Consider the following 72,089-nt stretch of genomic DNA (forward strand, 5'->3'; position numbering starts at 1 on the left):
TCCTAGTGAAGCCAAGTGGTCCCCACGCTTACAAGGCACGCACGTATTGTTAATTAATTCTGATTTAAATTTAAATTTTATTTTAAAATAGGAAAAGATATTATTTTAATTTTAGAAAATAGATTTTAAATTAAGTAGAATTAGATATAAAAAGAAGAAACTTTTCTTCTGGGGATTATTCCATCTCATCCCAAAAATTCGCAGTTTACCAGAATCCTAGTTTTCACTCTTTTCCATGAGCAACTAAACCTCCACTGTTAAGGTTAAGAGCTCCGTCTATTGTATGAATTGGTTCTATTCCTTGTTTTTTTTCTATTTTAATTTATGTACTGATTTATATTTCAATAATTGTTTTCATTCTTTATTTTATGAAATTGGGTAGAACGGAAGTATGACCCTCTTTCTAATTGAGTTCTTGTATAACTTAGAAAAGCTCTTTACTTGAACAACAACATATTCTCCTAAATTTCTAATTATCTAGATTTAATTGGATACGTGACATATAATCCTCTTATATTTGGGTAATTAGGATTTCTGTGGCATATAACTAGAATTGAACTTCACCCTCTAATTAGAATTAATTGACCAAGGAATTGGCGGTTGATAAATTTTAGAGGAGACTAAAAAGGTCTAAGGAATTAGGGTTTAGTCATATATAGTTTGTCATGAATTAAATCTTGCATGATTAAAATAGTTAGTAAGAGAAGTCAATCAGGAAAATAGATAACTCTAAAGCTTTAACTGTTTCTCTATATATTATTCTCAACTTATTTATTGCCTTTCTTCTGATATTCTGAATTTACTGTTTAATGCAATTGAGACCCAAACACTCTTTTCTGTTTGTCTAACTAAGTAATTTAATCAACCATTGTTTCTTAGTCCATCAATCCTCGTGGGATCGACCCTCACTCACCTGAGGTATTACTTGGTACGACCTGGTGCACTTGCCGGTTAGTTTGTGGTTGTAAATACCGTACCAACTGGTTGGTTAGATTGTGGTGGATTGAGGGCTGATTAGTTATGCTTGGGTCGAAGGCCGTGATTAATTATACTTGGGCCGAAGACCAAGAATGATTTATTTTTAAGGTTTAGTAAAGTATAAAAAATTAAGTTAGTTTAGCATAGACTTAATGAACCTATGCTTAGAACAAGTTGGTCATTCATACAGTTTAGAAAACTTTTAAGATTTTTATAAGAAAAAAATATGAATTTGGATTTTTCTTCCAGGCTTAGCTTGTCAAATGCCAGTTTGAACAAAATGTCAGCTAAGCTTCCTATATCTACTAGAGTTCTATGAAGGTTTGCAATGGCTAAAATAATTGTTATTACGATTGGATTATCATGCCCAAGTACTATACATTAAGCATCCTCTTTAGTGAAAGTTAGCGTGGGTAGATCGAGTGTTTCCCCGACTTCCCCAGATTGGCTGACCTGATAGACTTCCTTCAAGTGTTGTTTGCGAGAGTACTTGGTTGTTCCTCCCCCTCCAAAACCACCAGCGATAGTTCGGATATGTCTTTTAGGGGTCCTTTGTGGTTTTCCCGTCTTCCTTTGTCCTCTTCATCTCTTTTCCTCTTGTTGGTTTCGCTTGACTTCCCAGCAAGGTATCTATCCAAGCACCCTTGTCGGGCCAACTTTTCAATCACATTCTTTAAATTGTAGCAATCATTGGTGGAATGGACGTAAATTTTGTAATATTCACTATATTCTACCCGACTTCTGCCCTTCTTGCTCCAAATTGGCCTGTGGGGGTGGTATTTTCCAATATGGCGTATCTCTTTGAAAACGTCGACCAGGGATACTTGCAACAGAGTACAGGAATGGTATTTTTGAAACTTGTCCAAGTTGTATTCTTTTTACTTCTTTGATTCCTTTTCTTTTCCCGAGGTTGATATTGGGTGCTTGACCCTGATGTAGGCTTCCTCAACTATGTGATTTTCTCCAAATTAATATAATTTTTTTTACCCATTTTTGTAGCTCATAAAGTGAGGTGTGGTGTTATTTTGATATGGATTATGAGAATGGACCTTTCTTGAGGCCATTGACGAGCCCCATGGTAACTGCTTCGGTGGGCAAATTTTGGAAGAATTTCCAAAGTTAGGGTAGTTCCTCCATCCAGAGTTGTAAATTTTGGAGAATGGGTCATTGTGTGGTGGCCTAGAGAAATCTTTCATGGAGTTCACTTGTTCAACAGAGGGTTGGTCATAGTGAGTAGCTCACAACCTTCACTTTGATGGGCTCCTCCACTGATGTCACAGGTGATGCTTTGTGTTCTCACTACTGAAACTTGTATGTGCCCTAATTGTTTACACATTGTTTAGATATAATATGGAAAATGAGAGGAAAGAAAATAGAAGAAAAAATAAATTTTTTATGTGTTGTTTGGATGAAGAGAAAATAAATTGAAAGAAAATAGAGGAAAAAATTTCTTTTGTTTCGATCGAAGGAAAAGTAAGAAGAGAGAAAATTATAATAGAGTAAAATTACATTAATACCCTTACCAAAATTATATACAAATTATAATTTATTAATGCATTTAAATCATTTTCCCAATAGAAAAAAGTCATCCAAATTAGTTTTCAAGATTTCAACATATTATCTTTATTAACAAATAATATTTTTTTCAATTATCCTTCTCTATTGTCTTTTAAATATCATAAATGAAAAGTATCTCTGTTTCTTTAATATATACAAATAAATAATTTTATAAATAAATAATAAAAATTACTCATAGGTAACATCATTAATTTCTTTAATTATATTTAAGAAAAAGTGTCACTAAATCGTCTTTAAAAAATAAAATATTAATATCAAAAGTGGTTAGCATTTCTTTTTTACTACATGCGTCGGAAAACCATATACAAAACACCAAACGTGTATCAATGATTGGGACTCCAGGAGAATAATATTTTATCACCATACAAAACTTTCAAAAAGGTTAGTTCTTCATAGTTAGAGTCATCAGCATACACCTACTTCCAAAAAATCGATTCTACGTAGCTAAAGCCATCTAAACACATCTACTTCAAAAAAAGAAAATTTTTCCTAGTTAAAAATATTAACACCTGATCCATTTCTGCTTGTACTAAGTAGTATACTCGTTGTTTCCAAACATTTTCATCTATTATGATTCCTGCATAAGCATATACAATAAATATAAATTAACACAGAGTTGATAATAATAAATTATTTTTTCAACATTTTTCGATCAAACAAACAATTACCCTCAAAGTATCAACAAAAAGTGATTTGTAACCATGTGTTAACATAAATAAAACAAAAAATGATATCTTATTCAAATACATGGACATATACTCATACTTTACAACAATAAAAAATACACAATCAATTGTTAAAAACTATAACCTCAAATTAACCAGAAATTAAGTGCGTATAAAAAATTATACCTGTTATGGTAAATATTTTCTAGAAGTACTATATCTCTTAAGCGAACACCAGCAGCAATCATGAAATGAGAAAGAGCATCTAGTCACATTTCAAGTGGTATACCAAAAAGTTGGCGCTTTTTCTGCTCATTTTCACATAAAAATTGATAACATTGCATCCGACGTGAAAATTGATAACATTACATCCGATATGAACCTACCAAATCCAATTCAGTCAACATATCCCATACATATGATGCGTTGTAAAGGTGAGGCCTATTTTGTTGCATGATAGTTAACCCATTTTTCAACAATTACAACTTGTCTTTTAATTAATGAGACTTGTTTTTCGGCAACCAAAATATGCCTCTCAGCCACAGAGACTTGTCTCTCAGCTGATTAAACCTGCCACTGAGCCATGGCAACTTGTTGCTCAGCCACGTCGTGTAGCTTGATAGAAAGATAATTATCCTCTTTTACATCATCGGCCATAGTAGTAATTCCCAACGTAACTTTTTCATACTGTGCCTCCAAAAAATATTCATAGGAGCCTTACGCTTTGTATCTCTTGAAGTTGAAGTCCCTCCTAATTGATTTGGATAACTCTGAGGAGCACTTGGTGAATCTAAATTAACAGAAAATATAGGGGTATCAAGTCCCATGTTAACATCTATGTCAGAAAATCAAATATTTTCAAATGAGTCATTCAAGTCAATGGGATTTCTATCAAGTTATTGAATCCTTTCTCGTGAAGTAGTAGCCCCTTTACCAGTAGCTCTATCAGCTTCGAAAAACTCCTTCAAAGTATCATAATGCTTAATTTGCATTTTTTCCATTTTTCTGCATGTGATTTCTCCTATATAAAGAAATGAAATTATGTTATGACTAACTTCATCAATAGTATAAGTAATAAAAGCAAATTTTAATTTACCTTAATAAAGTCTTGCCATACTTCTTCTTTAGCTTCAAACTTTCTAGTAAGAGGATTATATGCAAATCCACTTAAGTGATGAAATAAGTCATATGCCATAGAAAAATGATCTTTCAACATCTTCATTCTATTCTTGATGTGGTTCTTTGTTATATGCAGACCCATTACTATGCTCAAAGTCTTCACAACATTGGCATATGCTTCAGTTATCCACAAGCCATCGTGTTTATTACCTTTTAATGCTTCTACTGCTAATGCATTCAAAATAACTTCATCCATATCATTAGACCATCTTAAGTTGTCTTTAGAAGGTTGATTAGCTTCTCTTGTTTTAATTCCTTTATTTGGCATTATTTAACCTGTAACATTTTCTTATAAAATCCAATTAAATAATCCCGACGATAAACTACACACACACACACACAAACACATATATGAAACATATAATCACTCATAATTTTTTATACACATTACACATTTCAACTGCAATGTTATCTCGTAATAATGCTGCATGCCTATATTCCTCATCACGTTGTTGTTTTGATTGTAATCTATCTATGTTACATTCTTGTAGCAATTTTCGGTCAATCGGATTAATTATAGACTGATCAACATCGAAACTCATAAAAAGTTATGCAATATATAACATGCAAAAAAAAATGTCTCTCATACTTTCAATTGAATAATAAGGTTCAGTGTCACCAGCTATAATTGGGAATATTTTCGTTAGAACTCCGAAATATCTTTCAATGACATTTTTTAATGAAGAATGTCAGTGGTTGAATAGTTCTTTAAGATTTTGTGGCTCACATACTGAATACTCTTTCAAGTGATACCAAACACCTCTATATAGTGTAAGTATCACAGGCTTTAGCATAACTCCAGCATCGCCTAGATAAAGTTTTGCTACAACAGTTGCATACAAAAATTAAAGCATAACATACTATGACTATGAATTTAACTTTTTGAGGATGATTTTATAAATTACACTATCATAGACCTTTGAGAATTTGAAGTGACTATTCCCTACTTAAAGCATCTTTCAAAATTCTTGAGTCAGAGGCAGTTCCTTCCCAACCAGACAACATATAAGTGAATTTCAAATCAAATCCATAGGTAGCTACAACATGTTGTGTCGGGTGATCTTTTCTTTCGCAAAAACGCGAGGATTCCACCCTTAGTACCTTCACACTACTATGAGTTTTATTTATGACTCCAATGCAGTCCTCTTTTGAAAAGTATATTGACATATTAACATAATAGTTTTATAATTATTTCATTGACAATAATTTGTCACTAAGTAAATTAAAAGAGTTATTACCTTAAAATACGGATAGAATTGACTATTATTAAGAATTTCATAAGGAACATCCTTACCAGATGGTTGCTTGAAAAAGTCTCCCTCTAACAATAGAATAGTATGTAGAACATTGTGAAAGTAATGACTAATTGTGTCCCCTAAACGATGGAAAAAGAAACACATGGTTCTAGTTTTCACATTATGCCTATAATATGTAGAAATTTAGCAACTTGCCCTTCAATCGTAGAGCAAATTGAATCCTTTACTCTACCAGTTCCTCTTAACTTTTCACACAATTGCCTAAATGCTTCAAGGCCTATATGTATGACATCTCGGCATTATTCAGACTTTAGTAACCATGCCATTAACTGAGTATGCCTAATTTCTCTTTCCAAGTTGTCGTCATTAATTTGCCAAGGTCTATGTTATGATAATAATTCCAAAAGATATAATGCATGCACTGTAACAAATAAAAGAGATGTGACACAGATATGTTATCTCTTTTCTAATTCTTCACTGATACGTTCAGGATGATATAGGTTAATAGAAGTGATTTGATTTACTTGAAATTCTGAGTCATGTGTGACATTTGTAGTATCTTCAACATTCATATCTTCAATATTTTTGTCATCCATCTATGAAATATAATGTTTATGGTGGACATATTAATAATAAAAATAACTAGAAAGTTACATTTTCTGTTACATTATAACAATTCATTTGTTGGAAAAAAACCAAACTAAAGTTTTATATAAAACTATGGTTTCACCTTACGCAATATAAAAATACCTTGTTCTGAGAAACTTATCTCATCTCTTAAATGCCAAAGTCAATTCTAAAGCTCAGTATCATAAACAATAACCAAAGATAAAAAAGCTTTCATCTTGTGTAATAAGCTAAATTTCACTCACATTTTTCATATAAGCGAGTACATTAAAGAATTTTGCAACTCAAATTTGAACTATTAAGGATTCAAATTTAAAAACATAACCTTATACAAGTAAAATGATATGATAACTAGTCTCAAACTCCCTTCTTTCAATAATATAATATTTACGGTGGACATATCAATAATAAAAGTAACCAGAAAGTTGCAACTTTTGTTACAATATAAAAATTTATTTCTTGAAAAAAAACTAAAACTAAAGTTTTACATAAAACTATGATTTCACCTTATGCAATATAAAATACCTTTTGTGGGGGGCATTTATCTCCAATTCCTAAATTCCAAACTTAAGTTCTAAGCTTGGTGTTATAAACAATAAACATAAACTGTAAATCACATGATACATTAAATAATTTATTTGTTAAAGGAAAATAAATTTCATAACATCCATGATATAGAACAAATACAGTATTTCACTTTTTCCTTCGATCACTCTGTGACTTGTGATAGTAGAAAGTTCATTTCTCAGCATATAGGGGACATGAATGACAAACAATCGAGCAATATCTAATATATACCATCAACATAAAACAAAATGGTAACAATATTTTTTATCCAAGTTTTAAATTAACATAATTTGTAGTTAAATCACCAGTAATGTATGTTGAAGGTTCGTGGATGTCTTCATGAATAGATTCATAAACCAATAACAACTATGCATTTTGTCATCAATCGCACATTTTCTACAAAATAGGGTGTGTTAACTGATAGAATTTATTACCCCAGCTTCATCATCTTCTATATCATTTTTCAGTGCAAAAAAGTTGGCTAATTTTTCCCTATCTATATTGTTGATCACCTCATTTGCTGCATCAATCACCTGCAAAGTATAATAATGATATTCATAGTTATTATGTAAATACCAACAGAAACTCTTATAAGATAAATTCTTATGAAAATAACATTTGAACTTGAATCAAAATTTCATAATAGCTAAACCATGATTCTAAATTAATTAGAACTATCTTTATTTCTATAATATTCAAAATACTTCAACATTCTAAAGTCCACGTTTTCCATAATGGCATGAACATATGCAATTTGCACTAAATAATCCCGTTGATTTAACATTAAATAATTAGCAAATCAACAAACTATGCAAGCAACAAGAAATTTATTGCTGGATGACGGCAAATAAATATGTAATCTAGATTAATAGTAACTAGTTGAATATTCTAATTTAGAATTAAGCATAAGACATATGTATCACTGAAATGTAGAACCTTGATCCACCATAGTCTAAGGCACTAGTCAAAGAATCTACTATAATCTTATACAACTAAAATTAAATGGTAACTAGTCTCAAACTTCCTTATTTCACATAAGCTAATATAGTTAAAGCATTTTAAAACTCAAATTTAAACCATGAATAATTAAAATTAAAAAGCATATCCATATAAAAGTAAAATTATATGAAAACTAGTCTCAAATTCCCTCTTCCACATAAGCTAGTAAAATTAAAGGGTTTTTGAACTCAAATTCAAACCTTGAAGAATTCCAGCTCAAAGACATAATCTTATACAACTAAAATTATATGATAACTAGGGGTGCTAAAAAACCATTTTAACCAGTTTTATTAAAATTATAGTTTTTTTAATAGAAACAAATTTATTATAAACCAATTTTTTTGATTAAGTCCAGTTTTGAACCAAATTAAACCAATTTTAATATTACATCATTATCAATTTCAGTAATAACTACAGTGATAAAGTTCAGAAAATTATAGTGCCAATAAAATTGTGTTCTCCTGCATATCATACAATGTGCAGCACGTATAAAGAATTCAAACTAAAAAACATAACCTTACACCACTAAAATAATATGATAAGTAATCTCAAATTCTCTTCTTCCACATAAGCTAATAAAACCAAGGAGCTATTGAGTTAAAAATTCCTCCTTTTCCAATCAAACATGACCAAGTATGGTGAAACATAAACTGAAAGATGGTTGAATTTTTGGACTAGAATACAACACTCATTTGAATGCGAGGAAGGAAAAATTGGTTATTTTTTCACTACAAAGATAAGAATCATCTATAGAATACAAAATCACAACAATTTGTCAGTTTGAAAAAAATTGGCAAACTATGTGCAGTGATATTTTTTCACTTAATTTGGGAGAAATGATGAAAACGACAGAAAAAAGACTCACCTTTGTATTGAGGATGAAGACATGAAGTTGTAATAGACCTATGAGGACGATGATGATAATGCCGCGGTGATATTGTGAACGATGAGGATGAAGTTTCGGTGGCATTAGTGACAACAACGGGAAAACTGGGAAGAAGACAAGAGAAGGATTTTCAGATTTGAACAAAAGTAAAATGGGAAATTTTTCTTTCTTTGTTAAGTAAAGAAAAAATCTATGATTGTACCATTATTTCCTCTTTCTCCATCAGTTTTCATCTCGTGATGGAAGAGAAAAGTTTTGGATGGACCCTACACCACTTTTTCCTTTCCTCTTAATTTTCTATGGTCATCCAAACAGTGAAAATTTTGATTTTTCACCCATTTTCTTTCTCTATATTTTCTTTTCCCTTGTATTCTTTTGAACCAAACATTGTGTTAGTGAGTACACTGATTTGCTAGGACATAACCTTCTTCTATACCAAAATAGTATCCAGTGTGTCTAATTCCATCACTCCTCTCTTCATTATTCTTTTGGAGGAATATAAGTATGGATTATTGGCCACTATCTCAATTAATTCCAAGGCTTCTTCAGTTGTCTTCATGTGTAGGGATCCTCCAACTGAGGAGTCTAATGAATTCCTAGAAGAATGAGTAATTCTATCATAAAACATTTGGAGTTGTATAGTGTCAGAGAACATATCAGGAGGTACTTTCTTAACATTTTCTTGTATCTCTTCCATATTTCATAGAGGAATTCTCCATCTTTTTGTGTGAAAGTGTGGATATCATGTCTCATCTTTGCCAACTTTTGTGTTGGAAAAAAATTTGGTTTGGAATTTATTGACCAAATTATTTCATATTGATATACTTTCCAGCAGCTGGGTTTGGAGCCACTGCTTGGCTCGATCCCCAACAGAAAATGAGAATAGCCTCAATCAATAAGCTTCGGCAGAGATTATATTGGTTTTGGCTTGTCACAAATCTATAGAAATATGGAGATGTGCATATTCGGATCTTCTTGAGGGCTCCCACTGAATTGACTTTGCTGTACCAGGGAGATGAATTGGGGCTTCAATTCAAAGTTTATTGGCCTCCACATCAAGTGCTACTATGCGGCTTCTACAATTTCCAAGAGTGGGGTGAGTGAAAGACCCAAGAGTCCTTATAGTATTGGCATTGTTGTTATTAGGATTGTTGTTGTTGTCTGCCATTATGCCTAACTCTTCAGACTCGTCTACTTCTTCCACTACTTCAACCTTTTCTCTTTTATCTCTATATTTCTTCTTATTTGGAATAGTGTTCTTTCTCTTTGGATCAAAGTGGAGAGGATTTTTATCCTTATTACCCTGCATAAATACACAGACAATAAGAAAAATTTGAATTCCCTATGTCAGAGTGAATGGAATTTCGAGTGATGTGATAAATGAAAGAAAAAATATCTAATCTAGGTAATCAATTAACTTGTTTGTTGTTAATATTTGTTAATCTCTGACAACAGTGCAAAAAACTTGATGGAAGAATTTTTAACTCGGCAAGTGCACCGAATCGTATAAAGTAATACCACGGTGAGTGGGTTATCGTTCCCACGAAGATTAATAGACTAAACAAGCAATAGTTAATTAATTAATCTAGTTAGATTAAAAATTAGGTTTTAGAGGTATTTAGTATCAAAAATATAGAATTAAATGAAAGTAGTTTGTAAATGGTTGAAAAAGTAATATGAATAAAAACGTTAAGGTTTTGAAGATGTTTAGACTTCAGAAAAAATGCTTTTGGCTATCTACTTTGATATGCAAAGAAGTATCCATGGCAAATCATAGTTAATCAAATCCCAATTCCTTGGTAGTTTAATTTCTCTTAACTCAACAAACCATCAATTCCTTGATTAATTGATTATGATAAGAGGTGAGGCACGTTTACTGATTCAAAACTACATAATTCTTAAGAACTAAACCCAGTTTATTTTATGTCACTTTTTAAAAATAGTTTTAAAACTTAAAGAAGTATGAGAAAAAGTTTCCAAACTTAATTCAATAACCAACTTTGGTAAAGGTGATAATAGAACTCAATTCAGATTAGAATAATTTCCCAAATCCTTGTGATGATGAATAATGGTGTGCGAAATTGAACTCTGCACAACTGAACCGGCAAGTGCACCAGGTCGTCCAAGTAATACCTCAGGTGAGTGAGGGTCGAATCCCATGGAGATTGTCAGATTGAGCAAGAAATGGCTATCCTGTAGATATTAGTTTGGCGATTAAGAAAAGATGGTTGTTTGTTTGAAAGCATAAATGAAATAGTAAAGAACGAAATACCAGATTAAGAAAAGATGGTTGTTTGTTTGAAAGCAATGATGGATATTTCATTAAGTCTTTCCGGATTAACTTTTCTTACTGTCTACTTCAACAACGAATGACTTATTCAATGGCAGCCATAATTGACTAACTCATGTAGCATCCTCATCAAGTTAGTCTCTTATAAGCCATAGCAGTCCACCATATCCGAGCAACTCATGTAGCATCCTCATCAAGTTAACTCATGGTTTCCTACCATAGCCGAAGGTGAAGACCTAAGCAATATACCCCCTTTCGCGATCCTACTCAAAACGCTACAGAAAAGGTCGGATCTTCCGGATCAGGGTACACTATTTTTCTGACTCTAGCCTTAACGCCATAGAAACCTCAATAACCCACGGTCAATGAAATTATATGTCATGTAACCAAAGTCACCCAGGCATGCTCTTGGAATCTGTAGTGCACTCTCTAGCTGTGGTTCAATACTATCCGGGTCAGGACTCACACAGAACCCATGTAGAAAAGGATGATTGTCACGGGTCATCCTCAATTCATTAGATGAAGAATGAAAATGCACAAGAGAATGGAGTCAAACATGTATTGAAATAGAAACAGTAATATTATTAATCCATGAAAATCAGCAGAGCTCCTATTCCTAACTTAGGAGGTTTAGTTGCTCATACTTTACAGAAAGTAATGTAAAACATGAAAAAGGTAAAGATGAGGCTGAAGATCCTAAACATGGGTGATCTTCTCCTTTAAATACTAATCTAATAACGAAGAAGTACAAAAAGTATGACAAACTAGACTAGAGGTGGGAAAATCCATCCTTGGGCCCACTTTGGTTTAGTACTTGGGCTGAGCTTGGCGTCCAACTTTGAGGAATGGGCGTTGAACGCCCATTAGGGTGTGATTGGCACTGGCTTGCTTCTTGGTGGGCATTGAACGCCCTAAAGCGGGTGGTTCTTGGGCATTCAACACTGGCTTGTCTCCTTGGGGCGTTGAACGCCAGCCAGGGGATAGCTCCTTTGCATTCAACGCCCAATATGGGCATGTTCCTTTGAAGAAAAGTATAGACCATTATAGCTCCATATATGCTTGTTTGCATGCATGGAAGTCAGATTCTAACAGCATTTGCTACCCTTTCCTTGCCTCTGAATTAGACTTTGTCAAATCTCCTCAATTTCAGCCAGAATTTACCTAAAATAACCATAAAACACAACAACTCAAAGTAGAATCCAAAAATATAAATTTTGCACTAAAACCTATGAAAACATAATAAAACTTAAACAAAACATAATTAAAACAATATAAAAATGATGCCAAAAAGCATATAAAATATCCGCTCTTCAAAACACCAAACTTAAACTGTTGCTTGTCCCTAAGCAACCAAAACCAGGTATGATCTGAAAGAAGAGAAGGATACAATGGATCTCAGAGTTTTTCAATGAAGCTGAGTTCCAATTGATGAGCGGGGATAGTAACCATTTACTTCTAAATAGTTTTGACATTTCACTATCCTTTGAAGCTCAGAAGTGTTGGTGTCTTTAGGAATTCAGAATCCAGATGATATTTTTGACTCTTTTAGTTTAGTTCTTTTTTATTCTTAAACACAGCTTCTTTTAGTGCCTGACCGTAATCCTAAGCATTTTGTTTTCTCGTATTACCACCGGATACGTAAATTTCACAGACACTTGACTGGGTGAACCCAATTGAATTGTGATTCAGCTTTGCTAGAATCCCTAAATAGTGGTGTCCAGAGTTCTTAGGCATATTCTTTTGCTTTTGGGATCACGACTTTAACTACTCAGTCTCGAACTTTTCACTTGACACCTTCACACCACAAGCATTTAGTTAGGGGAAGGAGCTCATTTGAACTTTTTAGGCTAAGATGTTGTCTCTTTTAAGCCCTCCTAACCTTTGATACTCAAAGCCTTGGATCCTTGCTCTTGTCTTTTGGTTTAAAGGGCTATTGGCTTTTTCTTTTTCTTTCTTTTTCTATTTTTTCGCATTTTTTCGCTTCTTTCTTTTTTTTTTTCTTTTTTTTTGCTACCTTTTCTTGCTTCAAGAATCAATATTTGGAGTTTTCAAAAAACCAATAATACTTTTTATTTTTCATCATTCTTTCAAGAGCCAATAAAATTTACTCCAACATCAAATATGCACTGTTGATTTATGCATTCAAAAAGTAAAAGTAAAGCTACCACATCAAATAATTGGACTATTCTTATTATATAACTCGAGTTCATGCATCTTACTTCTCTTTATCATATAAAATTTTTCTTTTAAGTATAGTGAGAGATGCATGGACTATTTCATAGCTTGAGACAAAACAAAGGATGATCATGCACTTAGAAATAGGAAACAGACAATGAAATACAATGGAAAATAGACAAGAAGCATGAAGCTGGCGTTGAACGCCAGCCAGGAGGCAGAGACTATGGGCATTCAACGCCCTAAGAGGAGCACATAACTGGCATTGAACACCAGCCACGAGTAGGAGCTGGGCGTTCAACGCCCACAAGGGGCATGAAATTCGAATTCCCTAGCCTCCTAAGACTAGTGGGTCCCACAGATTCTCCACTTATCCCACCTTCTTCTCTCTCTTACTTTCACTCTTCCCCACACACTCTTCCCCATAAACCCTCAACCAATTACATCCATATCTCTTTCCAAAATCATCATAACTCCCACCAACCCCTACCCACTTCAAATTCAAAATTTACACCCTATCCCACCCCTATAAATACATTTTCTTTTAACCCTTCATACACACACCTCATATACTAAAGCCCTCACTTGGCCGAAATACTCTCTCCCTCCATCTTCTCTATTCTATTCTTCTTCTACTCCTTTCTTCCCTTTGGTTCTTATTTTGCTCAAGGACGATGGTGCACGAAATTGTGATCTCAATGGTATCAACAACTTGGTATGCACAATTGTAATATCACTCTTTTTCACAACTTCGCACAACTAACCAACAAGTGCACTGGGTCGTCCAAGTAATAAACCTTACGTGAGTAAGGGTCAATCCCACGGAGATTGTCGGCTTGAAGCAAGCTATGGTCACCTTGTAAATCTCAGTCAGGCAGATTCAAATGGTTAAGGAGTTTTAATAATTAAAAGATAAATAAATAGAAAATAAAGATAGAAATACTTATGTAAATCATTGGTGGGAATTTCAGATAAGTGCATGAAGATGCTTTATCCCTCTTGAATCTCTGGTTTCCTACTGCCTTCATCCAATCCTTCATACTCCTTTATATGGCAAGCTGTATGTAGGGCGTCACCGTTGTCAATGGCTACTTCCCATCCTCTCAGTGAAAAAGGTCCTCTACGGTTTCCCGCATGGTTAATCAGCTGTTGGTTCTCGATCATGTAGGAATAGGATTTACTATCCTTTTGCGTCTGTCACCATGCCCTACAGTCACGAGTTTGAAGCTCATCACAGTCATCCCATCCCAGATCCTACTCGGAATACCACAAACAAGGTTTAGACTTTTCGGATCTCAAGAATGCCACCAATGGATTCTAGCTTATACCACGAAGACTCTGATCTCATGGAATGGAAGGCTCTGTTGTCAGGAGAGGCAACCATGCATCATGGACCAGGAATCCAAGAGATACACACTCTAGCTTTCACAGGTAGAACAGAAGTGTTTGTCAGGCATGTGTTCATAAGTGAGTATGGTGATAAGTGTCACGGATCATCACATTCATCACGTTGAAGTGCAAATGAATATCCTAGAATAAGAATAAGCATGAATTGAATAGAAAATAGTAGTAATTGCATTAATACTCGAGGAACAGCAGAGCTCCACACCCTTAATCTATGGTGTGTAGAAACTCCACCGTTGAAAATACATAAGAACAAGGTCCAGGCATGGCCCTGAGGCCAGCCCCCAAAACATGATCAAAGGATCAAAAGATAATCCAAAGATGGAAATACAATAGTAAAAAGTCCTATTTATACTAGACTAGTTACTAGGGGTATAGAAATGAGTAAATGATGCAGAAATCCACTTCCGGGCCCACTTGGTGTGTGCTTGGGCTGAGCATTAAAGCTTTCACGTGTAGAGGTCTTCCTTGGAGTTGAATGCTAGTTTGTAACTTGTTTCTGGCGTTTGACTCTGCTTTGCAACTTGTTTCTGGCGTTTAACGCCAGAATAGGGCAGAAATCTGGTGTTAAACGCCAGTTTGCATCGTCTAAACTCGGGCAAAGTATGGGCTATTATATATTTCTGGAATGCCCTGGATGTCGACTTTCCAACGCAATTGTGAGCGTGCCATTTGGACTCCTTTAGCTCCAAAAATCCCATTTCGAGTGCAGGGAGGTCAGAATCCAACAGCATTTGTAGTCCTTTGTCAGCCTCTAAATCAGATTTTTGCTCAGGTCCCTCAATTTCAGCCAAAAAATATCTGAAATTACAGAAAAACACACAAACTCATAGTAAAGTCCAGAAATGTGAATTTTGCTTAAAAACCAATAAAAATATACTAAAAACTAACTAAATCATACTAAAAACTATATAAAAATAATGCCAAAAAGCGTATAAATTATCTGCTCATCAGAAGAGCAACACTTTTAAGTTTGGTGTTGGAAAAGTCTTGCTTTTTGCTTTCCATTCACACTTATGGCACCCAAAGTTGGAGAATCCTCTAAAAAGAGGAAAGGGAAAGCTATTGCTTTCCATTCATCACCAAAGCTCATCAAGACCACTTCTATGAAGTAGTGGCAAAGATAAGGGTGATTCCTGAAGTCCCCTTTAGGCTAAAAAAGAATGAGTACCCAGAGATCCGACAAGAAATCCAGAGGAGAGGTTGGGAAATTCTAACTAATCTTATCCCAGAAGTTGGAAACTTAATGGTACAAGAGGTCTATGCCAATGCATGGGTCACAAAAAAACATGATACAAGTGTGAACCCAAGTCCCAAAATTGGCATACTATGGTCCGAGGGTGTCTCTTGCATTTTAGCTCGGAAAGTGTAAGATTGGCGCTCCAATTGCCAATAATGCAAAGAGACCCACATCCTTACCCTAGGAGAGTCAATTTTGATCAAAGGCTGGACCAAGTCCTTTCAGATATTTATGTGGAAGGAGCTCAGTGGAAGATGGATGCTCAAGACAAGCCTATCCAACTAAGAAGGTTTAACCTCAAGCCTGTAGTTAGAGGATGGTTGGAATTCATCCAATGTTCTATCATCCCTGCTAGCAATCGGTCAGAAGTGACCATTGATAGAGCCATCATGGTTCATTGCATCATGATTAGAGGTGAGGTGCAGGTACATGAGGTAATACCTCAAGAGTTGTACAAGAAAGCTGAAAAGCCTTCCACCTTAGCAAGGTTGGCATTCCCCCACCTTATCTGTTACCTATGCAATTCAGCTGGAATTGTCATAAAAGGAGACATTCCCACTGAGGAAGACAATCCCATCCCTAAAAGAAGGATGGAGGAAACAAGAGAGCCTACATATGCACCTCAACAAGTGCATGTGGAGATGCCTCAATAAGAAATCCCTGAGATGCCTCAAGGGATGCCTTTTCCAACCCAAGGCTACTGGGACCAATTGCATACTTCTTTAGGAGAATTGAGCTCTAACATGGATCAACTAAGGATGTGACATCAAGAGCATTCCACCATCCTCCATGAAATAAAAGAAGATCAAAGAGCCATGAGGGAAGAACAACAGAGAGAAGGGCGTGACATAGAAGGCATCAAGTGCTCAATTGGATTCCAAAGAGGAAGCAGCAGCCGACGTCACTAGGGTGGACCCGTTCCCTTAATCTCCTGTTGCCTATGTTATTTTTTTATTTTCCGTGTATTTTGTTTTATTGTCTGTTTCTAGTGCATGATCATCTTTATTGTATGTCTTAAAGCTATGAAATATTCCATGCCTCTCTCACCTTGCTTAAAAGAAAAATTTTATTTGAAAAAGAGAAGATGCATGAACTCGAGTTATATAATAAGAGTAGTTCAATTATTTGATGTGGTGGCATTGCATTTATTTTCTGAATGCATGAATGAACAGTACATATTTGATGTTGGAGTTAAGAATGTTGGATCTTGAAAGAATGATGATAAAAGTGAAATATTATTGGCGATCTCAAAAATCCAAAAATTGATTCTTAAAGCAAGAAAAAGCAGCAAAAGAAAGAAAAAGAAAAAAAGAAAAAAAAGAAGAAGAAAAAAACAAACAGAAAGAAAAAGAAAAAAATAGCCAATAGCTCTTTAAACCAAAAGGCAAAAGCAAGGATCTAAGGCTTTGAGCATCAATGGTTAGGAGGGCCTAAAAGAAGAAAAATCTTGGCATAAACAGTTCAATTGAGCTTCTTCCCTAACTATATGCTTGTGGTGTGAAGGTGTCAAGTGAAAAGCCTGAGATTGAGTAGTTAAAGTCGTGATCCAAAGTAAAAGAGTGTACTTAAGAACTCTGGACACCACTGGCTGGGAATTCTAGCAAAGCTGAATCACAATCCTAAAGGGTTCACCCAGTTAAGTGTTTGTGGCTTTTATGTATCTGGTGGTAATACTGAAAAACAAAGTTCTTAAGGTCATGGCCAAGACTCAAAAGAAGCTAGGTTTTATAATCCCCAATTTTAGTGTTTATCTTGTGTAAAATTTGGTTGGTTTTATCAATATTTTTCACACTTATTCATATAAATTACATGTTTTTGTGTTTCCTTCCTAATTATGCTTCATAATTTAAAACATGCTTCTTTAACCTTAAACATGATAAATTTTAATCCTCTTCCATTACCATTCGATGCCGTGATGTGTTTGTTAAGTAGATTCAGGATCTATAAGAGAGGAATGGCTTAGAAGATGGGAAGAAAGCATGCAAAAGAGGATGGAATATGAAGAATATAGCTTTGGAGAAGTTCGTGCCCACGCGCACGCGTAACTGACACGTACGCGTGGCCTGGCACAACAGTGACTGACGCGCACATATGCTTGACGCGTACACGTGGCTCGTGGAACTCATTTGACGCGCACGCGTGGCCGACGCACACGCGTGACGCCCAGCACGTGACTCTTTAATGGAAAACGTGGCTGGCAATTTCTGAAGGGAAAAGACCCAAGAATTGATGGGAGAAGGAGGGAATCAATCATACACAACATACACATAATTTTAGCTAGTTTTTGTTCTTGTTTTCCTAGAGATAGAAACTCTCACTTCTCTCTAGGTTTAGTTTGTTTTGATTATCCTTTGTTGAATTTCTGAATTGGGTCTTGTTGATTCTAGTTTTATTTAATGAATCCTAATTCTCTTGTTATAATTTCGTTTGGATCTTATGTTAGAATTTTATTTCCTCTTTATTTCCCCTTTTCTTCTCATTTTATGAACGTTGTTGATTTTGAATTTCTCTTTGTGCATTGATGTTTTCTATGATTGATAGTGTTATTTGAGTTGTTTTCTATGATAATTGTTAGTGGGTACTTGTAATTTTCAATTAATTTTGCAATTTAAATATGTTTTTAGTTAATGCCTACCATGTGTTTGATGAAATATTTCTTTTGATTATGGAGTAGTTTTCTATACTCTTGGCCTAGGCTAAGGGAATTGAGTGACCTTGAGTCATTGGGTCTAACTGAATTGGTGATTTGAGAACCCTTGTTAGTCAAATTGATACCCATTGACACTAATCTACTACTAAGCCAATTAGTTGTTAGATTGGGACTTATGAGTTGAAGTTAATCAAGCCTATTTGACATACTTCACTTGTAGAAGTAGACTTAATGGGCTTGGTTCCTCATAATTGTCAATATTTGGTTATTAGACAAGGATGGTGATCCCAATTCCTATGCGTTAGCCACGAGTCCTTTTTATAATTCATATTTGAAACCCAAAAATTCCAATTACTTGATTCTTGTTATAGCAAGTTTAGTTGTTTACTTAGTTCTAGAGTAGAAGTAGATGTATATGTTATCTTGTTAGATTGCACTTGCTTATACTTTACTTTAATTGCTTTGATTTAGTTTCTTACACTTTAAATTTCCTACATGCTAAGCTTTAGTAGTTTAAATTCTTGTTTATGACTCCCAACCCCAAAATTCTAACCAATCTTGATGCACATGTTTGCCCATTCTCTTGAGAACGATCCTAGACTAATACTCTCAATTACTTTTGAACTAGTGACAACCATATCAAAATTTGGTTGAGAGTTATTAGTTGGTTTGAAACTATGCTTACAACGAAGTTCTTTTCTATTGAGAAATTCTAGACCAACGATAATTCTCACATTAAGTTTTTGGCGCCGTTTTCGGGGAATGGTTGTAATGTGTGCCAAAATGAAGAGAGAACACTAGGAACCAATTGTCGAATATAATCGAGATTCTCTCAAGATTGTCCCTACCTCCTACAAATAATACCAACACTGACCGAGCCTCAAGCTCTTCTAACCTTCCATCCCAACCCCTTCCTAACCCAAAGGGCGGCCTGAACGCCATTACTCTATGGTCGGGGACTACATTGGAAGAGATACCTCCTAGGACCATGGAAGACATCTATGAGGAGGAAGCAGTTGTTGAAGCTCAACCTGAGGAGAATGAAGGAGACACAAACCAAGAGAAAGAAGAAGTGAGCCTTAAGAAGCCCAAGAGAAAGGCCATAGTGGATGAATCCATTCCTATTCCATTCCCTTCCATGGTAAAAAAGGCTAAGAAAACTCTGGAGTTTGATCGAAACATGCTTCGAGTCTTCAAGAAGGTTGAGGTAACCATTCCACTTCTTGATGCCATTCAACAAATTCCGAAGTATACTACATTTTTAAAGGATTTGTGCACCCCCAAAGATAGGATTGGTGAGTTGGAAACATTATCCTTGGGTAGTTCTATTTCATCATTGATGAAATCCATTCTGGAAAAGTGTAGTGACCCCGGACCATGTTTAGTATCTTGTTGGATTGGTGGAGTTGCCTTTTATGATTGCATGTGTCATTTTGGGGCTTGTGTAAGTATCATGCCACTATCTGTATTTGCGAGGTTAAAATTGGCTCCATTGAAAGCTCGGCCGCCAAATTTGTTCTAACTGACAAAAGGGTAATCACTGTAGTAGGGATAGCGGAAGATGTGCTTGTGACAATCAAGGATTTAATGTTTCTGATTGATTTCTATATCCTTGAAATGCCTCCGATGGATAGTGGAAGCTCTTCATCCATTTTGCCTGGTAGATTTTTCTTGAAGACCTCTAAGTTAATGTTGGATGTCTTTACCAGCACATACTCTTTTGAGGTAGGTGACAAGAGCATCAAGTTTAACTTGGAAGAGGCCATGAGACATCCACCGGAAGAACACTCCATTCTCCGATGTGATGTCATTGATGAGGTAGTAGCAGAGATACAAAGAGAATACTATAAAAGGTTGTATTATCCTATTATTCAAGGGAAAGATAAACACGAGGATAAACAAGAGAAAGTCGATGAGGATGAGCTTCATGATCATGGTGAGAAAGAACCTCAACTTGAAGCGAAAACCAATTTGAAGCCTCTACCTTCTCACTTGAAATATGCATTCCTTGAGGACAACCAAAGATTTCTGGTAATCATTGCTAGTGAGCTCTCTAGCCAAGAAGAAGAAAAGCTCCTAGAGGTCCTAAGAAAGCACAAGAAAGCAATTGGTTGGAGCTTGGCCGATATTGTGGGGATTGACCCACGTATGTGCATGCATTGCATCTTCCTCCAAGATGGAGATCGGCCGGTGAGACAACCCTAAAGAATGATCAACCCCACCATTCTTGATGTGGTGAAGAAGGAAGTCACAAGGTTGTTTGATGCGGGCATTATTTATCGGATTTTCGATAGTGAGTGGGTGAGCCTAGTTCAAGTTGTTCCAAAGAAATTAGGAATCACTGCTATCAAGAAAGAAGATGGTGAGATGGTCACAACAAGGGGGTGCAAAATGCTTTGCCGGTTTGCATTGATTATAGGAAGCTAAATGCCTGACAAACCCCATTTTTAGGGTTTATCTTGTATTGATTTTAGGGGATTTTATCACCTTTCACCCACATTTATTCAATAAAATAGCATGGTTTTGTATATTCTCCTAAAAAAATTTTTTTTTGTTTTTTTTTATTTTTTTTAGTATCTTACTTACTTATTTATTTATTTATTTATTTATTTATTATTATTATATTATTATTATTATTATTATTATTTTTTAAATTTTCATTTATATTAAAAGAGAAAAGAAAAAATTTCTAAGAGAGAAAGAAGAAAAAAATTAGAAAGAAAGAAGAAGAGAAGAGGAAAGAAGGAGAAAGGAGGAGAGAGAAAAGCAGGGTGCAAATCCGCGCGCGCGCGCACAGCGCGCTCACGCGTGGATGCGGCAGGGACGATCCGCGCGCGCGCGCACAGCGCGCTCACGCGTGGATGAGCTTGTGCTCCCAGCACAATGCTGGCACAACGCGCGCACAACTCTCTGTTTTTGTACCGGAAGTTGCGGAAGTGCAATGTGCGCGCGCGCGCACAGCGTGCTAGCGCGCCGATGGCCATTTTTTTTTTTTGCCCAAAAAGCAGAAAAAATGCCCAAGAGCTCCCTATAATGTCAAAAACTCTTCTTTATTCAATCAAATATCAAACAATTCACAAAAATGCAATTTGATTTTAGGATTTATTCATCTACTACTAATGAATACAACATACTAACAACCAATCTTTACCAACAAATCAATATGAAATGAAAATCTACCTACAATGGCAACTCAAATCACTTATTAAACAAAACTAAAAGAGGATGGAAAGAGTTTACCATGGTGGGGTGTCTCCCACCTAGCACTTTTAGTTTAAGTCCTTAAGTTGGACATTTTGAGGAGCTCATTGTCATGGTGGCTTATGTTTGTACTCATCCTTGAATCTCCAAGGATCTTTGCCTCTCAATTGGTTGATAGAATTTCCAACCATCTTCACCAAACTTGGGTGAGGTTCTCCCCAAGATATGAGCTCCCAAAATTGGTCTTCATGTTGTGATCCGGGATCCCATATCATATTTTCACACCCATCTTCTAGTTGATCATCATGATTCAACTTGAGTGGTAGGCATATAGAATTCTCCTTTATGCACCAAATTCTCCTTCTAGACCCATACAATTTAGCATTCCTCCAACCATAGTATTTATGCCTTGAGGGTTTAACCTTAATGAGCCTAACATTCTTTTTCCAACCATTACACCACTCCCTCTTACTCTTAACTCCACAAAGAGCTCTAAGTTGACCATCATTTTCAATCAAACCATATTCAAGTGAGAAAGTGAAGCTTAGGGATAGAAATTTTACCCACTTGAATGTTATGTTAGGTGATGGTGGCTTGGGAAGGGGGGCCTCCCCACACTTAGCCATTGCGATGTCTATGCTCTTGTGCTCTTCCCTTGTAACTTCCACCTCTTGACAACTTATATCAACTTCAACCTCTTCCTCTTGGTAGCTTCCTTCCAAATTGATATTTTCTTCATGGCTTACCAAGGGTATGGGAGGTGAGGTATCTTCTTCCTTACCCTCTATGTCAAGCTCAATGGAAGAGGATTCAATTGTGGATAGGAACTCATCAATAATTGAATCCATCTCTTGATCAACCTCTTCAAAGTCTTCAACCATGATATGCTTTGGAGGTTGCGCACCCTCCTCAACATCAATGTCAAGCTTCTTGGAAGAGTTTCCCATGATGCTACATTCCCATGGACTCTCAACGTCTCCTAAATCTTCAACCACTTCTTCCTTTTCTTCAATAACCATAGGCTCCTCCAATTGTTCTAATACAAAATAGCCTCCCTCATTTTCCACCGGGTTTTCCAATCTCTCCTTCATGCTATGATCTTCAATGGATTCTTCACATGTGGCCACGGAAGCACCTTGAGTGTTCAAAAATTTGTAGGCTAAGGTAGACACTACCTTGGTCAAGTTAGTCACAAACTCTAGGGTGTTCCTTTGCATATCCTCTTGTCCTTGAAGTAGCAATGTGAGAGAGTCGTCTATTGGGGCTTGGGGTGGATAAGAGGGTTCATTATTTTGGAGAGAGGGTTTATAGTAGGAAGGTGATTCTTCTTGGTAAGGGTGTGGAGATGGTGTGCATTGAGGTGGTTCTTGAGAGTAGTTGTGTTGGGATGGTGGTGGTTCCATGTATGGTTCATATGGCTCATAAGGTGGTGGGTATGGTGGATAAGGATTGGGGTCATATGGAGGGTTTTGGTGATATGGGGCTTGTGAGTATAGTTGAGCATCATGTTGAGGATAAGATTCATAGGTATATGGTGGTGGTTGATTGTCATAAAAGGAGTCACCATAACCATTGAATTGACATGCATTAGGATGAGAATTATACCTATAAGTGTCCGGAGGTTGATGCCAATAGGAGTGATCAATTCCTTGAGGCTCCTCCCATCTTGGAGTGCTCCATCCTTGGTACATGTTAGCATTGAAGTTCACATTCCCTACAACACATTCCCCGGCAACGGCGCCATTTTGATGATTGGATTTTTGACGGTTTAGAATTTCACAAATGAAATCTCGTTGAAGTATAGTCTCTAAACCAACAATAATCCTCTCATACAAAAATTTGTTTGTCACAAGTACAAACCCCTAAAATCTATAAACCGAAGTATTTAAACCTCGGGTCGTTCTCCCTAGGATTTACAATAAAGTGTCTTGTTATTGGTTGTGAGTTATATTTGGGGTTTTTAAGATTTTAGACAAGAAATATAAATGGCAAAGAAAATAAACTAACAACTAGCAAAGCTCTTGGCAAGATATGAGAACTAGAAGTCCTATCCTAGTTATCCTCCTCAATTGTGATGGCAAATTGTCCATTGCTCCCACTTAGTCAACCTCTAACTATGGAGGAAAGTCAAGTGGATGAATCAATTTGATTCCTCAAGTCCTAATCAACTCCTAAAGGAAAGACTAGCTTTAGAGGCATTCAAATCAATTAGCAACTTCTAATTATCAATCAACAAAGGAATTAGATAACTCAAGAGTCACTAATTACTCTACCTAGGCCAAGAGGAACAAAACCTACACTAAAATCCAACCAAGCATTTCATCAAACACTTGGAAGGTACAAAAGAAAAGCAAAGCAATTTGACAACAAGAAGAGAATCTAACAACAATTGTTGAAAGAAGTTAACAACAACAATCAAAAGAAACACAATTATTATGAATTACCTTGAATTGAATTGAAAGAAAGTAGAAGGAACAATACTAGATCTACAACAAAATATAAGAACAACATAAAAGAGATTACACCAAAAGAGTAGGAGAAGGATGAATGTAACTACAAGGAATTGAGAAGATAGAAGTAGAAGAAGATGAATCTAAATCTAGCTCTAAGAACTAAACCTAATCCTAATCCTAATTCTAGAGAGAAGTGAGAGCTTCTCTCTCTAGAAACTAGTTCTAACTACTTCTAAAACTAAACTATGACTAATGGTAACTAACATATGGTAAAGTATGAAAAGTGTCTTGATTCCCCTTCAATACTTGACTTAAATAGCATCAGAAATGAGTTGGATTGGGCCCACAAGGCTCCTAAAACCGCTGGGGACGATTTCATTAAAGTGAGCCACGGACAGAATCGGCGCGCTCTTCATGAATTGGTAGGACTCATGAAAAGTGTCTTGATTCCCGGCTTTCATGAGCGTTCTTCTTGCAAGTCTACTTGAACTCCATTTTGATATTCAAAATGGTAGGACTCATGAATCGTTATATGATCTTGGCCCTACTTGTGCATATATGTCTTGGAGATTGATTTATTTTTAACCAAGTAGGTAAAACCATTTCGCATTTAGTTGCATATAGTTTAGGTTGCATATAGTTTATTTACATTGAATAAATGTTGATGCCCTTTGCTTTCTCTTGGCTTAAGCATGAGGACATGCTTGGTTTAAGTGTGGGGAGGTTGACAAACCCCATTTTTAGGGTTTATCTTGTATTGATTTTAGGAGATTTTATCACCTTTCACCCACATTTATTCAATAAAATAGCATGGTTTTGTATATTCTCCTTTAATTGTGCTTAAGAGTGAAAACATGCTTTTTAGGTCTTAAAATAGTTAAATTTAATTCACCTTGATTCCATTAGATGCCTTGATATGTTTGTTAAGTGATTTAAGGATTAGGAGGCAAAGATTGGATCAAGGGAATGAAGAAAGAAAACATGAAAAGTTGGAGAACTCATGAAGAAATGAAAGAACCGGAAAGCTGTCAAGCTGACCTCTTCGCACTTAAACGACCATAACTTGAGCTACAGAGGTCCAAATGATGCGGTTCCAGTTGGGTTGGAAAGCTAACATCCGGGGTTTCGAAATGATATAAATTTTGCTATATGTTGCATCGCGTTCAGGGGCGCGCACGCGTACTTTGCGCGCGCGCGCTGATTCTGTCCGTGGCCCACTTTAATGAAATCGTCCCCAGCGGTTTTAGGAGCCTTGTGGGCCCAATCCAACTCATTTCTGATGCTATTTAAGTCAAGTATTGAAGGGGAATCAAGACACTTTTCATACTTTACCATATGTTAGTTACCATTAGTCATAGTTTAGTTTTAGAAGTAGTTAGAACTAGTTTCTAGAGAGAGAAGCTCTCACTTCTCTCTAGAATTAGGATTAGGATTAGGTTTAGTTCTTAGATCTAGATTTAGATTCATCTTCTTCTACTTCTATCTTCTCAATTCCTTGTAGTTACATTCATCCTTCTCCTACTCTTTTGGTGTAATCTCTTTTATGTTGTTCTTATATTTTGTTGTAGATCTAGTATTGTTCCTTCTACTTTCTTTCAATTCAATTCAAGGTAATTCATAATAATTGTGTTTCTTTTGATTGTTGTTGTTAACTTCTTTCAACAATTGTTGTTAGATTCTCTTCTTGTTGTCAAATTGCTTTGCTTTTCTTTTGTATCTTCCAAGTCACTACAAGAAAAACACCCATTCAGCCACACTTTTTTTAAGCTACATTTGAAAAGTGTAGCCTATTCATAGAATGGGCTACGCTTTTCTCCATGTTACCCTTTTATAAGAGAATAGGAAACACAATTGTAGCATCATTTAAAAAGTGTAGCCTTAGATACAATAAAAATCACTTATAAAGCGTAGCCTTATGTTAATATCTATAGGTACACTTTTCATACCAAAGGAAACGCTTTTAAAGAGTAACATATTTGCTATATTTTGAGTGCACTTTAAAAGCGTACCCTAATATATCTAGACCAAATGCACCCAAACACTTAGTAATTTTTCTTTTCCTTATCACCAAATCACACTCACATTTGAATACCCTCACTTTCGCCATCTGATCAGAAAAAAGTTTCGCCCCTCACCTTCGCAAATCACCTTCGAATTAATTCTTCAAAACCCTAACCCTAACACACCCACACACTCACACTCATTCTCACCATCACTCACCACCCCACCACGCCCCCTTTCACACACACACACCCAGATCCGAGAGAAAGAGTGAACCAGAGGGAGGAGAGGAGGAGACGGAGATGAGAGAGCGCGATCGAGAGAATGGAGAGTGAGAGGGGGTCACCGCCGCAACGTCGCTGCAGCCGCCGCCATTACCGTTGCGGAGCAGGGAGCTCAGAGGGGAGAGAGACGATTTGCAGACGAGATGGAGAGAGAGGACGAAGATGCGACGCAAGAGAGGAGGCTGTTCCGCCGTGCACTGTCGTCGCTCCTGGGGTCGATTGAAGCCGCCGCCGCAGCTAGGGCTTGCCGTGCTCCTGGGGTCGATCTCTGCGCTTCTCATCGTTGTCTCTGTGCTCACGTCGTCGATTAGGTATGTATTAATTTCTATTTGGTTCTGAAATTTCAGGGGTTCCGATTTTTGAAAGTGGTTTCCGGTCGGTAATCACAAACACAGCTACTATACTCTTATTTATTTCTTGTATTTCAATTACAATGTTGAAATTTGAGAGTAAACCAAGTTGATGCATGAGCCAGATACGCCATTGTTGTGGTAATTTCAGAGATAATAGTGTGTTGAGTTCTTTTTCAGAAGGGAGCTCAAAGAGTTAGGTGTGACACTTCCAAAGGATGCATTCGAACTGATTTTTGTTTTCCTCCAAGAGTGGTAAGTGGTGTCTGCTCTCTGCTGCGTCACTTTAGTTTTGTCTCCATATTGATTCTGTTTTTATTTTTCTAAGTTGATATATAATTAATTAGTTAATTAGTCCTTTATGGAAGACATGCATAACTTCCACCAAAGCTTCCAGAAATTTGATTCCCTGCCCACTACTACCACCATAGTACTAACTGTCAAGCTTTTTTTGTGTTTTTGTTAATTTCTTTTTCTCCAATCCGTAAGATTTGATCATTGAATAGTATACTAACTTCTACTGTATTTACGATTCGCTCGAATTATTCAATTAGGTTTCCTTGAATTTTTGGTTTCAATATTCAATAGAAACACCGCACAATTTGTCTATGTGCGTAGCTATTATTGTTGAAATAATTTGCATATCCTGAATGTTCAATACATGTTTAATTAATGCTTTTCCTCTACGATGTTTCATATTGTAAGTTGTAATTTCTATCTCATTAGCATGTGAATCAAATTAAAAATTAATTTCATAGAAAAATTGGTTCACATGGCTGCAATTCCTGCATTGATGCAGTTTCAGTGGTTATAGTAACAACAATGTTTATGCTGCATTCATGACTGTGTCTACAAAATGTTGATTTTGGTACCATGTTACTAGTCGACGGAGTTCGTTAGTTGAGTGAACTTATACAATTGTGTTTATTAATTGGTGAAAGATACAAATTATTGTTGAAGAATTTGAAATTAAGTTCTGCATTTTGTCATTTCTTTTTATGCTTTGGCCTTTCAGGGACAAACTCCACTTTTTCCCAAAATTTCAGCCATGAGGCTGCTGGGCATGTAATTTTGGTATTTCTTTTTCTGTGTGGTTAATTTAGAAGTATGCTGTATTTGCATTTGAATTACATATGATTGAAGAACAGGGATTTTATAAGGATGTTGAAACTTGAAAGAAAGAAATGGACCACTGACTCATTAAAATTTTGAAAATGATCAGTTTGGATGCTTGGCTAAACGTATTAGTGGAGACATTCAATGATTGTCACATAGGAATTGAAACTTGATCTCTTATTTTCTGTAATTATGCTTGGCTAAGTGCTTCAGTATAATTTTACTTTGGTGCATGCTCTGTGCAGTTATTTAGGGATATTGGCTTAGCATTTTATTGAGAATTATTATATGCATTTTCTGTAATTTGCATTTGAGTTCATTATGAATGCTGACCAATGAATTTTATTGACAATTATTATATGAAATTGCTTTACATTACACTTTTATGATTTTGACTGAAAATTCTTATTTGTTTTGTATTAGAATCTTGGCAAATAGACATTCTGCACATAGGAAGCTGCAATACATATCAAAGTTAGAGAGAAGTGTAACTTCATTTCAGGTTAGTTATTTATTGCGGCATATAATTTAGCAATAACTTGCACCAATTTGTAATTTAGATATTACTTGCCCTGTTTCTTTGTTTTCCACACCTTCCTCACACACGCCCTTCCCCTAACTTGACTATTATACCCTAATCTCAATTCGTAATTTAGTAATACTATAATCATCATGACTTAATATCATAGGCCCAAATGGAATGCCAAACTTCGATGCCTTCTTAATAATACTATTAATAGAAAACTTATTTTAAGAAGAGTAAGTAATTAATTGTAAATTAAAAAAAATAATTATTTAAAAGTTTCAAAACATTAGCATGTGTGTTCTATTTCATTGAGTATAAAAATTAACTCTCCCTCTTGTTCATAATATGATATGTCCTCTCCATGCAAAACATGAGATCCTTTTCAACACTGACATCCATTTTTGCATTCAGTATCTTTCTTCCTCTCATAAAGTCTTATATAATTATAAAATAAAAATAAAAATAAAAATAAATAAAATATTGCAAAAAATGCCCCCTTTTGCTTAGTTAGAGTTTCCCCAAGCAATCCCCCAGAAGTGGTTAATGACTAATGAGTAATCACACTACCATTACCAATTACCAAATGTCACATTGGACAGCACCAATAGGCAAATCATTGTATATTACACAATTTAATCTCCTTAATAATTGATTGGATATAAACTGCAACTTGAATATTTCTTGTGAATCTGCTTGTTCCCCCAATCATTTATAGCATTTTATCTAGCTTATGTTTTTTTTTATCTTTGAATTCTAAATTTGGATTTGTGAAATACTATTATGCATTGGTGAAACTTGCACACAGTACAGAAAGAATTAATGATATCAGTCATTGATAATTTTGAGTTTGATTTTTTAATTTTTATAATTGTGAATGTCATTATAAATATTTTTCTAATTCTTTTTATATAATTATACAGGATAATATTGAGGATGATAATAAAGATTAAGCTGATTATTATTGTGGTTTATTGGCTAAGATAGAGTAGTGTTAGGAATGGATACATGTATGGTTGACTAATGACTTTTATTAGAAGATACTTATGTAGGATATAATATTTTAGTTTTTCGTAGAGTATTAGTAGTAAATTCTAAATGTATCATGATTATTTTGGTATGACTATGCTTACTTTAGTATGAGATGTATGAATATTCAAAATTAACTTCATTCTAGTATTTTTGGATCATTATTATAAATATATTTTGGTTACAGATAATTTTTATTATTTAAAGAAATTATTTAGTATAATTATGTTGTATTAATAATTATTAGAATATTATATATATACAGAAAATTAAAAAAAAATAATAAGGGATCTAAGGCTACACTTATATACAGTAGCCATGGTATACAAAAAAAAAGGAGGGACCTAAGGCTACGCTTATAAAAAGTAGCTATGGTATACAATGTGGTTACGCTTTACAAGTGATGCAGTAGCGTTGAAAAGCGTAGCCTATTCTGGAAAAATGAAAGCTAAAAAGCGTAGCCTTTGGTCCTGGACAGCATCATTTGAAAAGCGTAGCCTATTCCTAAACGCCAAAAGCGTCGCCCTTGGTGCAGAAAAGCGTAGCCTTTGAGAATAGGCAACGGCCGAATAGGAATCACCCCAAAAAGCATAGCCATAGCCCAAAAAGTGTAGCCGTAGCCTAAGGCATCATTTTTTTTCACTTTTGGCTACACTTTTCAAGTGTACCTGAATGGGTGTTTTTCTTGTAGTGAGTGTTTGATGAAATGCTTGGTTGGATTTTAGTGTAGGTTTTGTTCCTCTTGGCCTAGGTAGAGTAATTAGTGACTCTTGAGTTATCTAATTCCTTTGTTGATTGATAATTAGAAGTTGCTAATTGATTTGAATGCCTCTAAAGCTAGTCTTTCCTTTAGGAGTTGATTAGGACTTGAGGAATCAAATTGATTCATCCACTTGACTTTCTTCCATGGTTAGAGGTTGACTAAGTGGGAGCAATGGACAATTTGCCATCACAATTGAGGAGGATAACTAGGATAGGACTTCTAGTTCTCATATCTTGCCAAGAGCTTTGCTAGTTGTTAGTTTATTTTCTTTGCCATTTATATTTCTTGTCTAAAATCTTAAAAACCCCAAATATAACTCACAACCAATAACAAGACACTTTATTGTAAATCCTAGGGAGAACGACCCGAGGTTTAAATACTTCGGTTTATAGATTTTAGGGGTTTGTACTTGTGACAAACAAATTTTTGTATGAGAGGATTATTGTTGGTTTAGAGACTATACTTCAACGAGATTTCATTTGTGAAATTCTAAACCGTCAAAAATCCAATCATCAATGCCGCAACAAGGAAAGATCATTACCCCTTGCCATTCATTGACCAGATGTTGGACCGACTTTCAACTAAATCTCATTACTGCTTCCTTGATGGTTTTACTGGCTACTTTCAGATAGATATTGCTCCTGAGGACCAAGAAAAGACCACCTTTACTTGTCCTTTTAGCCCCTTTGCTTACAAAAGGATGCCATTTGGGTTATGCAATGCACCCGCTACTTTTCAGCAGTGCATGAGCAGTGTCTTTTCTGATCTCATGGAGAGTTGTTTGGAAGTGTTTATGGACGATTTTAGTGTATATGGAACTTCCTTCGAGAGCTGTTTAGATAAATCGGCTAAGGTCATAGAGAGGTGTGTTAACCTTGTCCACAATTTTGAAAAATGTCACTTTATGGTGAGACAAGGCATAGTGTTAGGGCATATTATTTCTGATAAAGGCATTTCTGTTGACCCTGCCAAGGTTGATGAGCGCATATTTTATATGTTTTTTGGCATTATTTTCATATAGTTTTTAACATGTTTTGTTTAATTTTTATTAATTTTTCATAGGTTTTAGTGTTAAATTCACATTTTTGGATTCTACTTTGAGTTTTTGTTTTTTTATGCAATTTTAGGTATTTTCTGGCTGAAATTGAGGAGCTGTAGCAAAAGTCTGATTCAGAGACAGAGAAAGCACTGCAGATTCTGTCTGGATCTGACCTCCTTGCACTCGAAAGAGCTTTTCTATAGCTATAGAAGTCCAAATGGAGCATTCTAAACGGATATGAAAATATGACTTCTAGAGCTTTCTGTTAATGTATAATGGTTTATACTTTGCTTCAAATTAGAAGGCCCAAAATAGGAGTCCAACGCCAGCCTCCTGCCCCCTTTCAGGTGTCCAACGCCCAAGGAGAAGAGACTAGCGTCCAAACACCCAAGGCGGACCCCCTAGCCAGCATTTAATGCTCTAGAGACCTCCTAGCACATGGATCTCATCAAAGCTCAGCCCAAACACTCACCAAGTGGGCTCCAGAAGTGGATCTTAGCACTAAAAATATTATTTTACCCTTCTTATGTAATCCTTAGTCATTAGTTTAGTATTTAAGGGATAATTTACATAATCATAAAAAACACTATGTCATATTTTTGTTTATCATTGTGTTTTTTATCAATATGAGTTTCTAAACGTCCTAGGTTGAGGGGAAGAGCCCTGACGAGTTTTATGGATTAATAAAAGTACTACTGTTTCTCTTCAATTCGTGTTTGATTCAATTCTAAGATGTATCTTAGTTCTTCAACTTGATGAATGGGATGACCGGTGACAATCATCTTCGTTCTTCATACTAAGACCGCGTGCCTGATAACCACTCGTGTTCTTCTTGGGTTCGTGTGAATACGTGACCGGAAAGCATCGAACCACCAGCTTGATTATACATTTCTTAGACGGCTAATCCACGACTTCATTGGGGACTTGTCGAGACGCCAATTCAACCGAGGTATGGGGAGATTAGGGCCTCTGTTGTAAAGGCTAGAACCTAATGGCACAGCATTTTCTGATCCAGAAGATTCGACATTGTTTGTGGCATTTTGAGTAGGATCATTAAGGAGAATGGACTGCAGGAGCTTCACCCTCAATCAGAATGGATCCACACTAACCCTGGGGTTCAGATCTGGAGGAGATTGGTGACCTTGGCCGTATCGCATTGATCTCATATAGCCTTCTGATGAGCAGATATTTTATACGCTTTTTGGGGGTAATTTCATGTAGATTTTAGCATGTTTTAATTAGTTTTTAGTAGAATAATATTAGTTTTTAGGCAAAAATCATATTTCTGGACTTTACTATGAGTTTGTGTGTTTTTCTGTGATTTCAGGTATTTTCTGGCTGAAATTGAGGGAGCTGAGCAAAAATCTGAGTTAGGCTGAAAAAGGACTGCTGATGCTGTTGGATCCTGACCTCCCTGCACTCGAAATGGATTTTCTGGAGCTACAGGAGTCCAATTGGCGTGCTCTCAACGGCGTTGGAAAGTAGACATCCAGGGCTTTCCAGCAATATATAATAGTCCATACTTTGCGCGAAGATAGACGACGTAACTTGGCGTTGAACGCCAAGTACATGCTGCTGTCTGGAGTTAAACGCCAGAAAAACGTCATGATCCGGAGTTGAACGCCCAAAACACGTTATAACTTGGAGTTCAACTCCAAGAAAGACCTCAACTCGTGGATAACTTTAGTCTCAGCCCCAGCACACACCAAGTGGGCCCCAGAAGTGGATTTCTGCACCAATTATCTTAGTTTACTCATTTTCTGTAAACCTAGGTTACTAGTTTATTATTTAAACAACTTTTAGAGACTTATCTTGCACCTCATGACATTTTCAGATCTGAATTACATACTTTTTGACGGCATGAGTCTCTAAACTCCATTGTTGGGGGTGAGGAGCTCTGCGGCGTCTCGATGATTTAATACAATTCCTTTGTTTTCCATTCAAACACGCTTGTTCTTATCTAAGATGTTCATTCGCGCTTAATTATGGAGAAGGTGATGATCCGTGACACTCATCACCTTCCTCAATACATGAACGTGTGCCTGACAACCACCTCCGTTCTACATCAGATTAAATGAATATCTCTTAGATTTCTTAATCAGAATCTTCGTGGTATAAGCTGGATTGATGGCGGCATTCATGAGAATCCGGAAAGTCTAAACCTTGTCTGTGGTATTCCGAGTAGGATTCTGTGATTGAATGACTGTGACGAGCTTCAAACTCCTGAAGGCTGGGCGTTAGTGACAGACGCAAAAGAATCAATGGATTCTACTCCAACCTGATTGAGAACCGACAGATGATTAGCCGTGCTGTGACAGAGCATAGGAACGTTTTCACTGAGAGGATGGGAGGTAGCCATTGACAACGGTGACACCCTACATAGAGCTTGCCATGGAAGGAACCCTGCGTGTGGGAAGAGGACTTCAAGGAAAAGTAGAAATTCAAAGGACAACGCATCTCCAAAACTCTAACATATTTCTCATTATTGCACACCAAGTAACAATTTGATTCTCTCTTATTTTTCTAATAATTTTAAATACTTTGACCTCTTACAATTAAATCCAAATAACCTTATTGGCCTCCTGACTAAGATTAATAAAATAAACATTGATTGCTTCAAACCAATAATCTCCGTGGGATCGACCCTTACTCACGTAAGGTATTACTTGGACGACCCAGTGCACTTGCTGGTTAGTTGTGCGGATTACAAATTCGTGCACCATGTTTTTGGCGCCGTTGCCGGGGATTGTTGAGTTTGGACAATTGAAGGCTTATTTTATTTCTTAGATTAGGAATAATTAATTTTTGTTGTTATAGAGTCATTAAATTTTGATAGGATAGTCTCTTTTCAAAAAAATTTCTTTTCAAAAATATTATTTTTCTTAATTAGTTGTTAATTTCTCGTGAGTTTAGTGTCTTATTTTAAGTTTGGTGTAATTGCATATTTGATATTTTCCTAAAAATTTTCGTGTTAGTGTTCTTGGTTCTTCCTTGATCTTCAAGTTGTTCTTGTCCATTTTTCTTGATTGATCTTTAGTTTTTCTTGTTTTGTGTCTTTTCTTGTTTCTCTTGTGCTTTTTCAAACAGTAACTTTCAAAATTTTTTTCTTATATCCATTTTTAAAATTAACTCTGAAGTTGCTGCCCATTTTGCTGGAGCTTTAGTAGTTGTTCTTCATAATTGGGTATCCTCTTTCGAATCTTTTTCAAAATTAATTTTTCTTTTATTGAATCTTGTGCCAAACTTTAAGTTTGGTGTTCTCTTGCTAAGTTTTCTTTAATTTTCGAAAATTTGTCCTGGTTTTCTAAAAATTTTAAGTTTGGTGTTCTTTCTTTTGTTCTTGGTGTTCTTGTGAATCTTCAAAGTGTTCTTGAATTTTTCTTGTGTCTTGATCTTAAAATTTTTAAGTTTGGTGTTCCTTGGTGTTTTCCCTCCAAAATTTTTGAAAATAAGGAGCATTAGATCTAAAAATTTTAAGTCTTGTGTCTTTTATGTGTTTTTCTCTTTCATCATAAAATTCAAAATTCAAAAAAAAATATATCTTTTCTAACTAATTTTAAAACTACATTTTCGAAATTTTTTTTTATTTTTTTTTATAAATTTCAGATTTCAATTTCAAAATTTTTCGAAAAATTTTCACAAAATATTTTTAAAATTCTTTATATATTTCGTTTTTATTTATTCCACTTTTATAAAATAAATAAAATCAACATATAAATTATCTCTTGTATTCCATCATGGAAGCAAGTAGGAATGAACAGTCCAAGAGGACTCTGGGGTCATATGCTAACCCCACTACTGCTTCATATGGGAGTAGTATCTGTATACCCTCCATTGGAGTTAGTAGCTTTGAGCTGAATCCTCAGCTCATTATCATGGTGCAACAAAACTGCCAGTATTCTGGTCTTCCACATGAAGAACCTACAGAGTTTCTGGCACAATTTCTACAAATTGCTGATACAGTACATGATAAGGAAGTAGATCAGGATGTCTACAGATTATTACTGTTTCCATTTGCTGTAAAAGATCAAGCTAAGAGGTGGTTAAATAACCAGCCTAAGAACAGCATAAAAACATGGAAACAGCTGTCAGAAAAATTCCTGAATCACTATTTCCCTCCAAAACGGATGACACAGCTAAGGCTAAGCATCCAAGGCTTCAAACAAGGAGATAATGAATCCCTTTATGATGCTTGGGAGAGATACAGAGAGATGCTAAGAAAATGCCCCTCTGAAATGTTTTCAGAGTGGGTGCAATTAGACATCTTCTACTATGGGCTTACAGAAAAAGATCAGATTTCTCTAGACCACTCAGCTGGTGGATCTATACATATGAGAAAAACAATTGAAGAAGCTCAAGAGCTTATTGATACAGTTGCCAGAAATCAACATCTGTACCTAAGCAGTGAATCTTCCATGAAAGAAGAAGCTAAAACAGTAACTGCAGAACTCAGTCCGGTGGATCAGGCTAATGAATTTAATCAGCAATTAGACTTTCTAACTCAGCAGCTAGCCGAATTCAAGGAAATATTACAGGAAACAAGAATGGCTAACAGGAATATGGAAGTGCAATTAAAGCAGACAGAAAAGCAACTGTCAAAACAAATAGCAGAAGAATGCCAAGCAGTTCAATTAAGAAGTGGGAAAACATTAAATACCTCACTTCAAAGCAGCAGGAAACCAAGAAATGAACAATTGGTTACTCAAAATCCCTCTGAGGACAGTCAGAGTCCAGAGAGGAATAAAGCTGGCGCTGAACGCCCAGACCATGCTTATTTCTGGCGTTCAACGCCAGAAACAAACAAGGAGGTGGCGTCTAACGCCACTCCAGCTTCCACCCCTGGCATTCAAATGCCAGTGGGGGATCAGTCACATACAAGTGCTAATGACAACCCTTCTAAAAAGGCTTCCCAACCCACTCATGTAGGTAATAAACCTGCAGCAACTAAGGTTGAGGAATACAAAGCCAAAATGCCTTATCCTCAAAAACTCCGCCAAGCGGAACAGGATAAGCAATTTGCCCGCTTTGCAGACTATCTCAGGACTCTTGAAATAAAGATTCCGTTTGCAGAAGCACTTGAGCAAATACCATCTTATGCTAAGTTCATGAAAGAGATCTTAAGTCATAAGAAGGATTGGAGGGAAACTGAAAAAGTTTACCTCACTAAAGAATGCAGTGCAGTCATTCTGAAAAGCTTACCTGAGAAGCTTAAAGATCCTGGGAGCTTTATGATACCATGCACATTAGAGGGTACTTGTACCAAGCAAGCTTTATGTGATCTTGGGGCAATTATCAACCTAATACCTGCATCTACTATCAGAAAGCTTGGTCTAACAGAAGAAATCAAACCAACCAGGATATGTCTTCAACTTGCTGATGGCTCCATTAAATATCCATTAGGAGTGATTGAAGACATGATTGTCAAGGTTGGGCCATTCGCCTTTCCTACTGACTTTGTGGTGCTGAAAATGGAGGAGCACAAGAGTGCAACTCTCATTCTAGGAAGACCTTTCCTAGCAACTGGCCGAACCCTCATTGATGTCCAAAAAGGGGAAGTAACTTTGAGAGTCAATGAGGAGGAGTTCAAGTTGAATGTTGTCAAAGCCATGCAACATCCAGACACTCCAAATGATTGTATGAGTGTTGATATTATTGACTCTCTGGTAAGAGAGGTCAATATGGCTGAGAGTCTCGAATCAGAGCTAGAGGACATCTTTAAAGATGTTCAGCCTGATTTGGAGGAATCAGAGAAGATAATAGAACCTCTGAAAATCCCTCAAGAAGAGGAGAAACCTCCAAAACCCGAACTCAAACCATTACCACCATCCCTGAAATATGCATTTCTGGGAGAAGGTGATACCTTTCCTGTAATTACAAGCTCTACCTTAGAGCCACAGGAAGAGGAAGCACTAATTCAAGTGCTAAGGACACACAAGACAGCTCTTGGGTGGTCCATCAGTGATCTTAAGGGCATTAGCCCAGCCAGATGCATGCACAAGATCTTACTGGAGGATGACGCCAAACCAGTGGTCCAACCACAAAGGCGGCTGAATCCAGCCATGAAAGAAGTGGTGCAAAAGGAGGTCACTAAATTACTAGAGGCTGAGATCATTTATCCTATTTCTGACAGCCCCTGGGTGAGCCCTGTCCAAGTTGTCCCTAAGAAAGGTGGCATGACAGTGGTTCATAATGAAAAAAATGAACTAGTTCCTACAAGAACAGTTACAGGGTGGCGTATGTGTATTGATTATAGAAGACTCAATACAGCCACCAGAAAGGATCATTTTCCTTTACCATTCATAGACCAAATGCTAGAAAGACTAGCAGGTCATGAATACTACTGCTTCCTGGATGGATATTCAGGTTGTAATCAAATTGCAGTAGACCCAAAGGATCAAGAGAAAACGGCATTCACATGTCCATCTGGAGTATTTGCATACAGAAGGATGCCATTTGGCCTGTGCAATGCACCTGCAACCTTTCAAAGGTGCATGCTCTCAATTTTCTCTGATATGGTGGAAAAATTCCTGGAAGTCTTCATGGATGACTTTTCAGTATTTGGAGACTCATTCAGCTCCTGCCTTAACCATTTAGCACTTGTTCTGAAAAGATGCCAAGAGACTAACCTGGTTTTAAACTGGGAAAAATGTCACTTTATGGTGACTGAAGGAATTGTCCTTGGGCACAAAATTTCGAACAAGGGAATAGAAGTGGATCAAGCTAAGGTAGAAGTAATTGAAAAATTACCACCACCTACCAATGTTAAGGCAATCAGAAGCTTTCTGGGGCATGCAGGATTCTATAGGAGGTTTATAAAAGATTTTTCAAAAATTGCCAAACCTCTGAGCAACCTGCTAGCTGCTGACACGCCATTTATCTTTGATAAAGAGTGTCTGCAGGCATTTGAGACTCTGAAAGCTAAATTGGTTACAGCACCAATCATCTCTGCACCAGACTGGACATTACCATTTGAATTGATGTGTGATGCCAGTGACCACGCCATTGGCGCAGTATTGGGACAAAAGCATGACAAGCTCCTGCACGTCATTTACTATGCCAGCCGTGTTTTAAATGACGCACAGAAGAATTACACAACCACAGAAAAAGAGCTACTTGCAGTGGTTTATGCCATTGACAAATTTAGATCCTATTTAGTAGGATCAAAAGTGATTGTGTATACGGATCATGCAGCTCTTAAATATCTACTCACAAAGTAGGATTCAAAGCCCAGACTTATAAGATGGGTGTTGCTTTTGCAAGAGTTTGATATAGAAATAAGAGACAGAAAAGGGACAGAGAATCAAGTAGCAGACCACTTGTCCCGAATAGAACCAGTAGAAGGGGCATCCCTCCCTCTCACTGAGATCTCTGAAACCTTTCCGGATGAGCAATTCTTTGCCATCCAGGAAGTGCCGTGGTTTGCAGACATTGCAAACTACAAGGCAGTGAGATTCATACCCAAAGAGTAAAGTAGGGTGCAATCAAAGAAATTAATCACAGATGCAAAGTACTATCTTTGGGATGAACCATATCTCTTCAAGAGATGTGCAGACGGAGTAATCCGTAGAAGTGTGCCTAAGGAAGAAGCGCAAAAGATTTTATGGCACTGCCATGGATCACAGTATGGAGGACATTTTGGAAGTGAGCGAACAGCCACAAGAGTCCTCCAAAGTGGCTTCTACTGGCCTACTCTCTATAAAGATTCCCGAGCGTTTGTGCTTAATTGTGACAGTTGCCAAAGATCAGGCAACCTACCTCACAGTTATGCCATGCCTCAACAAGGGATATTGGAGATTGAGTTGTTTGATGTATGGGGCATTGACTTCATGGGACTTTTCCCACCATCATACTCAAACACTTATATTCTGGTGGCAGTGGATTATGTATCCAAATGGGTGGAGGCTATTGCAACACCCACTAACGACACTAAAACAGTGTTAAAATTCCTCCAGAAACACATCTTCAGCAGATTTGGTATCCCTAGAGTATTAATCAGTGATGGGGGCACTCATTTCTGCAATAAACAGCTTTACTCTGCTCTAGTACGTTATGGAGTTAGCCACAGGATAGCTACTCCATATCACCCACAAACTAATGGGCAAGCTGAAGTCTCAAATAGAGAACTCAAAAGAATCCTGGAACGGACTGTAATTAACCGTAGAAGGGATTGGGCAAGAAGCTTGGATGATGCTCTGTGGGCATACAGAACAACATTCAAGACCCCTATAGGGACCTCTCCATACCAGCTTGTGTATGGAAAGGCATGTCACTTGCCAGTGGAACTGGAACACAAGGCCTACTGGGCAACCAGATTCCTAAACCTTGATGCCAAGTTAGCTGGAGAAAAACGATTGCTCCAGTTAAATGAGCTAGAGGAATTTAGACTCAATGCTTTCGAGAATGCAAAAATTTACAAGGAGAAAGCAAAAAGATGGCATGATAAGAAATTGTCATCCAGAGTCTTTGAGCCAGGGCAGAAAGTTCTGCTATTTAATTCTAGGCTCAAATTATTCCCTGGGAAATTAAAATCCCGGTGGAGAGGCCCATATGTAATTACAAGTGTATCACCATATGGATACGTAGAGCTTCAGGATAATGAATCTAACAAAAACTTCATTGTTAATGGACAAAGAGTTAAGCATTATCTTGAAGGTAATTTTGAGCAAGAATGCTCAAAACAGAGACTTAATTAAAGCTCAGTAATAGTCCAGCTAATGACATTAAAGAAGCGCTTGCTGGGAGGCAACCCAGCCAAATCACAAAATTTAATTTTATTTGTCCTTTTTTCTAATTGATCAAGTCTTACAGGTAGATGCGAAAAGCCAGTAAGAAAGCTTACTGGCATCAAAAAGCCAGTAAGAAATGTTTTGGGCGTTAAACGCCCAAAAGAAGCACCTACTGGGCGTTCAACGCCAGTAAGGGTAGCCATCTGGGCGTTGAACGCCAGAAAGGAGCATCTTCTGGGCGTTGAACGCCAGAAAGAAGCACCTTCTGGGCGTTCAACGCCAGATTGTTAGCGTCCTGGGCGTTCAGAAAAATGCCCAGTGACAAAGGACCTCCTGGCGTTCAACGCCAGAAAGAAGCATCAGCTGGGTGTTGAACGCCCAGGAGAAGCAGCATTTGGGCGTTAAACGCCCAAAACATGCATCGTTTGGGCGTTTAACGCCAGGATGGTGGGAGGAGGTAAAAATTCGTTTTTAATCTTAATTTTTCTAAATTTTTATGTTTCAATTCATGATTTCTTACATAACCATGTTTCAATTTGTCATCCCTCATTTCAAATTAGTTTTCTAAAAATCCTGATTTCTAAAAATCCATGTTTCAAAAATTTAAATATATCTTAATCCATAAAGACAAATTGTTTTTCAATCCAATCCAACTCTTTTAAGTTTGTTTTCAAAACTCAATTATCTTTTTAAAAATCTTTTTCAAAATTAAAAATTCAAATCTATCTTTTAATTATTAGTTAAATCTTTCTCTTTTTAAACTATATCTTTTTCTTATCATACCTATCTTTTACAAATCATATCTTATATCTTATCTTTTTCCTAATTTCGAAAATTACCCACCCCCTCCCTATATATTGAATTCGGTGCCCCTCTCTTCATCACCATCAAACACTTGCTCTCCTCCTATCCCTCTTCTTTCTCCTCTTTTGCTTGAGGACAAGCAAAGCTCTAAGTTTGGTGTGTTTATCCGTGATCACAAAAACATACCCACTAAAGATCATGGCTCCTAAAGGAAAACAACCCAACCCAAGAGGCAAGAAAGAGAACACTCCAAAGCCACTTTGGAATCAAGGGAAGTTCTTAACTAAAGAACATTCAGACCATTACTACAAGATAATGAGTCACAGATCAGTGATCCCGGAAGTCAGGTTTGATCTGAAAGAAGATGAATATCCGGAGATCCAAGAGCAAATTCGAAACAGGAATTGGAAAATTCTGGCCAATCCTGAAACGAAAGTGGGAAGGAACATGGTTCAGGAGTTCTATGCTAATTTATGGCAGACAGACAAGCAAAGAATAATTGGAGCTGCTCTCTTTGACCATCGGACTTTAGTCAGAGGAAAGATTGTTCATACCAATCCTGACAAGATCAGGGAGATATTTAAGCTTCCCCAACTGAAAGATGACCCAGACTCCTTTAATAGGAGAATGATGAGGGTAAATAAAGGTCTGGACAAGATTCTGGAGGATATATGCATCCCTGAAGCCAAGTGGACCACCAGCACGACTGGCATCCCATTTCAACTCAAAAGAGAAGATCTAAAACCAGCAGCCAGAGGTTGGCTAGATTTCATAGGGCGTTCCATATTGCCCACCAGCAACCGCTCTGAAGTTACTATTAAAAGAGCAGTAATGATTCACTGCATCATGTTGGGAAAAGAAGTAGAAGTCCACCAACTGATCTCATGTGAGCTATACAAAATAGCAAACAGGAACTCCAAGGACGCCAGATTGGCCTATCCCAGCCTAATTTCTATGCTCTGCAAAGATGCTGGAGTGAAGATGGGAATAACAGAGTATATCCCAGTTGAAAGGCCAATCACTGGAATATCAATGGTCAGACAACAGCAACAAGATGATTCAGCCAAGAGGAGAGCACAAGAAGCCCTCCCAGAACTGCCTCAATTCGAATATTGGGAACATCTTGAGGCTTCTATTTCCAAATTGTAAGAAGCTATGGACCAAATAAAGGAAGAACAGAATAATCAAAGTAGCATGCTTTGGAAACTGCTTAAGGAACAGGAAGAGCAAGGGCGTGATCTACGGGAGCTGAAGCGCCAAAAATTAATCCTTGAACAACACCCCACAGATTAGAGGATCATCTACTCCTCAAAAACAACAGGTTGCTGAGTTCCAAAATTTTTTCTACTTTAACTCTGTGATAGTGTTATTATGGAAATTTACCTTAGGAGATATATAGTGATAGTAGTAGTAGTAGTAATTAGTATATCTATTTTGATTTTATTTCCAAATTAAGCTATAATTTATTTTTCTCATCATCATCAGGCATGAATAAAGTAGTGGATTTTTTTTAGAATAAAGAAGTAATCTGTATTTTTCGAGTTCTTAATAATAAAAATTATAATTAATTATGTGTGGTGGCAATACTTTTTGTTCTCTGAATGAATGCTTGAACAGTGCATAACTTGTACTTTGAATTTGATGAATATTGGCTCCTGAAAGAATGAGGAACACAAAAAATATTATTGATGACCTGAAAAATCATGAAATTGATTCTTGAAGCAAGAAAAAGCAGTCCATTCAAAAAAAAAAAGAGAGAGAAGGAGCAGTAGAAAAAGCCAATAGCCCTTAAAACCAAAAGACAAGGGTAAAAAGGATCCAAGGCTTTGAGCATCAGTGGATAGGAGGGCCCAAGGAAATAGTTCCAGGCCTAAGCGGCTAAACCAAGCTGTCCCTAACCATGTGCTTGTGGCATGCAGGTTCAAGTCACAAACTTGAGACTGAGTGGTTAAAGTCGTGATCCAAGACAAAAAGAGTGTGCTCAAGAGCTCTGGACACCTCTGACTGGGGACTCTAGCAAAGCTGAGTCACAATCTGAAAAGGTTCACCTAGTCATGTGTCTATGGCATTTATGTATCTGGTGGTAATACTGGAAAACAAGGTGCTTAGGGCCACGGCCAAGACTCATAAAATAACTGTGTTCAAGAATCAACATACTACACTAGGAGAATCAATAATACTATCTGAATTCCGAATTCCTATGGATGCCAATCATTCTGAAATTCAAAGGTTAAAGGGAGATGCCAAAACTGTTCAGAAATAAAAAGGTACAAGCCCCGCTCATCTAATAAGAATCTGAGCTTCATTTAAAACTCTAAAATATTATTACTTCTTAATTTCTGTTAAAACCTATTTTATTTATCTAGTTGCTTGAGGACAAGCAACAGTTTAAGTTTGGTGTTGTGATGAGCAGATATTTTATACGCTTTTTGGGGGTAATTTCATGTAGATTTTAGCATGTTTTAATTAGTTTTTAGTAGAATAATATTAGTTTTTAGGCAAAAATCATATTTCTGGACTTTACTATGAGTTTGTGTGTTTTTTTGTGATTTCAGGTATTTTCTGGCTGAAATTGAGGGAGCTGAGCAAAAATCTGAGTTAGGCTGAAAAAGGACTGCTGATGCTGTTGGATCCTGACCTCCCTGCACTCGAAATGGATTTTCTGGAGCTACAGGAGTCCAATTGGCGCGCTCTCAACGGCGTTGGAAAGTAGACATCCAGGGCTTTCCAGCAATATATAATAGTCCATACTTTGCGCGAAGATAGACGACGTAACTTGGCGTTGAACGCCAAGTACATGCTGCTGTCTGGAGTTAAACGCCAGAAAAACGTCATGATCCGGAGTTGAACGCCCAAAACACGTTATAACTTGGAGTTCAACTCCAAGAAAGACCTCAACTCGTGGATAACTTTAGTCTCAGCCCCAGCACACACCAAGTGGGCCCCAGAAGTGGATTTCTGCACCAATTATCTTAGTTTACTCATTTTCTGTAAACCTAGGTTACTAGTTTATTATTTAAACAACTTTTAGAGACTTATCTTGCACCTCATGACATTTTCAGATCTGAATTACATACTTTTTGACGGCATGAGTCTCTAAACTCCATTGTTGGGGGTGAGGAGCTCTGCGGCGTCTCGATGATTTAATACAATTCCTTTGTTTTCCATTCAAACACGCTTGTTCTTATCTAAGATGTTCATTCGCGCTTAATTATGGAGAAGGTGATGATCCGTGACACTCATCACCTTCCTCAATACATGAACGTGTGCCTGACAACCACCTCCGTTCTACATCAGATTAAATGAATATCTCTTAGATTTCTTAATCAGAATCTTCGTGGTATAAGCTGGATTGATGGCGGCATTCATGAGAATCCGAAAAGTCTAAACCTTGTCTGTGGTATTCCGAGTAGGATTCTGTGATTGAATGACTGTGACGAGCTTTAAACTCCTGAAGGCTGGGCGTTAGTGACAGACGCAAAAGAATCAATGGATTCTACTCCAACCTGATTGAGAACCGACAGATGATTAGCCGTGCTGTGACAGAGCATAGGAACGTTTTCACTGAGAGGATGGGAGGTAGCCATTGACAACGGTGACACCCTACATAGAGCTTGCCATGGAAGGAACCCTGCGTGTGGGAAGAGGACTTCAAGGAAAAGTAGAAATTTAAAGGACAACGCATCTCCAAAACTCCAACATATTTCTCATTATTGCACACCAAGTAACAATTTGATTCTCTCTTATTTTTCTAATAACTTTAAATACTTTGACCTCTTACAATTAAATCCAAATAACCTTATTGGCCTCCTGACTAAGATTAATAAAATAAACATTGATTGCTTCAAACCAATAATCTCCGTGGGATCGACCCTTACTCACGTAAGGTATTACTTGGACGACCCAGTGCACTTGCTGGTTAGTTGTGCGGATTACAAATTCGTGCACCAAGTTTTTGGCGCCGTTGCCGGGGATTGTTGAGTTTGGACAATTGAAGGCTTATTTTATTTCTTAGATTAGGAATAATTTATTTTTGTTGTTATAGAGTCATTAAATTTTGATAGGATAGTCTCTTTTCAAAAAAATTTCTTTTCAAAAATATTATTTTTCTTAATTAGTTGTTAATTTCTCGTGAGTTTAGTGTCTTATTTTAAGTTTGGTGTAATTGCATATTTGATATTTTCCTAAAAAAATTTTCGTGTTAGTGTTCTTGGTTCTTCCTTGATCTTCAAGTTGTTCTTGTCCATTTTTCTTGATTGATCTTTAGTTTTTCTTGTTTTGTGTCTTTTCTTGTTTCTCTTGTGCTTTTTCAAACAGTAACTTTCAAAATTTTTTTCTTATATCCATTTTTAAAATTAACTCTGAAGTTGCTGCCCATTTTGCTAGAGCTTTAGTAGTTATTCTTCATAATTGGGTATCCTCTTTGGAATCTTTTTCAAAATTAATTTTTCTTTTATTGAATCTTGTGCCAAACTTTAAGTTTGGTGTTCTCTTGCTAAGTTTTCTTTAATTTTCGAAAATTTGTCCTGGTTTTCTAAAAATTTTAAGTTTGGTGTTCTTTCTTTTGTTCTTGGTGTTCTTGTGAATCTTCAAAGTGTTCTTGAATTTTTCTTGTGTCTTGATCTTAAAATTTTTAAGTTTGGTGTTCCTTGGTGTTTTCCCTCCAAAATTTTTGAAAATAAGGAGCATTAGATCTAAAAATTTTAAGTCTTGTGTCTTTTATGTGTTTTTCTCTTTCATCATAAAATTCAAAATTCAAAAAAAAATATATCTTTTCTAACTAATTTTAAAACTACATTTTCGAAATTTTTTTTATTTTTTTTTATAAATTTCAGATTTCAATTTCAAAATTTTTCGAAAAATTTTCACAAAATATTTTTAAAATTCTTTTTATATATTTCGTTTTTATTTATTCCACTTTTATAAAATAAATAAAATCAACATATAAATTATCTCTTGTATTCCATCATGGAAGCAAGTAGGAATGAACAGTCCAAGAGGACTCTGGGGTCATATGCTAACCCCACTACTGCTTCATATGGGAGTAGTATCTGTATACCCTCCATTGGAGTTAGTAGCTTTGAGCTGAATCCTCAGCTCATTATCATGGTGCAACAAAACTGCCAGTATTCTGGTCTTCCACATGAAGAACCTACAGAGTTTCTGGCACAATTTCTACAAATTGCTGATACAGTACATGATAAGGAAGTAGATCAGGATGTCTACAGATTATTACTGTTTCCATTTGCTGTAAAAGATCAAGCTAAGAGGTGGTTAAATAACCAGCCTAAGAACAGCATAAAAACATGGAAACAGCTGTCAGAAAAATTCCTGAATCACTATTTCCCTCCAAAACGGATGACACAGCTAAGGCTAAGCATCCAAGGCTTCAAACAAGGAGATAATGAATCCCTTTATGATGCTTGGGAGAGATACAGAGAGATGCTAAGAAAATGCCCCTCTGAAATGTTTTCAAAGTGGGTGCAATTAGACATCTTCTACTATGGGCTTACAGAAAAAGATCAGATTTCTCTAGACCACTCAGCTGGTGGATCTATACATATGAGAAAAACAATTGAAGAAGCTCAAGAGCTTATTGATACAGTTGCCAGAAATCAACATCTGTACCTAAGCAGTGAATCTTCCATGAAAGAAGAAGCTAAAACAGTAACTGCAGAACTCAGTCCGGTGGATCAGGCTAATGAATTTAATCAGCAATTAGACTTTCTAACTCAGCAGCTAGCCGAATTCAAGGAAATATTACAGGAAACAAGAATGGCTAACAGGAATATGGAAGTGCAATTAAAGCAGACAGAAAAGCAACTGTCAAAACAAATAGCAGAAGAATGCCAAGCAGTTCAATTAAGAAGTGGGAAAACATTAAATACCTCACTTCAAAGCAGCAGGAAACCAAGAAATGAACAATTGGTTACTCAAAATCCCTCTGAGGATAGTCAGAGTCCAGAGAGGAATAAAGCTGGCGCTGAACGCCCAGACCATGCTTATTTCTGGCGTTCAACGCCAGAAACAAGCATGAATCCGGCGTTGAACGCCCAAAAGGAACATGGTTCTGGCGTTCAAACGCCAGTAACAAACAAGGAGGTGGCGTCTAACGCCACTCCAGCTTCCACCCCTGGCATTCAAATGCCAGTGGGGGATCAGTCACATACAAGTGCTAATGACAACCCTTCTAAAAAGGCTTCCCAACCCACTCCTGTAGGTAATAAACCTGCAGCAACTAAGGTTGAGGAATACAAAGCCAAAATGCCTTATCCTCAAAAACTCCGCCAAGCAGAACAGGATAAGCAATTTGCCCGCTTTGCAGACTATCTCAGGACTCTTGAAATAAAGATTCTGTTTGCAGAAGCACTTGAGCAAATACCATCTTATGCTAAGTTCATGAAAGAGATCTTAAGTCATAAGAAGGATTGGAGGGAAACTGAAAAAGTTTACCTCACTAAAGAATGCAGTGCAGTCATTCTGAAAAGCTTACCTGAGAAGCTTAAAGATCCTGGGAGCTTTATGATACCATGCACATTAGAGGGTACTTGTACCAAGCAAGCTTTATGTGATCTTGGGGCAATTATCAACCTAATACCTGCATCTACTATCAGAAAGCTTGGTTTAACTGAAGAAATCAAACCAACCAGGATATGTCTTCAACTTGCTGATGGCTCCATTAAATATCCATCAGGAGTGATTGAAGACATGATTGTCAAGGTTGGGCCATTCGCCTTTCCTACTGACTTTGTGGTGCTGGAAATGGAGGAGCACAAGAGTGCAACTCTCATTCTAGGAAGACCTTTCCTAGCAACTGGCCGAACCCTCATTGATGTCCAAAAAGGGGAAGTAACTTTGAGAGTCAATGAGGAGGAGTTCAAGTTGAATGTTGTCAAAGCCATGCAACATCCAGACACTCCAAATGACTGTATGAGTGTTGATATTATTGACTCTCTGGTAAGAGAGGTCAATATGGCTGAGAGTCTCGAATCAGAGCTAGAGGACATCTTTAAAGATGTTCAGCCTGATTTGGAGGAATCAGAGAAGATAATAGAACCTCTGAAAATCCCTCAAGAAGAGGAGAAACCTCCAAAACCCGAACTCAAACCATTACCACCATCCCTGAAATATGCATTTCTGGGAGAAGGTGATACCTTTCCTGTAATTACAAGCTCTACCTTAGAGCCACAGGAAGAGGAAGCACTAATTCAAGTGCTAAGGACACACAAGACAGCTCTTGGGTGGTCCATCAGTGATCTTAAGGGCATTAGCCCAGCCAGATGCATGCACAAGATCTTACTGGAGGATGACGCCAAACCAGTGGTCCAACCACAAAGGCGGCTGAATCCAGCCATGAAAGAAGTGGTGCAAAAGGAGGTCACTAAATTACTAGAGGCTGGGATCATTTATCCTATTTCTGACAGCCCCTGGGTGAGCCCTGTCCAAGTTGTCACTAAGAAAGGTGGCATGACAATGGTTCATAATGAAAAAAATGAACTAGTTCCTACAAGAACAGTTACAGGGTGGCGTATGTGTATTGATTATAGAAGACTCAATACAGCCACCAGAAAGGATCATTTTCCTTTACCATTCATAGACCAAATGCTAGAAAGACTAGCAGGTCATGAATACTACTGCTTCCTGGATGGATATTCAGGTTGTAATCAAATTGCAGTAGACCCAAAGGATCAAGAGAAAACGGCATTCACATGTCCATCTGGAGTATTTGCATACAGAAGGATGCCATTTGGCCTGTGCAATGCACCTGCAACCTTTCAAAGGTGCATGCTCTCAATTTTCTCTGATATGGTGGAAAAATTCCTGGAAGTCTTCATGGATGACTTTTCAGTATTTGGAGACTCATTCAGCTCCTGCCTTAACCATGTAGCACTTGTTCTGAAAAGATGCCAAGAGACTAACCTGGTTTTAAACTGGGAAAAATGTCACTTTATGGTGACTGAAGGAATTGTCCTTGGGCACAAAATTTCGAACAAGGGAATAGAAGTGGATCAAGCTAAGGTAGAAGTAATTGAAAAATTACCACCACCTACCAATGTTAAGGCAATCAGAAGCTTTCTGGGGCATGCAGGATTCTATAGGAGGTTTATAAAAGATTTTTCAAAAATTGCCAAACCTCTGAGCAACCTGCTAGCTGCTGACACGCCATTTATCTTTGATAAAGAGTGTCTGCAGGCATTTGAGACTCTGAAAGCTAAATTGGTTACAGCATCAATCATCTCTGCACCAGACTGGACATTACCATTTGAATTGATGTGTGATGCCAGTGACCACGCCATTGGCGCAGTATTGGGACAAAAGCATGACAAGCTCCTGCACGTCATTTACTATGCCAGCCGTGTTTTAAATGACGCACAGAAGAATTACACAACCACAGAAAAAGAGCTACTTGCAGTGGTTTATGCCATTGACAAATTTAGATCCTATTTAGTAGGATCAAAAGTGATTGTGTATACTGATCATGCAGCTCTTAAATATCTACTCATAAAGTAGGATTCAAAGCCCAGACTTATAAGATGGGTGTTGCTTCTGCAAGAGTTTGATATAGAAATAAGAGACAGAAAAGGGACAGAGAATCAAGTAGCAGACCACCTGTCCCGAATAGAACCAGTAGAAGGGGCGTCCCTCCCTCTCACTGAGATCTCTGAAACCTTTCCGGATGAGCAATTCTTTGCCATCCAGGAAGTGCCGTGGTTTGCAGACATTGCAAACTACAAGGCAGTGAGATTCATACCCAAAGAGTACAGTAGGGTGCAATCAAAGAAATTAATCACAGATGCAAAGTACTATCTTTGGGATGAACCATATCTCTTCAAGAGATGTGCAGACGGAGTAATCCGTAGAAGTGTGCCTAAGGAAGAAGCGCAAAATATTTTATGGCACTGCCATGGATCACAGTATGGAGGACATTTTGGAAGTGAGCGAACAGCCACAAGAGTCCTCCAAAGTGGCTTCTACTGGCCTACTCTCTATAAAGATTCCCGAGCGTTTGTGCTTAATTGTGACAGTTGCCAAAGATCAGGCAACCTACCTCACAGTTATGCCATGCCTCAACAAGGGATATTGGAGATTGAGTTGTTTGATGTATGGGGCATTGACTTCATGGGACCTTTCCCACCATCATACTCAAACACTTATATTCTGGTGGCAGTGGATTATGTATCCAAATGGGTGGAGGCTATTGCAACACCCACTAACGACACTAAAACAGTGTTAAAATTCCTCCAGAAACACATCTTCAGCAGATTTGGTATCCCTAGAGTATTAATCAGTGATGGGGGCACTCATTTCTGCAATAAACAGCTTTACTCTGCTCTAGTACGTTATGGAGTTAGCCACAGGATAGCTACTCCATATCACCCACAAACTAATGGGCAAGCTGAAGTCTCAAATAGAGAACTCAAAAGAATCCTGGAACGGACTGTAATTAACCGTAGAAGGGATTGGGCAAGAAGCTTGGATGATGCTCTGTGGGCATACAGAACAACATTCAAGACCCCTATAGGGACCTCTCCATAACAGCTTGTGTATGGAAAGGCATGTCACTTGCTAGTGGAACTGGAACACAAGGCCTACTGGGCAACCAGATTCCTAAACCTTGATGCCAAGTTAGCTGGAGAAAAACGATTGCTCCAGTTAAATGAGCTAGAGGAATTTAGACTCAATGCTTTCGAGAATGCAAAAATTTACAAGGAGAAAGCAAAAAGATGGCATGATAAGAAATTGTCATCCAGAGTCTTTGAGCCAGGGCAGAAAGTTCTGCTATTTAATTCTAGGCTCAAATTATTCCCTGGGAAATTAAAATCCCGGTGGAGAGGCCCATATGTAATTACAAGTGTATCACCATATGGATACGTAGAGCTTCAGGATAATGAATCTAACAAAAACTTCATTGTTAATGGACAAAGAGTTAAGCATTATCTTGAAGGTAATTTTGAGCAAGAATGCTCAAAACTGAGACTTAATTAAAGCTCAGTAATAGTCCAGCTAATGACATTAAAGAAGCGCTTGCTGGGAGGCAACCCAGCCAAATCACAAAATTTAATTTTATTTGTCCTTTTTTCTAATTGATCAAGTCTTACAGGTAGATGCGAAAAGCCAGTAAGAAAGCTTACTGGCATCAAAAAGCCAGTAAGAAACGTTTTGGGCGTTAAACGCCCAAAAGAAGCACCTACTGGGCGTTCAACGCCAGTAAGGGTAGCCATCTGGGCGTTGAACGCCAGAAAGGAGCATCTTCTGGGCGTTGAACGCCAGAAAGAAGCACCTTCTGGGCGTTCAACGCCAGATTGTTAGCATCCTGGGCGTTCAGAAAAATGCCCAGTGACAAAGGACCTCCTGGCGTTCAACGCCAGAAAGAAGCATCAGCTGGGCGTTGAACGCCCAGTAGAAGCAGCATTTGGGCGTTAAACGCCCAAAACATGCATCGTTTGGGCGTTTAACGCCAGGATGGTGGGAGGAGGTAAAAATTCGTTTTTAATCTTAATTTTTCTAAATTTTTATGTTTCAATTCATGATTTCTTACATAACCATGTTTCAATTTGTCATCCCTCATTTCAAATTAGTTTTCTAAAAATCCTGATTTCTAAAAATCCATGTTTCAAAAATTTAAATATATCTTAATCCATAAAGACAAATTGTTTTTCAATCCAATCCAACTCTTTTAAGTTTGTTTTCAAAACTCAATTATCTTTTTAAAAATCTTTTTCAAAATTAAAAATTCAGATCTATCTTTTAATTATTAGTTAAATCTTTCTCTTTTTAAACTATATCTTTTTCTTATCATACCTATCTTTTACAAATCATATCTTATATCTTATCTTTTTCCTAATTTCGAAAATTACCCACCCCCTCCCTATATATTGAATTCGGTGCCCCTCTCTTCATCACCATCAAACACTTGCTCTCCTCCTATCCCTCTTCTTTCTCCTCTTTTGCTTGAGGACAAGCAAAGCTCTAAGTTTGGTGTGTTTATCCGTGATCACAAAAACATACCCACTAAAGATCATGGCTCCTAAAGGAAAACAACCCAACCCAAGAGGCAAGAAAGAGAACACTCCAAAGCCACTTTGGAATCAAGGGAAGTTCTTAACTAAAGAACATTCAGACCATTACTACAAGATAATGAGTCACAGATCAGTGATCCCGGAAGTCAGGTTTGATCTGAAAGAAGATGAATATCCGGAGATCCAAGAGCAAATTCGAAACAGGAATTGGAAAATTCTGGCCAATCCTGAAACGAAAGTGGGAAGGAACATGGTTCAGGAGTTCTATGCTAATTTATGGCAGACAGACAAGCAAAGAATAATTGGAGCTGCTCTCTTTGACCATCGGACTTTAGTCAGAGGAAAGATTGTTCATACCAATCCTGACAAGATCAGGGAGATATTTAAGCTTCCCCAACTGAAAGATGACCCAGACTCCTTTAATAGGAGAATGATGAGGGTAAATAAAGGTCTGGACAAGATTCTGGAGGATATATGCATCCCTGAAGCCAAGTGGACCACCAGCACGACTGGCATCCCATTTCAACTCAAAAGAGAAGATCTAAAACCAGCAGCCAGAGGTTGGCTAGATTTCATAGGGCATTCCATATTGCCCACCAGCAACCGCTCTGAAGTTACTATTAAAAGAGCAGTAATGATTCACTGCATCATGTTGGGAAAAGAAGTAGAAGTCCACCAACTGATCTCATGTGAGCTATACAAAATAGCAAACAGGAACTCCAAGGACGCCAGATTGGCCTATCCCAGCCTAATTTCTATGCTCTGCAAAGATGCTGGAGTGAAGATGGGAATAACAGAGTATATCCCAGTTGAAAGGCCAATCACTGGAATATCAATGGTCAGACAACAGCAACAAGATGATTCAGCCAAGAGGAGAGCACAAGAAGCCCTCCCAGAACTGCCTCAATTCGAATATTGGGAACATCTTGAGGCTTCTATTTCCAAATTGTAAGAAGCTATGGACCAAATAAAGGAAGAACAGAATAATCAAAGTAGCATGCTTTGGAAACTGCTTAAGGAACAGGAAGAGCAAGGGCGTGATCTACGGGAGCTGAAGCGCCAAAAATTAATCCTTGAACAACACCCCACAGATTAGAGGATCATCTACTCCTCAAAAACAACAGGTTGCTGAGTTCCAAAATTTTTTCTACTTTAACTCTGTGATAGTGTTATTATGGAAATTTACCTTAGGAGATATATAGTGATAGTAGTAGTAGTAGTAATTAGTATATCTATTTTGATTTTATTTCCAAATTAAGCTATAATTTATTTTTCTCATCATCATCAGGCATGAATAAAGTAGTGGATTTTTTTTAGAATAAAGAAGTAATCTGTATTTTTCGAGTTCTTAATAATAAAAATTATAATTAATTATGTGTGGTGGCAATACTTTTTGTTCTCTGAATGAATGCTTGAACAGTGCATAACTTGTACTTTGAATTTGATGAATATTGGCTCCTGAAAGAATGAGGAACACAAAAAATATTATTGATGACCTGAAAAATCATGAAATTGATTCTTGAAGCAAGAAAAAGCAGTCCATTCAAAAAAAAAAAAAGAGAGAGAAGGAGCAGTAGAAAAAGCCAATAGCCCTTAAAACCAAAAGGCAAGGGTAAAAAGGATCCAAGGCTTTGAGCATCAGTGGATAGGAGGGCCCAAGGAAATAGTTCCAGGCCTAAGCGGCTAAACCAAGCTGTCCCTAACCATGTGCTTGTGGCATGCAGGTTCAAGTCACAAACTTGAGACTGAGTGGTTAAAGTCGTGATCCAAGACAAAAAGAGTGTGCTCAAGAGCTCTGGACACCTCTGACTGGGGACTCTAGCAAAGCTGAGTCACAATCTGAAAAGGTTCACCTAGTCATGTGTCTGTGGCATTTATGTATCTGGTGGTAATACTGGAAAACAAGGTGCTTAGGGCCACGGCCAAGACTCATAAAATAACTGTGTTCAAGAATCAACATACTACACTAGGAGAATCAATAATACTATCTGAATTCCGAATTCCTATGGATGCCAATCATTCTGAAATTCAAAGGTTAAAGGGAGATGCCAAAACTGTTCAGAAATAAAAAGGTACAAGCCCCGCTCATCTAATAAGAATCTGAGCTTCATTTAAAACTCTAAAATATTATTACTTCTTAATTTCTGTTAAAACCTATTTTATTTATCTAGTTGCTTGAGGACAAGCAACAGTTTAAGTTTGGTGTTGTGATGAGCAGATATTTTATACGCTTTTTGGGGGTAATTTCATGTAGATTTTAGCATGTTTTAATTAGTTTTTAGTAGAATAATATTAGTTTTTAGGCAAAAATCATATTTCTGGACTTTACTATGAGTTTGTGTGTTTTTCTGTGATTTCAGGTATTTTCTGGCTGAAATTGAGGGAGCTGAGCAAAAATCTGAGTTAGGCTGAAAAAGGACTGCTGATGCTGTTGGATCCTGACCTCCCTGCACTCGAAATGGATTTTCTGGAGCTACAGGAGTCCAATTGGCGCGCTCTCAACGGCGTTGGAAAGTAGACATCCAGGGCTTTCCAGCAATATATAATAGTCCATACTTTGCGCGAAGATAGACGACGTAACTTGGCGTTGAACGCCAAGTACATGCTGCTGTCTGGAGTTAAACGCCAGAAAAACGTCATGATCCGGAGTTGAACGCCCAAAACACGTTATAACTTGGAGTTCAACTCCAAGAAAGACCTCAACTCGTGGATAACTTTAGTCTCAGCCCCAGCACACACCAAGTGGGCCCCAGAAGTGGATTTCTGCACCAATTATCTTAGTTTACTCATTTTCTGTAAACCTAGGTTACTAGTTTATTATTTAAACAACTTTTAGAGACTTATCTTGCACCTCATGACATTTTCAGATCTGAATTACATACTTTTTGACGGCATGAGTCTCTAAACTCCATTGTTGGGGGTGAGGAGCTCTGCGGCGTCTCGATGATTTAATACAATTCCTTTGTTTTCCATTCAAACACGCTTGTTCTTATCTAAGATGTTCATTCGCGCTTAATTATGGAGAAGGTGATGATCCGTGACACTCATCACCTTCCTCAATACATGAACGTGTGCCTGACAACCACCTCCGTTCTACATCAGATTAAATGAATATCTCTTAGATTTCTTAATCAGAATCTTCGTGGTATAAGCTGGATTGATGGCGGCATTCATGAGAATCCGAAAAGTCTAAACCTTGTCTGTGGTATTCCGAGTAGGATTCTGTGATTGAATGACTGTGACGAGCTTCAAACTCCTGAAGGCTGGGCGTTAGTGACAGACGCAAAAGAATCAATGGATTCTACTCCAACCTGATTGAGAACCGACAGATGATTAGCCGTGCTGTGACAGAGCATAGGAATGTTTTCACTGAGAGGATGGGAGGTAGCCATTGACAACGGTGACACCCTACATAGAGCTTGCCATGGAAGGAACCCTGCGTGTGGGAAGAGGACTTCAAGGAAAAGTAGAAATTCAAAGGACAACGCATCTCCAAAACTCCAACATATTTCTCATTATTGCACACCAAGTAACGATTTGATTCTCTCTTATTTTTCTAATAATTTTAAATACTTTGACCTCTTACAATTAAATCCAAATAACCTTATTGGCCTCCTGACTAAGATTAATAAAATAAACATTGATTGCTTCAAACCAATAATCTCCGTGGGATCGACCCTTACTCACGTAAGGTATTACTTGGACGACCCAGTGCACTTGCTGGTTAGTTGTGCGGATTACAAATTCGTGCACCACCTTCCGTAGAAGAAATCATTCACAATTGAAGAAGACAGTAATACCAGAGTTAATCCGAAAGGACAAAGCATCTCCAAGCCTTAATCATCTTCTTATCACTGCTTATAATCAAACATTGTAATTCCATTTTTCATCCCTTTTATGCTTCTAACCAAATTCAAACCAATAACTCTTCTATCCGCCTGACTATGATCTGCAAGATGACCATAGCTTGCTTCAAAGCACAATCCTCGTGGGATTGATCATGACTCGCTCACGTATTACTTGGATGACCCAGTGCACTTGCTAGTTCAATTGTATGAAGTGTGGGAATTTGTGTACCAAGTTTTTGGCGCCGGGTCGGGGATTGTTCGAGTTTGGACAATTGACGGATTACCTTGTTCCTTAGATCAGATATTGTCTTTAATTTTGTTAGAGTCTTTTATTTTATTTTTCTTTTTTCAAAAAAATCAAAAACTTTTTCAAAAATTTTTTTCTTTTCCTTGTTTAATCTTTGTTCTTGGTTTGAGTCCCTTGTTTTTGTTCTTATTGAAATTTTCAAAAATTTTGAGTCTTTCTTTCTAAAAATTTTCAAAAATATTTTCTTTATTTAAATCTTGTGTCAATCTTTATGTTTGGTGTCTTCTTGTGTATTTTTCTTTACATTTTCGAAAATTTTGTTCTTGGTTTTCAAAACTTTAAAGTTTGGTGTCTTTTGCATGTTCTTGTGTTCTTTGAATTCTTTGAGTTTTGTTCTTGGTGTTCTTCTTAATCTTCAAAGTGTTCTTGTTTTTCTTTTTATTTTGATCTTAAAATTTTTAAGTTTGGTGTCTCTTTGTGTTTGTCTTCAAATTTTCAAAAATTGAGTGTTTTAGATCTAAAAATTTTAAGTTTGGTGTCATTTTGTTGTTTTTCTCTTTCTTCATTAAATTAAAAAAATATCTTTTCTTATCTTTTAATTAATTTTCGAAGATTTCATTAAAAGTTTCAGATTTTAATTTTAAATTTTTATCTTATCTTTTCTAATTTCAAATTTTAAATTGAAACATTTTCTAATCTTCTATCTTATCTTATTTCAAATCTTTCTTAATTAATTACTTATCTTCTCTCTCTTCATTTTCAAAATTTCCTAACTAATTTTTCTCTCTCTTAATTTTTGAAAATTCCCTTCTATTTCTCTCTTTTCTTTTTCAAAAATTCATTAACTAATTTTCAATTTCTTTTAATTAATTAACCTTAATTTTCGAAATAAATAAATAAATAAAACAAAAACAAAAAAATAATCTTAATTCTTATTTATTTTTTCTACTTCTATTTCTTCTACTACTTCTTCTATCTTCATTCTTCTTTCTCTTATTCTACCTTTCTTTATCATGAACCCAAATGGGAATGCGGAGTTCAAAAGAACTCTGAGATCTTATACAAATCTCACTACTGACTTCTATGGAAGAAGTATTAGCATACCACACATCAGAGTAAGTAGCTTTGAACTAAACCCTCAACTCATTACTATAGTACAGCAAAACTGCCAGTATTCTGGACTTCTACAGGAAGAACCTACTGAGTTCCTGGCAGATTTTTTAAAGATTGCTGACACAGTACACAATGAAGGAGTAGACCAAAATGTCTACAGACTATTACTCTTTCCCTTTGCCGTAAAGGGCCAAACAAAGAGGTGGTTGGATAACCAACCCAAAGATAGTTTGAAAACTTGGAAACAGTTAGTAGACAAGTTTTTAAATCAATACTTTCCCCAAGGAAGATGACCCAGTTGAGACTGGACATCTAAAGCTTCAAACAAGGAGATAGAGAATGTCCCAACAAAAATGTCCCAACGAAATGTTTTCAAGATGGTTACAATTAGATATTTTCAACTATGGACTTTCAGACATGGCCAAAATGTCTTGGGACCACTCTGCGGGTGGTTCTATACATATGAGAAAGACAATTGAAGAGGCTCGTGAGCTTACTGAGACAGTTGCTACTAATCACCATCTGTACTCAATTGTTGAGACTTCTATGAAAGGAGAGGTTAAAGCAGTATCTACTTAACCTAACCTTCTAGAACAGAATGGCCCATTGACTCAGCAGCTGCATGCCTGATGCCAGGGCATCTTGGCCAAGTTTCACTAGCCTTTTTACTATTTTTAGGTAGTTTCATGCATTTTATTAAGAAATAAGCAAGTTTTGGATGAATATACACTTACATCTTGATTCAAGCAAATATTATGAACTTTATATGATTTCATGAGAATAATGCATGAATTGAAGGCCAATTTATATAATGCAAGATCTCATGACCTGGAACAAAGCTTTGATGCACCTTGTTTGTTTGATTTCAGGACAAAGGAAGCATGAAAGAACCACGTTAGTAGCCACGTTAATATCACTAACGTGACCACTAATGTGGAAAGGGAACAAGCTTGCAATGTTAGTGGTGAAGTTATCACCACTAACGCCTTCGAAAGCCATCACAACCCACGTTAGTTGTCACGTTAGTAATACTAACGAAGGAACTAACGTGGAAGGAAAAGGAAGCTCCAACGTTAGTGGTGAAGTTAACACCACTAACGTTGCAAAGGCCAAAAACATCCACGTTAAGAGCCACGTTAATGCCATTAACGTGAGCTCTAACATGGAGCAATAGAGGATCGCCAACGTTACTGACACTAACTTTGTCACTAATGTTGGATCAGGCCAAGTGCACCTACGTTAGTGGCCACGTTAATGCCACTAACGTAGGAGTTAACATGGAGCAAAAAATGAGGAGCCAACCTTAGTGACACTAACTTTGTCACTAACGTTGGAGATGGCAACATACCCACGTTAGTGGCCACGTTAATGCAATTAACGTGAGCACTAACGTGGAAGAGGAGTTTTGTAGCATTAGTGACAAAGTTAGTGTTACTAACGCCCTCGAGTCTTGGCATGCCTACGTTAAGGACCACGTTAGTTACACGAACGTGGACCATTAACGTGGGAGAAAGGGATAAGGAGCAGCGTTATTGGAAAAGCTAATGCCAATAACGCTAGCGAAGGATGGAAAGGCTACGTTAGTGTTCACGTTAGTGCCACTAATGTTGGAGTTAACATGGCTCAAGTAGGTTGGAACGTTAGTGACAAAGTTAGTGTCACTAACGTCTTCGAACCAAAATTCAGACTTAACATTAACACCACTAACGTCTTGACTAACTGCATACCATGCCTAACTCACTCTCTTTCTGCAAGCAAAGCTGAGCCCACTGAGAACTGTAACTGCTTCAACTAAAGATTAAAGGCCCATATCCAAGACTTGGAGAGCTAACTAGAAGATCAGAAGAGTAGTATATATAGGAGTAGTTTTGAACTAGAAAGAAGCTTGGCATTATTGGGAGCTACATTCTGTATATTTACTTTCTAGGAAAATTCTAGTTTACTTTACAATGCACTTTTCTTTTACGCATTCCATTCCCAGAGCTATGAACAACTAAACCCTTTTTTATTGGCTTAGGGAGCTCTGTTGTAATTTGATGGATTAATTATAGTTTTCATTCTTCTTCCTCTTTCTTTTCTCTTGATTTTGCTAGAAAGCTTTTGGTCTTCAACCAATTGGTTAGTTATCTTGGAAAAGAAACTCTCCATCTCTTAGATCTCCTTTTTAAATTTTCTGTAATTCTCACTCAATTTGGCTTAGCTTGACTAGAACACTCCTCTAATTAAAGTTGCTCGACCAATCAATCCCTGTGGGATTCGACCTCACTCTATTGTGAGTTTTTACTTGACGACAATTCGGTATACTTACCGATAGGAAATTTGTTGAGAGACATGTTTTTGTGCATCAAGTTTATGGTGCCGTTGCCGGGGATTGATTTTGTATCGACAATGATTAAATTAGAGGACAACTAGATTGAGCAATTTTCTTTTGTTTCATTTATTTTGTTCTGTCATTTACTTTCAGTCTCAGCCATTTTCATTTATTATTTCCTTTTGTGTTATTTTCTCAATTAATTCACAACTCTGTCAACTAATCCACTAACTGTTTGATAAATTGCTTCACTCACACTAACAGTAACCTTAACGAGAGTGATTTTTTCACTTTTATCTTGCTTGTGTAATCTGCTGATTGTATGACAGGTAGAAGAAGATGAGCTTCAACCTCCTTTGAATCTGAACTTGAGAGGACCTTCCTTAGATTAAAGAGGGAAGCAAGAGGGAAGCAAGAGGGAAGAGGGTGGTTGGTACTGAGGAAGAAGAAGAGGATTTTGAGAGAGACATAGAGGAAAACATGGAAAACCACCATGAGAAGGAAACACAAATAGGGCATCTGGAAATCCCAAGGGTTGAAAAATAAGATAGTCAGATGCTACAACAGCCAAGGAAAACCCAGGGGGCGTTGAACCCACAAGAGCTATCTGAAACCAGCAACGAGGTGTTCCTTAGAAGAGAGGCAACCTAGAGTAAGGAATCACCAGAGGAAGGGAGAAAAAAGATGCCAAGAGGATAGAGGAACAAAAAGATCCCTATAGAGAACTTCTCTCCAGGAGATAAAGTGATATCTGCCCATCATCCCATAATCTCACCTCATCTCCCCACCATTCTATCTCAGCTACCTCAGGTGTATACCATCAGTAAGATCCTCTCTTTAGAACATGTGGAGATTTTCAAGGAAGCAACTGGAGATAGATTCACTGCGAGAGGAGAAGACTTGAGGCACTATCAACCTCCTTGACGAAGGCCAACCGTCAAGCTAATGACGCTAAAGAAGTGCTTCTTGGGAGGCAACCCATGTTTTATATCTTTTCCTTTAAGTCTTTAATAGTAGTTAATAAAGCAAGGGTCATGAATTTCAAATCCACTTTGATAGACATTTAGGTGAATTCTTGTATGCAACATATAGTAAACAACAAGTTTGGCGTTCAAGGCACACTAAGAGGGCATGTACACGAATCATATCATGCCAATCTTAGAGTCTTAATCAACTCTCTTTACACCACATGGTCACAAACTAAGTTTGGTGTCACCAATGTTGCATACATAATTTCCAATGAAGTCATTTGGTTTGTATTCATGAATAGCATTTGGTTTGTCTAAATTGAAAAATTTAAAAAGTAGTTATTCAACTCTTTCATTTTTTTCCGCCACAATTCAAACTAACTTTTGATTTTCTTTTGTCTTGCAGGAGAAATGAAGGAAAGATTGGATGGAATTGATGGGACAACCCAAGAGAGGGGTTCGACCACTTCACAAGGGGATTAGACACACGTCTTTAAAAGCGATGCCTTGGGAAATGTTTCCTTGCAACATTGAAGAGAGATACCCTTGGAGACCGAAGCAATCACCTCATAAAAGTGGTGATCCTTGTGCCTATTTCATGCCAAACCCCAACCGTCCACTATTGGTTCTTACCATCAATCCACACCCTTCAATTGCCTACCATTCTCCTATTTAAATAACTTCCACCCTACACCCTTCCATATTCAAATGCCCCTTTCATTCCATTTCTTACTCTTGAAACACACACAGCATTCCTTCCTCCATCCAAATAAAACACTTTGACCCACTCCTCTAGCTACACCCTCTGACGTTACACCCATACATATACCTATACACTCGCTAGTTCAAAGGTCACTCATGGCATCCTCAAGCTCCAAGAGGCAAAAGGGCAAGGAACAGGCAGAGAGTATCCCTGTGGATGAAAAGAGGTTCAAAATTGCATTCCACGAAGTTCAATTTGGATGGGTGACACACAAGAAGATATTGCCAGAACTTGCATTTCAGTTCAACGATGATGAGTGTCCGAAGATTAGAGAAAAGATTAAACGGAGGAGCTGGCACGAGCTCACGAACCCAATCACAAGGGTAAATGCAAATCTTATCAAGGAATTCTATGCTAATGTAGCTAGAGAAGACACCACTAGGGCCCCTACCTTCAAAAGCTATGTGAGAGGAACTGAGGTCGACTTCAGCCCCAATGCCATCATGAAAACTCTTCAATTGAGGTCAAGACCCTTTGACGAGCCCAGTTATCAATCAAGAATAAGTAATGGCCCCGATAATGATGAAATTGAAGAAATTATGAATGACATATGTGTTGTGGGATCAGATTGGGTGAGGTATTCCGATAGGAGGCCAAAGTTCATTAGGAGGGGGGACCTCATCCCAGAAGCCAAGGGATGGTTTGAGCTCATTAGAAGGTCTATCCTCCTAGCCTCAAATAATTCTGAGGTCAACATTGCTCGAGCTACTATGGTACACTGTATAATGAGGGGTGGAGACATTAACGTACATGAAATCATAGCTGAGGGAATCCAAGAGGCTGCCGAGAAAAATGATCCGGATGCTTGGCTTGGCTACCCGAGTACCATATTTAGACTATGTGTGAAGGCCAAGGTAGTTTTCGAAGATAGCAATCCAATATGGCTAAACCCCGGAAGGTCAATCACACTCTAGCGCATAACCTATGTGGCACCTGCTCAACAATAAAGAAGGCCTCAGAGAAGAAAAAGAACATCACAAGAAGAACATCAACAAGGAGAGCAATATGATCCAGCCAACATAAACTTGAGTCACATTCACAGAGCTATTGAGGATCTAGCAAGGAGATATATGGAGGGGAAAGAACAGCAGTTGCACTTCCAATCTCAAATGATGAATCAACAGGCAGAGCTATATAAACAACAAATGGAACAGCAACAGGAACATTACTCCCAACTTGCCCAAACCATCAACCAAGTGTCGGAAAGGCAAGAGCTTCAAGACAAGCACCTTTAAGAACTCAACCAGCGTCAAATAGCTCAGATGAAAGCATTCAATGAGGTCAATGTGCTTAATGAAGGAAGACAATTACACAAGGAAGAACATGATGTAAACACCCAAGCTAAGCTGACTTATGTGGCTGAGCATATGCATAACTTGTACTCAACCATACCAAGGTATGATGCAATCTGCAAAGATCTAAAGGAGCAGAAGAAAGGAAAAGTGAAACATCAAAAGGAAACATTGAAGAAGAAGATGGAGGATGCTGATTTCTGGAAAAAGTTGATCAAAAAACACAAAGGAAGTGGAGATTCGAGCAATCAAGAAGGAACCCCAAGGGAAGGAGACAAGTAAGGAGATGGACATAAGCACCCCCAGTGAGCAAAAGGTGGTGGAGTTCTTTCTTTTTTTTCTCTCTTTCAAGTCTAAATAAGGAAAATCATGTATGAAATAGATCATGCTTCCATAGTAGCTTAGGGATTCTCAATTCTTCCTTTAAGATTTTATTTCTTAAGTCTATGTGTGCTAGTCTAAGTTCCCTATTGCACTTTCACCTTGCTTAATTGTATGCTTGTCTTTTGAGCTGAATGAAAAGAAATGTTATGAAAGAAACAAGAGTTGAGTTCATATTATGAAGTAAAGTCCTAATATTTGTGGTGTGGTAATTGATTAGCTAAGTTGGTTCACCAGCAAGATATAAGGGCAATTATGTGTTTTGAATCATATGCTTGAAGCACATCCTATGAGACTAGCTAAATAACAAGATCCTAATAAAAAAAAAAGAAAAAGAAAAGCTAGAGTGCGAAAAAGAAAGAGAAAGAATAAGAAATAAGGCTAGGCACCAAGGGTCTGAATCTTGAGGCATATGTCTGTGGTGCTTTTGTGTAGAAGATTTGCTTGGATGAATAAGTTCTTAGGAGTGCTTTATCACTTGGTAACTTGGGTTAACTAACCCGAGATTATTAATTAAAAATCCACTATCAAGAGCAACCTTGCTACAAAGCACTTAGTAACCTAAAGTGGTGCTGGACACCAAGGCCTCAAGAAAGAAAATAACAAACCATATGCCTGTGGTGTGTATGTGTGGAGGAGAGACTTAAGGGAGTAGGTCCGTAGGGGTGTTTCAACACCTAGCACCTTGAACCAACTGGTTTGGGATTGTTGGCTGAAAGCTTATCTTAAAGAGTTGCCCCCTCACAAAGCACTTAGCCTAAGAAAGCAATAAACCCTAAAAAAAAGGGGGGAATGATCAATGAATGAGGATCTCATAGGATACAATCAAGTAAGTGTTCCAGGGCATGATAAGGACCTGAAAACCAGCAAGGGCATGAACCTAAGTTGCCATGCATGATAAGGACTTATTCCTCTTATTCTTTCATTCATCATTCTTATAATCAGTACTTGCTTAGGGACAAGCAAGCTTTATGTTTGGTGTTGTGATGCCAGGGCATCTTGGCCAGTTTCACTAGCCTTTTCTTTACTGTTTTTAGGTAGTTTCATGCATTTTATTAGGAAATAAGCAAGTTTTGGATGAATATACACTTACATCTTGATTCAAGCAAACATTATGAACTTTACATGATTTCATGAGAATAATGCATGAATTGAAGGCCAATTTATATAATGCAAGATCTCATGACCTGGAACAAAGCTTTGATGCACCTTGTTTGTTTGATCTCAGGACAAAGGAAGCATGGAAGAACCACGCTAGTAGCCATGTTAGTATCACTAACGTGACCACTAACGTGGAAAGGGAACAAGCTTGCAACGTTAGTGGTAAAGTTATCACCACTAACGCCTTCGAAAGCCATCACAACCCACGTTAGTTGTCACGTTAGTAATACTAACGAAGGAACTAACGTCGAAGGAAGAGGAAGCTCCAACGTTAGTGGTGAAGTTAACACCACTAACATTGCAAAGGCCAAAAACATCCACGTTAAGAGCCACGTTAATGCCATTAACATGAGCTCTAACGTGGAGCAATAGAGGATCGCCAACATTAGTGACACTAACTTTGTCACTAAGATTGGATTAGGCCAAGTTCACCTACGTTAGTGACCACGTTAATGACACTAACGTAGGAGTTAACATGGAGTAAGGAATGAGGAGCCAATGTTAGTGACACTAACTTTGTCACTAACGTTGGAGATGGCAATAAACCCACGTTAGTGGCCACGTTAATGCAATTAACGTGAGCACTAACGTGGAAGATGAGGAGTTTTGTAGCATTAGTGACAAAGTTAGTGTCATTAACACCTTTGAGTCTTGGCATGCCTGCGTTAAGGGCCACGTTAGTTACACTAACGTGGACCTTAACGTGGGAGAAAGGGACAAGGAGCAGCATTATTGGCAAAGTTAACGCCAATAATGCTAGCGAAGGATGGAAAGGCTACGTTAGTGGTCACGTTAGTGCCACTAATGTTGGAGTTAACATAGCTCAAGTAGGTTAGGACGTTAGTGACAAAGTTAGTGTCACTAACATCTTCGAACCAGAATTCACACTTAACGTTAACAGCACTAACGTCCTGACTAACTGCATACCATGCCTGACTCACTCTCTTTCTGCAAGCAAAGCTGAGCCCACTGAGGACTGTAACTGCTTCAACTAAAGATTAAAGGCCCATATCCAAGACTTGGAGAGCTAACTAGAAGATCAGAAGAGTAGTATATATAGAAGTAGTTTTGAACTAGAAAGAAGCTTGGCATTATTGGGAGCTACACTCTGTATATATACTTTCTCTATAAATTCTAGTTTACTTTACAATGCACTTTTCTTTTACGCATTCCATTCCCAGAGCTATGAAAAACTAAACCCCTTTTCATTGGGTTAGGGAGCTCTGTTGTAATTTGATGGATCAATTATAGTTTTCATTCTTCTTCCTCTTTCTTTTCTCTAGATTTTGCTAGAAAGCTTTCGGTCTTCAACCAATTGGTTAGTTATCTTGGAAAAGAAACTCTCCATAATTGGATATCCTCTAAGCCTTGGAAGAGGAATGATGAGATCATGCTAGAAATGCTTTCTCACATTGGAGTAGGTTGGGGGTTGGATGGATATCGTGACATGTAATCCTACCAATACTTTGATCTATGAAGGTGTGTGGTATAATTAGTGACCAAACTTCATCTCTTCCCATGAGCAATTAAATCAAGGAATTGGAAAATTGTTCAAGCTTAGAGAGATTGGGTTGCCAAGGAATTGGGATCCAATCACCTAAGATTGCCAAGGAGATCAATGAATGCATTGATTAAGGAAGAGATGAAGATGAACTTGATCCGGTGAATGCAACATCTCCTATGCCCAATGAATTCCCCATCCCTGATCTTACCTATTCTCTTTATTTTCTGTTATTTACTTTCATGCTCATCTCCCCAATTCCCCATTTAAGATTCTGCAAATTTATATTCCATGTCATTTATCTTTCCCACCTTTAAATTTTCTGTAATTCTCACTTAATTTGGCTTAAATTGACTAGAACACTCCTCTAATTAAAGTTGCTCAACCAATCAATCCCTGTGGGATTCGACCTCACTCTATTGTGAGTTTTTACTTGACGACAATTCGGTATACTTACCGAAGGGAAATTTGTTAAGAGACAAGCTTTTGCGCATCAATGCCCTTGCCCAGCAACTACAGGAATTACAAGAGACTTTGCGAGAAACTCAAGCTTCTAACAGGAATGTAGAAGCTCAGCTGAGTCAAACAAGTCAACAGTTATCTAAGCAAATAACAGAGGAATGTCAGGCTATTCAAAAGAGAAGCGGGAAATCCTGAAACACGCAACCTCAGTACAATAAGAAAGAAAAGCCTACAGAGGAACACTAGGCTGAGGCCCAAGACATCTCTTAGGGCATTGAATGCCCAAAGAGGAATGTCATTGGTATTCAACGTCAAGAAGGGTATCCATCCTTGGCGTTGAACGCCCAATTGAGGACACCAACAACGGCGTTAAACGCCCAAAAGGGAATAGCATTCCTAGCATTGAACGCTAGGAAGGGGGAAGCAACGTGGGCGTTGAACGCCCAAGCAAGGGAGGCCAGTCACATATTGATAACAACCCTCCTAAGCAAACTAGTAACCCCCCTTCCAACACACACGGCACTCGGCCTTCATCAACCAAGATTGATGAGTATAATGTTAAGATGCCATTTCCTCAAAAACTCTGTCAAGAGGAAAAGGATAAATAGTTTGCCCGCTTTGCGGATTATCTTAGAATATTAGAGATCAAGATCCCTTTTGCAGAGGTTCTTGAACACATACCTTCTTATGCTAAGTTCATGAAAGACATTATGAGTCATAAGAAAGATTGGAGAGAGACAAAAACAGTCCTCCTTATTGAAGAGTGCAGTGCAATCATTCAAAACAACTTACCAGAGAAGCTTAAGGACCCTGGAAGCTTTATGAAACCATGCACTCTAGGTGATGCTTGTACAAGGACAACTCAATGTGACCTTGGAGCAAGCATCAACCTAATACCTGCTTCATTAATAAAGAAGCTTTGCTTGACTGAGGAAGTCAAACCAACCCGCATATGCCTTCAACTTGCTGATGATTCTATTAAGATACCATCAGGAGTAATCGAATACATGATTGTCAGGGTTGGACCCTTTGCTTTTTCTTCTGACTTTGTGGTGTTGGACATGGACGAGCACAAGAGTGCATCCCTGATTCTAGGGAGACCCTTCTTAATTACAGGAAGAACCCTCATTGATATTGAAAAAGGGGAAGTAACCCTGAGATTCAATGAGGAAAAGTTCGTACTGAATGCTGTAAAAGCCATGCAGCATTAAGACACCCCAGAGGAATGCATGGGTATTGACCTCAATGATTCCCTAGTGGAAGAAGTAAACATGGCTGAGAGTCTCAAGGAAGGGTTGAATGACATCCTTACTGATGAACAGTCTGACTTGGAGGATCCTTTGGAAACTCTTAAGGAAAAGGAGAAGCCTCCAAAGCTTGAGCTTAAGCCATTACCATCTTTCCTGAAATATGCCTTTTCGGGAGATGGAGATACTTATCATGTGATCATAAGCTCTGTCTTAGAGCCACAAGAAGAAGAAGCACTAGTTCAAGTGCTTAAGGCACATAGGACCGCCCTTGGGTGGACTAGAAGTGACTTTAAGGGCATTAGCCCAACCTGATGCATACATAAAATCCTGCTGGAGGATGATGCCAAACCAGTGGTGCAACCATAAAGGCTACTGAATCCAGTCATGAAGGAAGTAGTGCAGAAGGAAGGGAGGCATGACGGTGGTTCATAATGAAAAGAATAAACTGATTCCTACAAAGATAGTTACAGGTTGGCGTATGTGAATTGACTATGGGAGGCTCAATAATGCCACCAGGAAGGATCATTTTCCTTTACCATTTATTGACCAAATGCTAGAGAGACTAGCAGGGTATGCATTTTATTGTTTCCTAGATGGATAGTTGGTGGGCGAAATTGTGATCATCAACAATGGCTCCAAAGACTAGGTGCTCTTATACATGAATTACACTTTGTCACAACTCTGCACAACTAACCAGCAAGTGTACTGGGTCGTCCAAGTAATACCTTACGTGAGTAAGGGAAGATCCCACAGAGATTGTTGGTATGAAGCAAGCTATGGTCATCTTGTAAATCCCAGTCAGGCGGATTTAAATGGATTAAGAGATTATTGGTTTAAATAATGATAATAAAATAAATAGAAAATAAAGATAAAGTTACTCATGTAATCCAATGGTGGGAATTTCAGATAGGTGTATGGAGGTGCTATGTTCCTTCTGAATCTCTGCTTTCCTACTTCTTCCTTATGGTTTTTCATCACTCCTTTCTATGGCAAGCTGTATGTAGGGCATCACCGTTGTCAATGGCTACATCCCATCCTCTCAGTGAAAATGGTCCAAATGCTCTGTCACAGCACGGTTAATCATCTGTTGGTTCTCAATCAGGTTGGAATAGAATCCAATGATTCTTTTGCATCTGTCACTAACGCCCAGCCTTCAGGAGTTTGAAGCTCGTCACAGTCATTCAATCCTGGAATCCTACTCGGAATACCATAGACAAGGTTAGACTTTCCGGATTCCCATGAATGCCGCCATCAATTCTAGCTTATACCACGAAGATTCTGATCAAGGAATCCAAGAGATATGCGCCCGGTCTAAGGTAGAACGGAAGTGGTTGTCAGTCACGTGCGTTCATAGGTGAGAATGATGATGAGTGTCACAGATCATCATATTCATCAAGTTGAAGTGCAACAAATATCTTAGAACAGGAATAAATCGAATTGGATAGAAGATAGTAGTAATTGCATTAAAACTTGAGGTACAGCAGAGCTCCACACTCTTAATCTATGGTGTGTAGAAACTCCACCGTTGAAAATACATAAGTGAAAGGTCCAGGCATGGTCAAATGGCCAGCCCCCAAAATGTGATCACAGGATCAAAAATACAATCCAGGATCCAGGATATCTAATAAACTAGTAAAAAGTTCTATTTATACTAAACTAGTTACTAGGGTTTACAGAGGTAAGTAATTGATGCATAAATTCACTTCCAGGGCCCACTTGGTGTGTGCTTGGACTGAGCTTGATCTATCCACGATCTGAGGCTTCTCTTGGAGTTGAACGCCAAGTTGTAACATGTTTTGGGCGTTCAACTCTGGTTTGTGACGTGTTTCTGGCGTTTGACTCCAGAATGCAGCATGGAACTGGCGTTGAGCGCCAGTTTACATCGTCAAATATTGAATAAAGTATAAACTATTATATATTGCTAGAAAGCTCTGGATGTCTACTTTCCAACGCCATTGAGAGCGCGCCATTTGGAGTTCTGTAGCTCCAGAAAATCAATTTTGAGTGCAGGGAGTTCAGATTCCAACAGCATCAGCAGTCCTTTGTCAGCCTCCTATCATAGTTTTGCTCAGGTCCCTCAATTTCAGCCAGAAAATACCTGAAATCATAGAAAAACACACAAACTCATAGTAAAGTCCAGAAATGTGAATTTAGCATAAAAATCAATGAAAACATCCCTAAAAGTAACTAGATCATACTAAAAACTACCTAAAAACAATGCCAAAAAGCGTATAAATTATCCGCTCATCAATATTCCAGTTACAATCAAATAGCAGTAGATCTACAAGATCAAGAAAAGACAGCATTCACATGCCCATGTGGCATGTTTGCTTACAGGAGAATGCCCTTTGGCTTGTGTAATGCACCTGCCACTTTTCAGAGACGTATGTTATCCATCTTCTCTGATATGGTAGAGAAGTTCCTTGAAGTGTTCATGGATGACATTTCTGTCTTTGGAGACTCATTTGACTCCTGCCTTGATCATTTGGCCCTAGTTTTGAAAAGATGTAAAGAAACAAACCTAGTTCTAACTGGGAAAAATGCCACTTCATGGTGGTTGAAGGCATTGTTCTTGGACATCGGATTTCAAACAAGAGAATAGAAGTAGATCAAGCGTAGGTGGAAGTGATTGAATGATTGCCACCACCAACTAATGTCAAGGCAATCAGAAGTTTCCTAGGACATGCAGGATTTTACAGGAGGTTCATAAAATATTTTTCTAAAATCACAAAACCCCTGTGTAATCTCTTGGCTAGTGATATTCCATTTGTTTTTTACCAAGAATGCCTACATACCTTTGAAACCATGAAAGCCAAGCTTGTCACTGCTCCTGTGATTTCTGTACCCAATTGGGAATTTCCCTTCGAACTGATGTGTGATGCTGTCCATGCCATCGGTGCAGTTCTAGGGAAGAGACATGACAAGCTTCTACATGTCATTTACTATGCTAGTCGTGTACTAAATAATGTGTAGAAAAACTACACTACTACAGAAAAGGAATTACTTGCAGTGGTTTATGAAATTAACAAGTTCAAGTCCTACTTAGTAGGATCCAAGAGTATGATACAGAAATTAGAGACAGAAAAGGCACGGAAAATCAAGTGGCTGACCACTTGTCTAGGATTGAACCATTAGCAAGGACCTCTCTACCCTCTATTGACATATCCGAAACCTTTCCAGATGAGCAACTCTTTGCCATCCGAACAGGACCTTAGTTTGCAGATATTGCAAACTACAAGCTATAAGGTTCATTCCCAAGGGGTTTACCAGGCAGCAAGCCTGGAAACTCATGCATGATGCAAAGTACTACTTGTGGGATGAACCATATCTCTCTAAGAGATGCTCGGATGGAATAATCCAATGATGTGTTTCTGAAGAAGAGGCACAAAGAATCCTATGGCATTATCTCTCTAGAATTCTACCCTAAAACATGATAAAAACTTAACTATGGCTCCTTGGTTCATTCCTCCTTCAATCCTTGGGTTCAATAGCATTAGAAATGGATTGGATTGGGCCCAAAATACTTCAGAAATCGCTGGCCACAAGTTGCTAACATGGACCCATGCTGATCCAGCGACGTGTGCGAGTCAAGAGTGCGTACACATGCTTAAAAGTCAGGCAAATGGAACCGGATGTTAACTTTCCAACGCAACTGGAACCGCCTCATTTGGACCTTTGTAGCTCAAGTTATGATCAATTGAGTGCGAAGAGGTCAGAATTGACTGCTTTGCGGTTCCTTCATTTCTTCATGAGTTCTCCCACTTTGCATGCTTTTCCTTCATTCCTTCAATCTAATCTTTGCCTTCCAAACCTGAAATCATTTAACAAACATATCAAGGTATCGAATGGAATTAAAGTGAATTAAATTTAGCTATTTTAAGGCCTAAAAAGCATGTTTTCACACTTAAGCACAAATTTAGGGAGAATTATAAAACCATGGTATTTCAATGAATAAATGTGAGAAAAGTTGACAAAATCCCCCAAATTAAGCACAAGATAAACCACAAAATTAGGGTTTATCACATTGCCATGACTCGGACTATGGAGGACATTTTGGAGGTGAGCGGATAACCACCAAGGTTCTCCAAAGTGGCTTCTAGTGGCCCATTCTCTTTAAGGACTCTAGAGAATTTGTCCGTAACCGTGATAGTTGCCAAAGCACCGGTAATCTCCCTCATGGTCACAACATGCCTCAGCAGGGAATCCTAGAGATTGAGTTGTTTGATGTATAGGGTATAGATTTTATGAGACCCTTCCTACCTTTATACTTAAAGACCTACATCCTCGTAGTAGTACATTATGTGTCTAAATGGGTTGAAGCAATAGCAACACCCAATAATGACACCAGAGTAGTAATGAAGTTCCTCCAAATAAAACATCTTCAGCAGATTTGGTATCCCTAGAACACTAATTAGTGATGGAGGTACTCATTTCTGCAACAGACAGCTGGATTCTATCTTAAGTCGTTACGAAGTTCGCCATAAAGTAGGAACACGGTATCATCCCCAAACAAATGGGGAGGCTGAAGTCTCAAATAGAGAACTCAACTGAATCTTAGAGAGGACACTAGGCACCTCTAGAAAGGATTAGGCTAAAAAGCTTGATGATGCTCTATGGGCATACAGAACAGCTTTCAAAACCCCCATTGGAACCTCACCATATCAGCTGGTATATGAAAAATCCTGTCATCTTCCTATGGAACTAGAACACAAAGCCTATTGGGCTACTAGATTCCTTAACCTTGATGCTAAAGCAGCAAGAGAGAAACGGCTTCTCCAACTAAATGAGTTGGACGAATTCTGCTTAGATACATTTGGAAATGCAAAGATCTATAAGGAAAAGGCAAAAAGGTGGCATGATAGCAAGATATCTTCCAGAGTCTTTGAACCAAGACAGAAGGTTGATGCGTGAGCATCTTTTCTATCTTTTCCTAGTGAATTTGCATTTGAATTGTTAATTTTAATCAAGATTTAAATATCTTCTAGCCA

General features: G+C 37.6%; 1 long non-coding RNA gene and 1 other non-coding gene across 2 annotated transcripts; both read left to right on the forward strand.

Annotated features, from left to right (window-relative positions):
• Positions 1 to 9,385: 9,385 nt before the first annotated feature.
• Positions 9,386 to 9,491, forward strand: LOC112713710 (small nucleolar RNA R71). Its single transcript, XR_003158680.1, has one exon. It is a non-coding gene; the product is annotated as a small nucleolar RNA R71 (small nucleolar RNA).
• A 17,062-nt stretch (positions 9,492 to 26,553) lies between these two features.
• On the forward strand, positions 26,554 to 29,607 carry LOC112710943 (uncharacterized). The gene is made up of 4 exons (XR_011865131.1): positions 26,554 to 26,744; positions 26,964 to 27,038; positions 28,323 to 28,401; positions 29,346 to 29,607. It is a non-coding gene; the product is annotated as an uncharacterized lncRNA (long non-coding RNA).
• The last annotated feature ends 42,482 nt before the right edge of the window (positions 29,608 to 72,089 follow it).

This window comes from Arachis hypogaea, chromosome 9 (genome assembly GCF_003086295.3).
Source record: "Arachis hypogaea cultivar Tifrunner chromosome 9, arahy.Tifrunner.gnm2.J5K5, whole genome shotgun sequence".
NCBI classification, from domain to species: Eukaryota; Viridiplantae; Streptophyta; class Magnoliopsida; order Fabales; family Fabaceae; genus Arachis; species Arachis hypogaea.